The 54762-nt window shown below is 40.3% G+C and overlaps 1 protein-coding gene across 1 annotated transcript; it reads left to right on the top strand.

The window, feature by feature from the left end:
• Window positions 1-9635: 9635 nt before the first annotated feature.
• On the top strand, window positions 9636-52429 carry TEK (TEK receptor tyrosine kinase). Its single transcript, XM_086480045.1, has 24 exons — window positions 9636-9687; window positions 11146-11338; window positions 21414-21772; window positions 30660-30770; window positions 34395-34547; window positions 36677-36808; window positions 37987-38127; window positions 38849-38977; window positions 40019-40173; window positions 40437-40578; window positions 40952-41113; window positions 41926-42060; window positions 42847-43140; window positions 44452-44751; window positions 45241-45398; window positions 46610-46820; window positions 47765-47875; window positions 48220-48410; window positions 48814-48927; window positions 49761-49831; window positions 50407-50447; window positions 51582-51678; window positions 52144-52243; window positions 52355-52429. The coding sequence occupies exons 1-24, from the start codon at window positions 9636-9638 to the stop codon at window positions 52427-52429; spliced, it is 3627 nt and encodes a 1208-aa protein (XP_086336171.1).
• Window positions 52430-54762: the final 2333 nt, after the last annotated feature.

Genomic DNA, 54762 nt, shown 5'->3' with positions numbered 1-54762 from the left:
TAAGCCCCAAGCCAGTTTTCAGTCCACCTAACTGTCCACGTACTTTGTCAGCTTATCTATCAGGATTTTGTGGGAAACCATGTTCAACGCCTTGCTAGTGTTGAGGCAAACAACATCTGCACCTCTCTCCTTGCTCACTGAGTTAGTTACCCCATTGTGGAAGGCTATCACGTTAGTTAAGCATAATTTCCCTTTCATAAATCCACGCTAGCAACTCACGACCAACTTCCCATCCTTCATGTGTCTGGAAATGGTTTCCAGCATAAGTTGCTCCATCTCTTTCTCAGGGATCAAGGTGAGGCTGACTGGCCTGTAGTTCCCTGACTTGCTCTTCTTCAAGATAAAGAGTGACATTTGCTTCCTTTCAGTCTTCAGAAGCCTCTCCCTGTCACCATGGAAAAAAAAAAGATAATTGAGAATGGCCTCACAATGCAATCAGCCAGCTCCCTCTGCACATGTGGGTGCACCCCAACAAGTCCCATGGACTAACGAATGTCCAGTTTGTTTAAGAGTTCCCTAACCTAGTCCTCCTCCAGGAAGATGACACTGAGGCATTAGAATACCAGGTTTGACAGTGTCTGTCTCCAAATCCCACCTTGCTGGCACACTGCATGGAAACAAGCCTTTCAATTTCAAAATCTTTAACCAAAGGGTCTGTTATTTCCATTTTAAGTTTGTGCTTTGCCTGAGGATAAGCGTAGGAATGACTGTCATTGTTCCCAGCTCATGATGGGATGTCACTGCACCAACCTTGTTAGATATCATCGTAACTCCAGGTAAACTGTATTTTTGCTGCAGGCAAAATGTTGGTCTCCCTGCTTCATCTTTCCTTTACTGCTTTTCATTGTAATTAAAAAGATCCCTCATTTTTCTTTCAAGATTGATTTTTTTCCTTGCATTAGTGAGCTTAGAAGACAACATACAGCATTCCTGTGAGCAATTCCAGACAGGCAGAACACTGAGATTCTTTTTTAGTTCTTTCTGCCTGATGACATTAGTTAATATTAATGCTTCTTAGTGCTTGTATATGCTGTTTCAGAATTGAGGGATACATTTCCAAAGTGAAGTGGTTATAAAGTCTTTCAGTACACTTCTATTTTGAAGTTGCAAGTATAAAACAAAAATACAAGGCATAAGGCAGACTTTATGATTAGACACTAGCTGTAAGAACATCTTAGTTTTAGGAGAAAGGTATTAAAATGCTTACTTTATAACTATTCTGTAAAGTATCTGCTTTGAGAGAACTCCTTGGAAACATGTCTCATAGTGATAAGGCACCTGGGTGGTGCAAGTGTGGCAATTGTCTGGAGTGAAAAAAACCCCCTCGGATTCTGAAAGAGATCATAAAATCAGAATTCACTTGAACACGTGCACAACTGTGAGTACTAGCTGAACACAATATATATTGTAGGTGACAACTTCAGCCAAAGCAATGCTGTGAAATGCAGGTTAATCACTGGGAAGGGGAGCTGAATTACTCCTAAACAAAGTAGCTGTCATCTTTTCCCTCTTCGGTAAAGAGGAAGGAAGCCTTTAATCACTTAATAACTGCAGAGATTATCTGAATTCAAATCCCAGCTTTGATCAATCATTCCTTGAAACTGGCAGAATAGAGTAGAGGAAGAAATGTTCCTTGCCCTGACTTGCAGTCTACACTTGCAGCTTCTCCTTTCAGGAAGGAGGACTAACTGGACAATATGCCAAATGTGCGAAATGGAGGAAGCCTCCCACATTTAAAAAAGAAATGGGCCAAAAATGTAAAATGATCCTCTCTTGTTTCCTCTTGTAAAGCTAATTCCTTGAAAGCTACGTTCATTTAAAGTCACTGAGCTTGATTCACTGAGCACTGGTATCTTTGGATCGGGCCTAAGATTTCTGCTGTGCAGCGAAGGATGAGTAAGGTGGAAGACCTCTGTATCCAACACACAACACAAAGTTGCCCACAAATATGGTTTCAAGTGGGGTGAAGTGGACTCAGCACCTCTGAAAATTAGTAAGAAAAAGAAAATAATGATTATAGCAGAACTTAGTAGTAATATCAGTCACTCCAACAGTTATGCATGAGAGACAAAATTCCAAATAAAGCCTTCAATTTTTCAGTATCCTCCCTGTTCCTTCTTTTTCTTCCAAATTAAATGGAAAGAACGTGTTTAATGGCTTGGATCCTCCCTTTTCCTACTTCCAAATTAAATGACAGAAGGTGTTTAATGGCTTGGACTTGTGTTCAAGTTTGCTATATTTAATAACTTCTTAGGATTATTGAGTTGAAAGTTACTGATGTTCTTTAGCTATATGCAAATCTACATTTTAACTTCTCACCTTAAGATGAGATGTGCATGTCTTCACATTTCTGTATTTCAAGAATTGCTGAAATCGTATTGTTCAAACTCTCAAAAAAATTTACCATTTAGAAATCTTTCTTTCACACAGAGAGAAATCTGAAGTTAAAGCTGAAGCGTTCAAGAGAAGGAACTGTTACATGGCACTCACCACCACTGTGCATGTGGCTCTCCTATATCAGTACAAGATTTTAGCCAATCCCAGTGTGACATAAATTTGGAAGGAGAGCCAAGTAGACAGCAAATTTATCACTAAGTTGCACTTGTCAAATGCTGGTTAACATTAAATAAAGTTAAATTATGGAGTCATCAAACAAAAATTACCATTAGAATCATATTAACAGTGTGAGATTATTTCAGTGTGTCCTGGGAAGGGGGTTGCACTCTCCATTTCAAGGGAGGCTCCTGCCTTCCTCCACAGACACCTGTCTTTTCAAACCAAGACACAGTGGAAGATAGTGGGTCCTGCCAACAGGATTTTAAGAATTCATTCTCCCACAGCATTCTTCTAGAAAAGCTGGCAGCTCATGGCCTAGAGAGGTGCACGCTAAGCTGGATTAAAAACTGGCTGGACGGCCGAGCACAGAGTGGTGGTGAATGGAGTTAAATCCAGCTGGTGGCTGGTCACAAGCAGTGTCCCCCAGGGTTCAGTACTGGGACTGGTCTTGTTTAGTATCTTTATTGATGACCTGGATGAGGGGATTGAGTGCTCCCTTGGTAAGTTTGCAGATGACACTAAATTGGGTGGGAGTGTTGATCTGCTCGAGGGTAGGAAGGCTCTGCAGGGGGATCTGGACAGGCTGGATCAATGGGCTGAGGCCAGTTGTATGAGGTTTAACAAGGCCAAGTGCCGGGTCCTGCACTTGGGTCACAACAACCCCAGGCAGCGCTACAGGCTTGGGGATAAGTGGCTGGAAAGTTGCCCGGCAGAAAAAGACCTGGGGGTGCTGGTCGACAGCCGGCTGAACATGAGCCAGCAGTGTGCCCAGGTGGCCAAGAAGGCCAACAGCATCCTGGCCTGTATCAGAAATAGTGTGGCCAGCAGGAGTAGGGAGGTGATCGTGTCCCTGAACTCGGCACTGGTGAGGCCGCACCTCGAACACTGTGTTTGGTTTTGGGCCTTTTCAACTACATGAAAGGAGGTTGTGGTGAGGTGGACGTCAGTCTCTTCTCGTGTGTAACTAGTGATAGGACAAGACAAAATGGCCTCAAGTTGTGCCAGGGGAGGCTTAGATTGGACATTAGGAGAAGTTTCTTTACTGAAAGAGTGGTCAAACATTAGAACAGGCTTCCCAGGGAGGTGGTGGAGTCACCATCTGTGGAGTTGTTCAAAAAGCATGTAGATATGGCACTTTGGGATATGGTTTAGTGGGCATGGTGGTATTAGGTCAGTGGTTGGACCTGATGATCTCAGAGGTCTATTCCAACCTAATGATTCTATGGTTCTGTGAATCTAAATTCAATGGATGAAAACACTAACCCTGAGACCTAATTATCATGACCCATTTCCTGGTCCTTGGAAGCAGTAGTCAGATCTGCAAGCTTCACTCACATTAGGTGGCTTAAAGAATTAGTCTTTATCTCTCCAAATTGCACAGATATGAAATTTGCCTCATTAATGCCAGGCTACTTCAGACAATCATATTTTTATTGCTGTGCATCATTTGGGGGGATTCAGTGTTACTGTCTTAAACACATTTAGATATACAGTTGTTACCATTAAACATAAAAACACAGACTCATTTGTCCTTCAAAACGTATTGTAGAAAAATTAAGTAAAAAAGCAGTAACAGAACAAAAAGGGCAAAAACTGTGAACTCTGTAGCTTCTGTATGAGCTCTGCTTACCTCCTGTTAGATGACTCCTCTTTCAGTCTGGAGAATCTCATTCATCTCCAGACTTCTTTTGGCTTCGGGGCAGCAGGAGTATTAGCATCACTTGACATTTGTGCTCCCAGAACCTGATCCAGTCTTGGCAGAGAAACAAAATCTGGATTTGGGGATAATTTAACATGTGTTCAGAATCACCTATTTTAGCAGAACTTCTAAAAAAAAGACCAGATACGCTCTAAAGTAGGAAAACAATGGTCTCAAAAGGCAACAGCAACAAGGATAGAGTTTTGTCCTTTTCATACAAGCTAAGTGGAATATAACTAGCTTGCTTACTTCTCACTCAGTGACTTTATATACACATTTGATACCATCAGTGGCCATCACAATTGCTGGCTCTTGACTTCACTTCTCACACTTTCTTTGTCCAAGCACATTTTAAAATAGCCTCTGTCCCTTTTTTCAGCAAAGAATTAGGAAACAAAAATTATTTTTTTGTCCTTCTGCTGCCAACAGGCCATTCTAAAATCTACATGAAGCCTATTTCAGCAAAATACAAGTGACTCACAAAGTAAAAACTTCCAGGGTATAGACTTTAGTCAAACAGCCTGATGTCCTTCACAATGACTTTACTGATTCAGAGGCCCTAAAGTACTCCTGTTGTCTTAAAAGCGGATTCTTTACCTGGTGTGCAATAAGCCAATTCCACACAGTCAGGCAAGATACTGCTTTTATTTGGCCCGGGTGCTCGGTGGAATCAATCCACAAATCAAGCACACCTGGGCACACCTGTTGGTCACATTTATATTCCAAAGCATACATTATTCATCATCAAGGTAATACATATACAAACTAATTTCCATCATGCTGAATCATGGTCAAGGCTTGATGTGCGCATGCCTGCGAGTCTCATACAGTCCCTGCTGGTCCTTTGGGGGTTCCAACCACTCCCTGAATTGACCATGTATGGTCAAGAGTCTTTTAAGGACACTGTGGGTACAGTTGTGTTCCCAACATTTTGCCCTTATCTTGGGATATCTTTCAGAACTTCATCAACTCCTTTCTTTCTTCTCTTTGTTTCTTGCTTGGGTCCTCGATCAGGACCGTTCGATGGACACAATAAACTGTACCTGCTTTTTAGATACAGTCAGCCAAGCTTCTATCACCTGTGCACTAACAGTACATCATTTAAATGTTCAAGCTAAATCCCTGTAACCAAGCTAAATCCCTTTAACCATATCGCTGCATGCAAACTAAATCTCCAACACAACATTCCTGTGTTGCTTCATCAGCTGAACTTTCTCCTTGAGAGAAACCTGAGATTTCCACAAGGTCCTGTGATTCGTTCCATTGTAATAAATTCTCTTTAATTTCACTAGCAAGGAAGACAGGAAAGCAACAGTTCCCTTGGGCTAAGGCTGTTCTGTATACTGCTCAATATTCAGCTATTTTCCAGGCCATGAAAATCCAAGAGAAGTTCTTTTTTGAGAAGAAAACAAAAACTCTAAGTAAAAAACCTGATCATAGCTGTGTTTGCAATCCTGACTTACTATTTGAGTATGCATATGCAGGAGAGGCAGTAGAAAAAGAAAGAAGTAACTGCTTCTCCTTAGCATGGGCTGTCAAGTCAAGAGAATGAGCTGCAATGAAAACCAGACTCTGTTATCTTTTCAGCTGCACCTTAAAGTTTCTCACAACTAGCCATTACAATATCACCACTCTTCCACACTGGCCCTCCTACATCAGTATGACTTATCTTTAACTATATGTCACAGAAGCCTTTATCTCCCTCCAGTTTCTACAGTGCCACTGCATTGTGTAGGAATAGTCCTCATCCTGACCGCTTAGATCAGAAACAGCACATGTCCTCTGACTCGCCACCTGACTGCCACCTCTCACTCCCAGGTGATCTAATATAGATAGCTTGGCCTCAGTGGCATAGGTTCTTCTGTAGGGCAGAACAGGATCTGTTTCAGAAAAGAAGCTTAAACTCCGTCGTTTACAAGCCTCGGCTTCACGTTAGCTGATTGAGGTGAGTAGTAATTCCTAAAGTTCATTTACTGCCTCCTACTAACACATATTAAGGTCATGTCAAGTCCAAAGTAATGGCTTGTTTCCAGAAGCACAATACAGCCAGATACCGCAAGAGGATATGTGCTTTCTGCTAACGCATCTACCTGATTAAAGAAGTGCAGAGTGGCATTGTTTCTTTTTCCTCCTCACATTCTCCATGTGCTACAGCGTATGTGAATGGATTCTCCTTGAGACAAGCATGCTGCTTATCTTAAGCGGAAAGCCTGGTGTCAGGAGTTCAGGGCGCTTGATATATCTTAAAATTAGCCTTCAGCAAACAGAGTTATGAAAACCCATGTTTAATGCTATGGTTGTGTTTATATGTTGAAAGACAGTCTGTTTACCTGCTGGAACTAATTTAAAAACTCACGCATGCCATTGTGATGGGTGTTAAGTTAGATGTGAATGCTGATACATATTAATCAGCAGTTAACAACCAACAAAACTAGTGTTCCTGAGGGAAACACTTTACAAATCCCATGGGGTTGTACAGCCTTTCTGAATGCTTCCAAGTACCTTTAGAACAGTCAAAGGGTGTAGTAGTCTATGGGGCCCAAATGCATCTACACACCCACCTGAGGATGTGCCATGGGCCGGCCCAGAAGTTAACAGCCTCTATTAGCCTCACATGCAACAAAAGCTAGAGTAACTTGGTATCATATTTTACTCTTCCTGCCGTCCTCACTTTTAGCCCATTTTCTTTCACTGGCAATCTGGTTTTGCCAGAAGGCTTTTTCCAATTCTTTTGTTCTTTAATAGTGAATGCAGGCTGAGATTTAGGATCCTCTTGTTTGTAGATCCATTAACATAAGCTGAGGACTAGATAGCAAATGATGGGCTCATGCATGGGATCCTACTGTGATATCATTGCTGCTTGGTGGAGGGGACAATTCTACTACACTTCTGTGTTGTTCAATAACCAGAGGGATGATCAGATCATACAGTTTTTAGTTCACAGAACAGAAAATTGATATGACCTACGTTTAGGAAGACCTCGTATTCTAATAACATGAAATATAAGGATGAAAATATGGAAGGTAAGGCTGGCAGACATTGATGTATGAGTAAGAATAAACCAGAATAGGGAAATCCTTTAAATTCCACAGTCTAGCAGAAGCTTATCACGTGATTAATTTTGACATAAGTGGGAACAATAATTAGACTGTGGCACTTAAAAGCCTTCCAAATAGAAACAGATCTAAGCTGAAACACCTATTACACATAAATAAGTACTTAAATATCTGCTGAATCATAGATGCTATTCTTTATTTCTTCAAAAATTAAATTATATAATGAAACACAAAACAAATACATAAGCCTGCTGAGGCTACTTTCCCAACCAAAGTCTGACTGGCCTAAGACGTATTTCCACTCTTCTAGCTTCAGCAAATCTTTGCAACCTTCTTGTATTGGTGGAGTATCGCATATGTAGGTTGTCTGCTCTCATCCTGGAGATAGATGCCTTGTCACGGCAGATGAAATTATCAGTTGGCACAAGCTGATTCTCAAAAAAATAGTGAATAGATGACAATTGTGCACACTGCAAAATGAGTATTGGCAGCAGTTCACATGCATTGCTTTGCATTTAGGTGCATTAAAAATGGAGGCATGATGCTTTTCTCCTCAGTGACCTGTTGATGCCCTGGGGAGTGAGATTTGAGTGAAAAGTTTAAAAACCCCTCCAAGCTCACAATAACAATCTGGATAACTGCAGCCTTGACTGAAATTGTTTAACTCCCCAACCCCTCAGCAAATCAAAAGACACTGAAAAAATGTTAAGGATATGCCATGTTAGAAGTAGGTTAAATGAGCAACAGAACAGTTATCCACTAGATAGGAATTTTTATAATACTTAGTATCTGGTGATACAGTAAGTATTCTGATATTGGAGGGGCCTGTACCAGCAGATTTATAAAGGCTAACGTGCAGTTGCAGTGTGGGTAATCACTGCCTCTTCATGTCTAGGAATAGAAGAAAGTATTCACAAAAATCAAAGATGGACAAAATAAATGTGTGTATTTCAGTCTGAAACCAGACCAGGTAAGTATCTTATATTCTGTCTCCTTTAAGCCTCAAAATAGAATTATAGTGGTGTTTGGATCTCACACTGTGTTTTTGCACGCAGAGCGTGTTTTCAGTTTTAAGCTCCTACTCGGTTTAGCTTTCAGTTATATTGGGGGTAGGGGTGGGGAGGTGTGGTGTGTGAGTACAGCTCTCGGTTAATGCGTTGAAATCTGCTGTAGGTGACACACTTGTGTCCACATGGCAATAGATCCTGGGTGCAAAGGACTTCCTCTGTGAAATCTACACCAATCAAAGGCTAAAAGGTACTCCTAAAGGAAATCAAATGAAAGTAGGATCAACCTATACTCCATTTCCAAAATGATGCTGAACATTTTATTTTCTGGGTGTTAGCATCTTGGCAGAGCTACAGGACTTTCAAATGCTACATTGTCATGGGTTATATTTAGTCAAGTGGTAAATAAAATTGCCCTTTATTTGCAGTTCTGTTTATATAGCTGAGTGCTGCCTTTCCACTTATTTAATTTTTTTTTTTTGTGGTTTTCTTTGTATTTTTTCCTCATGTTTTGTTTTAGCTCCTGAGTTTTGAGACCCCCCCGAGTGATGTGGCATTTTGATCCCACTGAAGTCATAATAACTCTGGGTGTGATTTATTATTGCAGCAAGTTTTTAGTCTGTTTCCAATCGTCAAACATAGAGAAAAATTATTTCCAGTAAAGCACATGAACTAATGGAGTTGTTTGCTGGATTGTGGCTGGCTTTGGTCTATACCGGATTTGGCTGGTTGTTTTGTTACTATTTACTTTGTATCTTTATTTCTGTGTGCTGAGATGCGTTACAGCCAGCAGCTTACACGTGGATTAAATAAATAAGGGAAAAAATGATAGCACCCTAAGAAATTAGCAGCTCTCCACTTTGAGAAGGGGATGATACTTTCCACCTTACTGTACTTAGGTGGAGGGAGGACTTCTTACTTGCACTCTCCCACCTATTGGAGGATGCCATCATTGTTCCTATTTTGCTGACTGTGACCACGGCAGTCCTCTGCTGCTCCAGCACCTTCAGATAACTGTTTTGATGTATTACTGGATGGACGGGATTTGCACTGCCCTGCAGTCCTGCTGATACAAAAATGCCTTTAAGATCCTGCCTTTCCCATCCTAATCTACAAAGGAAACAGGAAAAAGGAACTTAAACTCCCTGTACTCAGACAGCAATGAGACTGTTCCAGCCTGCGCCAGTGCTGCGATTTCTTGCCTGTGACTTGTAAACTGCGTACCATGCAGGAGAAGAGTAACCAGTAAACATCTACCCCTAGAAAAGGATACCCCATGAGCGACTGTAAGAACTGGATGGATATATTTTGGAAAGCATGGACCCTTTAGCACATCTAGTTCTCTATGGATTCAGCCTGATCATTTCAGGTAAGCCCTTGCTTTAATATCTGTGGTTGACCTGTCATGTCTTTCTTGTTTCTCACACGATGTGCAGACAAAACACATGACTCTCTACTCCTTACTCCAGCACTTACCTTTATTGGTTTAAGTACTTGTGTTTGTTCCAGTGAGCCCACGTATCTCTGTGCAGCGCTTTTACAGTGAGTGACGGCAGGACTGTGGCCAGGCTATGGAGGAGGATTTGGCTATATGTAGAATCCACTGCTACCTCTCTTTAATTTCTGAAGTAATTTGTTGACAGTTACACACGTTGCAACAGGGTTTTTCTTCTGTCTAATGGTATTAACTTTTTCATAAAGCTCATTACTTTGAAACCATTGATGTCTTTCCCCAGGAATATCTGCTCTAAAAACAGAATAAATGTTGACTTTTTCTGTGACTGATTTTATGACCTGGATGTGCAGTAGGAAACGTTGACATTTCTAGGTATTCCAGTATCTGATTTTAAACAAGTTTTTAGACAAGATTCCACAACTGGAAAAGGGCACCAAAATATGCACAAAAAGGGCAGAAAAATGCACGTTATATAAAATCAATTAATAACATTTCAAATACAGCTAAAGAATGATTTGGTATTTTCAGCAAATGTCATTAGTTCAGCAAGTCAGAAGTTAGTCGTAAGAGACATCTGCAGAAAGGTATACAGTAGGATTATACTAATGCAAATTTAGTTTGTAGTATTCAGCGCATTTGTGTTAGAGATGCTTTGCTGAAGCTATTGCAAGCAGAGCCCTGAGGAAGCCTGCGCTCTTCCCATTGGGTTCTTAATTGCTCAGCATTTGAATATTGCTTTCACCGTCCATATTTTGGTTTTATAGACAGTTTCTTCTGAGTAACATACCAAGCAAAATCTGTAAAAGCGAAATACAACTCACACAGTAACCTTAGACTCTTAACTCACTCTTAACCATTTCATCAAAACATACATAGGTTGTTCCAGTCCATCTCACAGTAAAAAGGTAATGTGCTATAAAACTGCAGATTGTGCTGCAATGAAAACCAGACAGTAGCAAGAAAAGGCAGAAGTCCTCGTTGCCGTATAACTTGCTTTGCAGTTCACAGATCTTCTTGATTAGCAGCCTGTTAATAGCTAAGTGAAATTATGAACAAATAGCTTGAGATGTTACTTTTGGCATCTATAAAGGCTGGAGAATAATACAGGCAAAAAAAATGCTTTTGAAATCTGTTGAATGCATTTTTGGGAGTAGCCTTATCTAGATATTGCTGCATATCATTTACCAATTCCTCCTTTGTGGCTTAGGTCTCTTGATAGTTTAGCTGCACTTTGATTCAACCTATTTAGCCCTCAGATTACTTCCAGCTTTTCACTAGAAGGAGGTATCAGGTGCTGTAAGCACTATGGATGGAGAAGAAAAGGATGTCCAGTTACCCCAACTTTTTTCCTTGTTTCTCCTGTTTTTCTAGGTGGCAACATATACCTAATTGACATAGAATGCAGGCAACATTCATTAAGTCACAAAGAGAGCTGGCTGCGGAGATTAGCTATAAACACGGACAGTGCCGACAGCTCAGCACTGAAGAGATGCCAGTCACTGCCTTTTCCACAGGGGCTGACCAGCGAGGTGTGTGCTATAGTCACACCCATCTCAATAGATCTGTCAGCTTTCCCGCTTTTGTTTGAGAATGATATCATGTTTCCTGGGGCGAGCGGTGGAAGACAATGCGAGCCCGCTTTCCTCTAGATACTGCAGGCGGAGTTCAGGAAAGCAGGAATGACATTCCCTGAACAGAGGGGGCTTTACACTCAGCACAGGCCGTGAACTGGCTTAACCTTGTTCCGGATGATCATGGGCTTCCCTGGGTGTGTTGCTGGGTAGGCACAAAATCCACTCCACCCTTTTCCAAGGTGAAGACCATCGGCTTGGCTCCCATTACAAGAAATGGCCTTTGATTTAATGTCTTTTTTTTTTTTTTTTTTTTTAATAACAGTACTCCGTTCGCAGCTAGAGCTAAAGATCTGATTTGGATGGCAACGTTCAAAATACACACAAATGTTCACTTTTACACTGTATATACAGTCACTGCTTGCCATAGCAAATGTAAACTGACAAGGGGGTGAATTGAATCGTGTCGGGATTCTTGAAACTAGACTGAGCACCACCACACCTTTTTCTTTTGGTTGATTCTACTCTAGTCAACATTTTGTAGAATCAAAAGGATCCTGGCATCCATCCTGAAGTATGAATTCAAACCCCAGCGTTCTGACTAGATATGATCTGTTAACTCCTGATCAGAGGGCCACAGACTCACCTATTCCCTTGGAAGGCTGAGGACACAGCAAGGAATGAGTGTCTGAACTTGCCTTTTGGCTCTTAACAGCATCCTCAGATGGTCTGGAAATTTGCTTGCAGCTTCTCACAGTGGGCTAACTCCCAGAAATGTTCATTTGTGAGCTGTATTTTAGCAAGATGGCCACAGTCAGTAAGAGGTTTGTGGAAACCAGCAACAACTGAAACCAGTTTCAAGCACATTTCTTTGACTATTTCTGGCAGGAAACAAATACATTGTCAAATGTCTCCATTCTCCAAGACAGACAGAATCTTCTGTGCTATAGCTTTGCTATACCAATAATCTTAGATCCAGTGGGTTTCTAAAAATACTGAATTTTATGTGTGCTGTTGGACCCATATATGGTAAAACACTCAAAAGTTTATATTAGCCTTTTAACATAGGGTATAATAGTGGAGCTAACAGTGCAGTGGTATTCAGTGGTAGCTCTCTATCATCCCTCAATGGTTGCGTTTTCTTTGAGATCAATAGATGTTATGAAAAAAAAAGCATACATTTTTTATATTATCATTATTATGTGACTCATTTACATATTTAGAAAGTTAAGCAGCTTTTAACATCCATTACCAGACACCGAAGCACATCATGGTGCTGTAGGCTCTTAAAAATTACAGGAAATCATAATTTTTATTTAGACTGTTCTAATAATTCCTTTTCAAGACTTGTTTTTCTGTCATGTAGCTTAACTTAACCTAAAGAAAATCTGTATTAACCTCTGCTTAATATATGTCTGTGACAGCGAACATGGATGTCATTCTTCCCATAATTAAAGGGACTAGGCCTGTATGAGTATCTTCAGATATGGTGTTGTCAGACCAAAGTGGCACCTGAACTTCAAACAATCTGTCCTGCGGCTGTAGTGCTGGGGTTTTGAGTCTTCCACAGCCAATGTAGAGGACACAAACCAAATTTGAGCTTTTAATCTCAGATATTTCAAAACTATGCTGGTTAGACGTTACACTGACACACAACCTTTTGGACATCTAAATTATCAAGCTACTAAGAGAAACTTAAAAACGGATTTCATTCCTTGTTTCTGAAGTGTTTTTGATTCATCAGACCCAGCAATTTCATCTGCCTGACACACTGAAGTTATTTACCCAGAGGGAACAGTGTCCTGGTGGCTTTTTCATGAGTCTGAAATTTACATGGAATTTAGACTCTTATTGAGATGTATCCTTCATCTAATCCACAAATGATGAGCCTGCCACAGGAATCACAGGTTGAATCTCTGACCTGATGAATGTTGGTATTTCTGCACAGTTCTGTTAGGGTATTAATGACTACAAAATTGATGGACTTGTCTTGTGGGGAAAGAGAGCTGTTCTGTTTTAGTTACATTGTTGGCTATATGTTTGCAAAGAAAAAAGTTCAGCTGCGACCTAATTCATCACTCCCTGACTCAGCAGCTGGAAGTCAAAACCAACAGCTTCAGCCTGTGCAGGCAGCCCTGTTCACCTCCCCTAAGTAGAACTGCAGGAGTGGGCTGATTCTCTCCAGTTCTTTTATGTTTTAGCTTTAAAGTTTGCTTTTGGTGTGTGTCTCATTTAGACCTGGTGAGAGGTAGAGTAGCTCTCAGGAAGACTGGGTTCCCAAATGCACTGCAGCAGCTGGGAACAATCAGGAGTGAAAAGGCATTGTACAAGACCCAGAGGAATCAAATCTAAAAGGGTGAAATTAAATCACACAACATTCACAAGTGTTAAAATATGCTATGGTTTTAGATGTGTATTTCATATATATATATACATGTATATATACACACACACGTATATTAGATTGTTTGGGTATTTAGTCATAATTAAGCTGGTTGGATGGATTACTTTTTTGCTGAAATTTCATTTCAGGGGAAAAAAAAGAAGTAACATTTTGCGGAGATGGTCTGATACCCACAAGAATTTCATCTGGAAGGCTTTAGGTGGACAAGAGGGAGCATAGAAGAGACTGAATGCAGCTAAGCAGCTGGCTGTAGGGCAGGGGAGATGTAGAGTTGGTCCTTCACATGCCTACAATGAGAATTACCCAGGTTGGAAACCTGCTCTGTATCGATCACATAGACTTCAGCCTGCTTGGCCCAGACCCATCTCTTAAACACACAAAAACCCTGTTCAGCTTTCCATGGGAGACCAAGAAGCCATTGTGGTGTGGACGGTGTTGGGTAGGCACAGAAGAAATGAACCAGGAATGGATGCAACTACGACTTGTGTGAGACATGCATAGTTTCATGGTCAGCTCCCACTGTGACGCAAGATCTATCTGGGGCCAGAGGGATGAACATCTTAGAGAAATTGCAATGAAAAACTGTCCTCCAAAGACAGTATCTACCCTATGCTAGTGGCAAGGTGGTATTTAGGATGCTGTTCCACTGTGGTTTCAGTGGAGACACATAGCAAAGAACCAGCACGTGTCCGAACTGGAGACTTTCCTGTAAGGAGTCTAAAATGCTGATTGATCTTTGGGGCACTGTTTGTTCTCCAACTAACACCCCAACTAAGAATATGCACTAATAATGTCATACCGTAAAGTAAAAAAAACACATCAAAATTCATTTTGTAGTTCATCGCTAGGTAATTCAAACGCTGTTAGGGTGTGAAGATATTAGGCATTTACTAAGTTCTAAAAAGATTTTTGAAAGACAGGTTCACAAATTGTATTTCCATATTCAAGGGTAACACATACAATTTTTTTCCAACTTTAAGGTTGGTAATTTGCTTGCCTGGTATTTATTTACTTTTTTCATTGTGTCTAATGAAATGGCTTGGTTAATTTCCCTTTTGGATTGTAACAAGTCTCTCTTGACAATGCAGTTCCATCTGCATTTCTGACCGTGCTGATGATTTTCTCTTGTATTGTTTTCTGGCTGTTCATCCCAGATCTGCCACTGGTCAGGGAGCTTAGCCTCATTAGTCACAGAGTGTGCTTAGTGCCAGAAACATCTCCACTAGTCTATTCAGAAAAATCAGTAAGAGGCAAAGTGAGGGTACACTACTGTACAGGCAAGCATGTATTAGCGTATGGCCATCCAGCAGCCAACACACAGAGACGCTTCCAGACAGTTAACCTTACGCATGTTGTATGCAATGATGTATTGTATGAAGACTAATTGGTTACCTATGTAATTTTGCATACTTCAGCTTGGCACATGCGTGCAAACCACATACGGGATACACATAGTAGCTTCATAAAGCAGCTTATAAAGACGACCCTTGTTATGGACATATTCTTGCTTGCAAGTACTTTCTTGATGGTAGTACCCGTATTTGGCTAGCTGCAAATCCAGCCAGATGTAGCTGAACTACAAGCCTGTCCTACTCGAGCTTTCCCACATTCTTCATCATTTTTTCAGGATTACCTAGCACATTCTCAGCTGGTTGTTCAACAACCAATTTCTACTGATACGTTGTTTTATGTTTTACCTCCTTATTGTTAATGAGGCCTAAGGAGAAGTCATGAGAAAGAGTCTTTCTACATTTTGATTACTTACACACACATATTTAGGCACCGTCACTGGGAAACCCCCAACCAAGCTGCACCAGTGTTTCTCTACTAGCTTTTTCATCTTAAAATATTGCTTTGATGGGTTGTGAAACAACTGAAATGTAGAGAAAATAATTACACTCTATTTTACAAGAAGGCAGTTACATTTCCTTCAACAACTCCAAGGGCCCATAAGAAACCATTAACCTCAGTAGTTCTGACAGATTATTTTATTTTTCACACTGGTGCTCTGGTTTTCCCACTACTACTAAGTAGCAAAGTGATGTTTTATCACTAATTTTTTGTCTCTTATTAGTTTCACAATACCTTCCCTCCACAAATAGTGCCCTATTTCTAAAGGCAAAATGTCTTGGTATTTGAGCTGTGAGTTGTCCCACAGCTGACCAGTAGCATCACATAAGACACAAGCAGTAAGATTCTTTCCATGGACAACAGAAACATTTTATTGGAAAACCTGACTCTTTGCTCATTTATAAGCTGTTTTTCAGCAGCATTTCTGTTTCTCTCATTTTGCCCTACTGCTGCTGCCGTGTGGTAAAGAATCTTAATCTGTTTGGGCCATAATAAATTCAGCCTTGTTTTCCTGTGGAGGACTGAGCTGTCAGAGGACAACTTGACTCACTGGGGGAAATTACCTGAGCTGCTGCTATCTTTGCATCCCAGATGAAGTTTCCAGGACACTAAGAGACTACTGAGACCATAAAATGAATACACGATTTCAAAGCTCCCCCAAATTTTTTTTAACTTTTTAGATAATGCACAAAAAATAACCAAGGTTGATAAGAGAAATGTTGAGTGCACAGAAAAAGGAAATAAAGATCACCAAATTCTGGTATATCTGTGGTATATTTTCCACTCTCTATATGAAAAATATTCCCAAAAAGCTAATGTTTTTGGGCTAGTTTCTGACTAGTGTTAGTATTATGTAAGGGGTACCCAGTTTTTTCATTTTTTTGTTTGTTTGTTAAGGGAGAGGAGACATGAGGATTTGATCTCTATTTTGTTAACTTCATCATATTTCATATTTCACATCCTGATTATCTTCCAAATTGGCTGATTAGTTAATTGTAAAAAAAAGTAATTATTCAGTACTTCACTAAGAATTAATAAAATGTTATATATTTTCAGCAAAATTGCTTACAGGATTGCCATTTCTATTCCTAAGTAGATTGGTTAAATTATTTCAGTCTAGTGTGTGATTTTACACAGAAAAATATACAATCAAAGAGGGTACAGATGAACTTGTAACTACAAAGCAAGACACAATGAGAAATACTGAGGCGCAGGCCATTCAGCAAATTAGGTTTGTTCTAAATCAAAATCTTATTCTTTCAAGCAGAAGGAGTGCTTGCTGTTGCTTTTTAAGAGACTTGAAGGAGAAGAAGTTGATGACTTGACAGTCTGGGTCATACACTTCCATCAGTCTCAAAATTATTTTTAAATCCTGCAGTGAGTGTCATATGCAATTGACTGTTTTACTTTCAGCATAACACCAAACCTAAATTAAGCATAGGTTTTATTTTTTCCCTGCTAGTATAGAGTCTAAATGTTTTACCTTCTTATTCTGAGAGTTAGTAGCAGAAATAATTTCTGTTCCAAGCAATAACAGTAAAAAAAAATAAGGACTGCCTAAGAATTTCAAATTACATCACCTTTTATCCCCCTTGCTTCACTTGGTGAAAAAAGGGGTGGAATTTACTGCAATTTTCTGCCCTTCCCTCTTCTCTTAAATAATTAGTATTTTAAATACTTAATCTTTCCACTTACTTCTTACCTTAGATCTTTTTCCTCTGTTATGCTCCAAATGCTGAGGGAAGGACTTCCAGCTTATAGTCACTTTAAGCAATTAATAATAGAGTTCTACAAATAAAAGGAAAAGGAAATACATCATTAGATGTGTAATGTCTGAAGACTTTGTTTCCACTCTACTCAGTATTAATTAACAGCTAAAACATTTACTCAGAACTTTGTATTCTCAGTACACTTTGCAAATATGGACTAGTGATTAAATACGTGTTTGGGGGGCAGTGGATTATGTTTATCCTTTACCTTGATGGAGCTGTCTGGCTTCTTGCTATGGTAGCGGACTGTTAGCGACTCCATAGTGTTGAACACTTTTCCATTTAACACGCACTTTGCAAAGGTCTCACATTAGGTAGAAATTGTCTTGAATATTTCCATGTTTTCCTGTGGATTAGGCAAGGGTTAACAGTGTAAATCTGGAAGTATTTGGGCAGGGACTTTCTGAGATGAAAGGACAAATCGTAACACTTATCTGTTCTCATAAGACTGACACATTGTTTTATTCCCAAACTAGTGTCTAAGCACCAATTCCAACCTAGGGAAACTATGTTTTAAACTTTATCAGAGACTTTCTTGGTCTTTGAGTAGACCTGTATCTGGGATGTGTTTGAAGGAATTTCTGAGAGCTGTTTCTTCCAGCTAGTCCTGTCTGAGTTTTGCTGGTGCAATACAGCACAGAAAACGTGAGGACTCTGGGCCTGTATGAATGAAATTTTGGTAGGGAATGAGAACATACAGGGGCTGCAGAGACAGCAGATACACACTTATTTTCTGTTCAGCACAATTTCACCAGGTGAACATGTACTAGAGAGGCTGTGAAAGATGCAGCCAGGTATCACCTAGCAAGAGAGAGCACAATCCTGTAGGTAAGAGTGAGCCAAGATCTCCCTGCACTCATTTTACCATCTGGGTAACAGTGGGTGTTCTATTATTTAGACTTACTGTTTTAGAAGATGCCATTTTCTTGGTGCTGAAAGGGCTCAAAGCACTGCACCACAATGAGAGTGTGTCATAAATACTGAGCAACAAACTCTCTCTGCATGGTATCTCCCATTGCCAGCATTAGCCTTCTGCAAGTGCTTGCTCTTCTCAAAATCTGTTTGTGCACACAGCAAATTGCCTTCCTGATAAAGATCAGTTCTTTAAGGACCAGGGCAGGAGTCAAAGGACTTTTTCAAGGAAGCACAGAGGATTGTCACTGGTATAGAGACTGGTACAGTTTCCTGTCTGTATTTTTTGTGTTCTTCTCAGAGAGCTAAATCCTGTTGTCCTTATTTGGTCCTTACATACTCAAAGTCTTTATTAACATCAAGGGTAGGATTTGCCTAAATTTTGCCAGTTTAGGTAAATTACTTTTTAGCAAGGACAGCTGGGTTATTTTAAGTTGGATTATCACAAAGAAATGCTGTGGGAATCCCTAAGCATAAAGCATATGTGCATTTTACATTTTTCTCAGGTATTTTTTCGCACAGTTTGAGGGCAGTGGAGTCAAAGAAAGCCTTCCTGTCACCTCAGAGGCCCTAGGCTGACTTTAAAATGCCAGTCCTGCTAAATTCTGAGTTGGACGAGTGAGTTGCCTTCAAGTCAACGTGCTGCTAGGGTGCTTTATTTTTTTTTCAAAATACACCTAAAGCATAGCTTTTCTTAGTGCAAAACTTTCATTTGGATGTATTTTAATTTCTGCTTGCAATATATTCCAGCTGTGAAACCTAGCTGCCAAATTATGCTTGCCATATAATCCCATACTAATGTGTAGATATTACTCCTTTTAGAGGCAAAAAAAAATCCTCCAGGAAGGCGTGAAACTCCATCTGTGTGCCACCTGCCTCATGCAGGTGTCTGACTCACTTTGCAGTGTTTAATATGACAAAAAACCCCTATGTTTAGACAATCAATCAGAACACTATCCATCTACCAGTGGTTAGATTTTGACTTATCTGGAATAATCACAAGAGTAAATAAGCAATATGCCTGAGCTATGGTTGTTTTACACCTTGATTATATGATTTGCATTACTACAAAGAAACAGAAAAGTATGCAGCAAATGCCCTGCATCCAATATGATATTGCTTTGTTATTTCTTGCATAGGGATCAAAGGTAACATTAAAGCTGGTCCCCAAAACTCATACTTCTGCTACTACTTTTTATCAGCGTATTAAAAGGTTGAGATGCAGGGGGGGGAAAGAGGTGTTATTTTCACATTTCAATCTGTGTTGGAAATCAGAGGAACAGAGAAATGCTAGAGAAATGGAACTGGAGCCTTGGATGAGCAGCCATCCTCTGAAGGACCCCAGCAACTTCATCCCATACCGCTGTATTGGAGAGACAGTTGCAACTCTGTGCCCTGTGGATGCTAGGCAGAAATATTTCTGTTCTGATCTGCGGCACCTGGCCTGACCTCAACACAGATAATTACATCAAGTCATGGGGTTTGGGTCTAGATTTGAGCCTGAGTTTCGCGAAAGTTTGCAGAAATCAGGATCTTGTAGTTTTTTATTTTAAGAGTATCTCCACCTGGCATGTGATCCATGCTGCTATAAACTGAAGCCCTCTGCTTTCAGTGTTGGTGACTGTTGAATTACATCTACCTTTAGCTGATGCATCAGACCCATAGTTCAGAGCACAGATGCTACTAATATAAAAGTAAGAATGTTGAGATAAATGACCTATAAAATGAATGCCTGAATCTGGACTTATTTCTATCACATGCTTCTTTAGCTTTGTTCAAAGGATTTATTTCTGTAACATGCAGCAGGACGAGTTGACTTTGCTGACCTGCTCCATTATGCAATATTTACTTTAATGGCCGTTGCATCCTTTCCAGAAGGTTTCATTTCTCCATTATGTAACTGCAAGTTATCTGGGCTGGCACATTAAAGGGTGGTAACTGTGGCAGACCCGCTGGGTGTGGTGAGTGTCAGTGTGCTGTCAAGATACTTCAGTCCCCAGAGTGGTTGCTGGCACTGAAACCAGAGGAGGACCTCCTCCCTTGGCCCCCAGCACTACAGAGACACACACGAAGATTGCAGTCAGCACTGAGACCTTTTGACCTCCCTTATCTAAGACTATACCCCTTCCTTCCAATCAGAGAAATATTTGGAAGCTGAGTGGCACTGAATATTGGGTCTCTCTGTATAAATACAACATATACTTGTATCCAAAGCGGGAAAGTAGATGTGATGAATTAAAAAAATCAATTAATCTTCCTGTTTCAGCTGGAAAAAGTGTTAGTTTCCCTTCTCCTTACCCCGAATTTCAAAAGTAAAGGGAACCGCCTGTTATTTGCACACTGTTGATAATAGGAGAGCTGTATTTCCCTCTTGCTATGCGCATTTGAACAACTAAATCTGTAGCACTCTGCCAGAGACTGTTTTAATTAGGCTTGTACCTATCGTTTTCAAAGAACTTCCATCTCCATGTGTTCCTGGCAGTTCCATTGATCAAAGGGAGCCATTTCAACTGATTTAAACCTAACCTCATAAAAAATGGCTTTGCTAGTGCCACCAACTTGCTCCTTGTTTTTAAGAAAGTTTCTTTGCGCTGTGATTCTTGCCACTGTCTGTTAGGGCTTTGAATGGGTAACGTGAATGATTATGAAATCATTAATCCAAATTCACAAAGCAGCTGAACTCCAAGTGTTCAAAGTACTACCAATTCCTATAACCAAAGGCATATCTGCTTTACATCAATTCATATGTGTTAAATCCATGTAAAGGACATAAAAGAAACACGGTTAAACTGACAAACTTACGATCTACTGACCCTGTCACCAGCAAAGCGCCATACTTGAGGCATTTATTTACATGTCTAACTACCCAAGGATCTATCTGCTTCTGCAGACCACGGTTTTCCTTGGCCTTCTGCAACCGCTCTTAAAAGAAATTCCACAAGTTTGCAAGGCTTATTTCCTCTTCCGAGAAGAGCAAACTCCACCCTTTCATGACTTAAAAAGTAAATCCTGAAGTCAGTGTAGAAGAATAGTTAATCTACAGTCTTCTTATTTTGCACAAAAGCTGTGCAAGACACTAGCCAGCGAAATCCTGAGTACTGGGTGAAAGAGCTTATCTGGTGATTTGATTAGCCACAACTCTGCAGTAAAATTTTTTCACTTGCTCCTTTTTTCCTTAGGTAAAGTGGAAGCGGCACTGGACCTCATACTGATCAATTCATTCCCTCTGGTGGGCAACTCTGAGACGTCACTTATCTGTATCACTTCCAAATGGCGTTCCCGTGAGTCTATCACAATAGACCGAGACCAGGAGGATGTGACAAACCAGCACCGGGAACCACTGGAAGTTAATGAAGATTCAAAGAGAGCAACAGCCAAAACAGTGGTGTGGAAGAGGGAACAGGCCAGTGAAACTATTGGAGCATATTACTGTGAAGGGAAACTCAAGGATGAGGTGACAAGGATACATACCATGAAGATGCCACTGGGAGGTACTCTATGGTGGTCAGATCTGAATTTTGCATGTCACTGCTTGCAGACATGCACTTATCCCTGGCTGACACAAGTGGGCACAAAGGTGGATCCAGAGCAGACAAGGCAGTCTGGAGCAAACGAAAATAGATTTGGCTCAGGCCAGTGGGGTTTTTTTCTAAAGTGCAGAGACAACTGGTCAATACTAGCATCTAGTCAATTCCTAGTGGAAGCTGGCCAGACATCTGTAGGTATTCTGCCTGCATCTGGCTACTGCCACGAACTTAGTCAGGTGGCAAATAAGGTTAGTACTGGCCTTACTGACCCCATGAAATAACACATAGAGTAACTCCTGCACCAGGTTTCTCACGTCCCAGACCCTTGATTTCTAAACATGCTTCCATTTTAAAGTCTTGACAGGTCTGAGATGTAGATAGCTATTTTAATAAATGGGCAACCTTAGCCTAGAATATAACTGCCTTGCCTAAGGTTCAGTAAAACTACAGATCAGCAACATTTGATCTTCACAGCCTGTGTCAGTATGAAAAAAATCAATCCAGCTCAACGCTGGAAAGAAACTCCAGAGAAATTTCCCAAAATCTAAGAATGTTATTCACAAAAATCCACTACAGATTTCAGTATTAACTCAGTTTTGATTTTAAGGCTAGGTACAGTAGAAAAAGCAAATATGACAGGGAGATGACAGGGTGATAAGATGGGATTTCCAAGGCCCAGCACTCTAGCCATTAAGTTACATTTTCCTATGTGCAAAATTTCGCTTGTCTCTGGACCTTGTTAGACTTCTGGGACAAGTTCCAAAGCAGAGATCATCATAAACTACAGAAAATAAGAAATTTTGGCTAATTTTCTGCAGCAAATCAAGTATTCAAATCTTTAGCTGATTTTTAGTAGACTTCACTGTATTGCTAATGTTTTGTGCCATGGCAGCTGTTCTGTGAGGATGCTTGACACTTTTAATCTTTCCTTATAAGGTTTTAGTAAGAGCAATTGTCATTGTTGGTATCTCCTGAAATTATATAGCAAATTTAGAAAAAGTGATTTTTCATTTGTTTGAGCTACGGCTAGTGTCTATTTGTTTTAGTATGGTAACGTTAGAAGTAAGATGGGCAGGACAAGTGCATTTTTATTTGACTTACGTTTTCTCTGACCAAATGTGGTCTCTGAAGGGTTGGACTGGTCACCAAGAAAGCTCTGCAGAGACAGGCTGACAGTGCCATTGTTTCAAAGGCAATGAGGAGGAGATAAGATAACAGTCCATGGAAAGTCAACTGACCCTGCCTGTGGCAGAATGCCAGTGAGCTGAGCACATCTCTGGCTGTTGTGTAGGACAACCTCCATGGGTAGAAGAGTGTCTTCTGAATGAATCAGGTTTTTTTGCACTTGGTATCTGCAGACCTAGGAGCAGAGAATTTAAAGTAACCAAACTTTGAGAGCTTCCTATGTGACAGAAGTTGTTCTAATCAGAGATAACACAACAGTCACTCCAGCAGTAGGTAGGTTTCTTTGAATAATTTCTGGGTTTGAATCCATTTCTCGTATTTTCTCTGCAAAAACTTTCCCTGACAAAAATGGAGCAACTCATCAGTGAACGTGTATAATCTAATCAGGTTAGATGGGTGAGAAAGAGGCACAACAGAAATTCTCAAAGCTATTAAAGTGCACAGAAAGAGGAAGATCAGGTCAGCGAAGGACTGTGAGGTTTGGCAAAGCATCTGTAGTTGGAAAATAGACCTTTTTCCCCTTTACTGTTGTTGTCTGAATAATTTTGAAAGGCAGAATGTGTTTTTCACATCAAGCAAGAGTGAAAAGTGCAGTTTCCCATTAAGGACACAAAAGGCATGGGAAGGATACAGCCACACTTTTGCAGCCTCAGGGCAAGAAGCTGCTGAATCACTCACTAAGCATCAATCATTTGGGTAGCCCCACAGACTTTGGTGGGAACTGTCATTTACCTGATTGTGTACCTATTATCAGATATACAGACACAGTGAAGATTTTTGCTGTATAATGTGTGAAGATAACAGGTTCATTTTCTTGTTTGCATAAGATCATAGATCATAGCGTAGTTTGCGTTGGAAGGGGCATGTAAAGGTCATCTAGTTTAACCCTCCTTGCAGTGAGCAGGGACATCTTTAGCTGGTTTAGATTGCTCAGAGCCCTGTCCAACCTGACTTTGAGTGTTTCCAGGGATGAGGCTTCTACCACCTCTCTGGGCAGCCTGTTCCAGTGTTTCACCACCCTGGTAAAAAATGTCTTCCTTATATCTAGTTTGAATCTACCCTATTTTCGTTTAAACCATTACCCCTTGTTGTATTGCAACAGGCCCTAGTGAAAAGATTGCCCTCATCTTTCCTGTAGGCCCCCTTTAAGTATGGAAAGGACACTATAAGGTCTCCCTGGAGCCTTCTCTTCTCCTGGCTGAACAACCCCCTCTCTCAGCCTGTCCTCATAGGGAAGGTGCTCCAGCCCTCTGATTGTATTTGTGGCCCTCCACTGGACCTGCTCCAACAGGTCCATGTCTTTCCTGCACTGAGGACCCCAGAGCTGGACACAGCACTGCAGGTGGGGTCTCACCAGAGCAGAGTAGAGGGGCAGAATCACCTCCCTCGACCTGCTGACTGCATTTCTTTTGATGCAGCCCCAAACATAGTTGTTCTTCTGGGCTGTGAGTGCACGTTGCTGGCTCATGTCCAGCTTTTCATCGACCAGTACCCCCAAGCCCTTCTCAGCAGGGCTGCTCTCAATCCCTTCATCCCCCAGCCCATATTGATACCAGGGATTGCCCCAACCCAGGTGCAGGACCTTGCACTTGGCCTTGTTGCCCCTCATGAGGTTCACACAGGATCACTTTTCAAGCTTGTCCAGGTCCCTTTGGATGGCATCCCGTCCCTCAGGTGTGTCAACCGCACCACTCAGTTTGGTATCATCTGCAAACTTGCTGACAGTGCAACTCTATCCCACCGTCTGTCGCTGGTTAGGTTTTGCTCTATGCATGGGCCATTCTGAAAGTAACAAGTTTGTTCTCCCGAGTTCTTTATATTGCAGCATTGTGGCTACACATGTAATATTCACACATGCAATGAGAGGGAACAGATTATGCTTTACATATGTATGGGGAGTAATGATTATACTGCACACAGCATACATTATCTAGAATAGAAAACTATATAGTCAAATTCAATTTATGCCATTTCTCTACATGTATATTTTCATATAGACAATTTAGTTTCCCCCACAGAAACTCTGTAGAGCTGGCAAAGGGACAATAATGGAAATGCTAGCAACAGAGCATTATGGCACTTGGCCTACAACTCAGTTCATTATGTCTCTATAAGGAACTGGCACACTTGAGATGTGAAATCATGAAATACAAGTCACAATCTAAAAATACATTGGAACTGATCCCACCAGGGAGTGTGTGTTCCTTCGCAACAATACTCTGAAGAAAAAGTCTTGTGGTTAAGCTAAACAATATACAAACAAAAGAAAATGGGAAAACAAAAGTTTAATATCTTATTAAAACAACTAGTAATGCTTACTAAATTTGGTCCAAAAACCTCTGCAACTAAAACACTTAGGATCATTTGTAACTAGCAATTCATTTTTGGGAAAGCTGTGGAAGTTTCTTTTCCTAAATAGATATGTTTTTCACCACACATTTGTTATTCATAAATAACTTCTAACTCCAGAGCTGACAGTAAGTTAGGACTGCTTTCAGGTTTTGTTTGCTCGTTTCTAGTGAGCTCTTATTTCATTATTCAGTATTAGAATTGTCTGTTTCTTCAAGATGTAAGTTCAGATACCGGTACTTAGGTAACATGGCAAATGCTCAATGGATTCACATGCATGTCCTTAATATCATGCAGGAAAAGTCCTGCTGAAGTCAATTGGATAGCAGTTACATAGGAATGCAAACACATGGCAGAGGCTCAGAGCATAAACACTAGAACTGCACAGGAGATGGAAATTCCATTCTGCAAAGAACTGTGAGTTTTCAAGGGTTGCCATATTTCCAATCATAAATAAAACATTAAATGTCCAAATTCTCAGGGAAATACAATTCTGAGAGAGAGGTTGGCTTGGGTTGATAGAAATGTCTTAATTTTTACTCAAATTTTCTTTAATTCTACATCACATAACATAACACGAACATTTTGATTTTTAATTAAAATGCCATTCTGAAATGGAACTACTAAAATGTTCTTCCCTCAAACTTTGCAAGAATACTACTCTTTTCCCCCCATCAGATTTTAAAAACAATATTGTGGAGGTACTAACACAGTTTCTGCCTCATACAAACTTCAATGTAGCAGCTACCTGCTCGGTTTTTACAGCTCTATTACACAGATAATATAATAGAAAGTTAGTTCTTAATTTTTTCTCTGTTTTCTGATCCTATCTCTGTGTATTTCTTTGCCACCACATTTCAGCCACAAACTCCAGATTTCTTTGCAACTGTTGATATGATCCAAAGTATACATAGACAGTTTTCATAGAATCATAGAACCATAGAACGGTTTGGGTTGGCAGGGACCTCAAAGATCACTTAGTTCCAACCCCCCTGTCATGGCAAAAATGCCTCCCACTAGACCAGGTTGCTCAAGGCTCCATCCAATTTGGCCTTGAACACTTCCATGGATGGAGCACCCACAACTTCCTTAGGCAACCTATTCCAGTGTCTCACAACCCTCACAGTAAAGAACTTCTTCCTTGTACCTAGTCTAAACCTGCCCTCTCCCAGCTTTTAACCATTACCCCTCATCCTATCACTGCAGACTCTTGTAAAAAGTCCCTCCCCAGCCTTCCTGTAGGTCCCCTTCAGGTACTGGAAGGCAGCTAGAAGGTCTCCCTGGAGCCTTCTCTTTTCCAGGCTGAAAAAGTCCAACTCTCTCAACCTGTCTTCACAGGAAAGGTGTTCCAACCCTCTGACCATCCTGGCAGCCCTCCTCTGGACTCGCTCCATGTCTTTCTTGTGTTGGGAGCTCCAGAGCTGGACGCAGCACTCCAGGTGGGGTCTCACGAGGACAGAGTAGAGGGGCAGAATCACCCCCCTCAACCTGCTGGCCACACTTCTCTTGATGCAGCCCAGGATGCCATTGGCTTTCTGGGCTGCGAACGCACACTGTTGGCTCATGTTCATCCTATCATCCACCAGCACGGCCAAGTCCTTCTCCCCAGGACTGCTTTAAATCCACTCATTGCCCAGCCTTTATCTGTGCTTGGGATTGCCTTGACCCAGGTGCAGGACCTTACACTTGGCCTTGTTAAATTTCATGAGGTTGGCCTGGGCCCACCTCTCCAGCCTGTCAAGGTCACTCTGGGTGGCATCCCTTCCCTCCAGTGTGTCAACTGCACCACACAAGTGTTGTCATCAAACTTGCTGAGGGTGCACTTGATGACATTGTCCATGTCGCCAACAAAGATGTTAAATAGCACCGGTCCCAGTACCGATCCCTGAGGAACACCAGTTGTCACTGGTCTCCACTCAGACACTGAGCCATTGATCACAACTCTTTAAGTGTGACCTTCCAGCCAATTTCTTATCCACTGAGTAATCCATCCGTCAAATCCATGTCTTTCCAATTTGCATACCAGGATGTCATGCAGGACAGTGTTGAAGGCTTTGCACAAGTGCAGATAGATGATATCTGTTGTTCTTCCTTTGTCAATTGATGCTGTAACTCCATCATAAAAGGCCAGCAGATTTGTCAAGGATTTTCCCTTGGTGAAGCCATGTTGGTTGCCACCAATCAGCTCCTCATTTTCCGTGCGCCATAGCAGAGCCTTCAGGAGGAAGGCACAGAGGTGAGACTGACTGGCCTGTAGTTGCCCAGCTCTTCCTTTTTTCCCTTTTTGAAAATGGGGGTGAAGTTTCCCCTTTTCCAGTCAGTGGGCACTTCAGACTGCCATGACTTCTCAAATATGATGGAAAGTGGCCTGGCAACTTGGTCTGCTAGTTCTCTCAGGACCCTTGGATGGATCTCATCAGGTCCCACGGGCTTGTACACCTTCAGGTTCTTTAGACAGTCACGAACCTGCTCTTCACTTACAGTAGCTGGATCTTCCTTCTCCCAGTCCCTGCCTTCGGCTTCTGCAACTTGGACAGTGCGGCTGGACCCCTTGCCCGTGAAGACTGAGGCAAAGAAGTCATTGAGGACCTCAGCCTTCTCCATATCTCTTGTGACCAGTTCTCCTGTTTCCTTCCAGAGAGGGCCCACAGTCTTCCTTTTTTCACTGACGTACCTATAAAAGCTCTTCTTGTTACCTTTGATGTCCCTGGCCATATTTAATTCTATCTGGGCTTTAGCTTTCCTTACCTGATCCCCGGCTGCTCGGACAAGTTCTTTATGTTCTTCCCAGACTACCTGTCCTTTCTTCAACTTTCTGTAAATTCTCTTTTTGTCTTTGTGTCCAGGAGTTCCCTGTTCATCCACATAGGCCTCCTGGAATTCTTGCCTGCCTTCCTCTTTTTTGGAACGCATTGCTCCTGGACTCAGAGGAGGTGGTCCTTGAATATGGGCCCCTCTCCCCGTCAGGGTTTCATCCCGTGGTACTCCACTAAGCAGATCCCTGAAGAGGTCAAAGTCTGCTCTCTTGAAGTCCAGGGTAGTGAGCTTGCTGTGCAATCTCCTTGTTGCCCTGAGGGTCTTGAATTCTAACATCTCATGGTCACGGCAGCCAAGGCTTCCCTTGAGCTTCATGTTAGCCACCAGCCCCTCCTTGTTGGTGAGAATAAGGTCCAGCATGGCACCCCTTCTCGTTGGTTCCTCTACCACGTGGAGAAGGAAAATGTCATCAGTACATTCCAGGAACCTCCTGGACTGCTGGTGCCCTGCTGTGCCTTCCTTCCAACAGACGTCCAGGTGATTGAAGTCCCCCATGAGGACTAGGGCTCGTGAATGTGAAGCTGCTTCTATCTGTCTATAGATGGCCTTGTCGGCTCGGTCATCCTCGTCCTTCCCCTGCCTTTGCTCTAACCCTGACCCATAAGCTCTGGGTCAACTCCTCATCTATCCCCAGGCCAAGCTCCATGGACTCCAGCTGGTCTTTGACATAAAGGGCAACACCCCCTCCTCTTCTCCCCTGACTGTCTTTCCTAAAGAGCCTATACCCATCTACTCCCACACTCCAGCCATAGGAGCTATATCACCGTGTCTCAGTGAGATAGCCTTGTAGATGTGCACCCATCTCTAACTCCTCTTATTTGTTCCCCATGCTCTGTGTAAATGAACCAAAAAAAAAAAAAGGCATGACTATAGGTAAATGGCAATTTTCTATGAACAAGCTGTCTAACAGTTTGTACTAATTTGTATATGTGTTCCTCAAACAAAATACTCCCTCTGAAATAAATGTGACTTTAATAGAAATGGAACCTATGTAAATGCAGAGCCAACTAGGAGCATGAATGGCTTTTCAAGGATTCCTTCCAGCTGAGGCTCACGTGGGTCTTTCTGTTGGAAGGGTCCCACTCACCTTGCTGGGGAGGCAGGTGGCAGCAGAAGCAGGCTCTCAGGAGCTGAACAAAAACAAAATGCAGGACAGATTTACCCAAGAGGAACTTGCACAGGAGGAACTCTAAGGCTAAACATCCTCAAAAACAGAAAGAGAAAAGGGGCTGAAGAAAATCAATGCCTCAGGGGAATCCCTGGGTGTTCTAAAAGGGAAAGTACAAAGGTGTAACATTCTCACTCAGATAAAGAGCTGAACAGTGGAAGTTAACTTTGTCTAATTTTAGAAGAGTTTCTGTAAATTTATTTTTTTTTTTGGCCATATAACATATCAATGACACAAAACCTCAGAGCTAAATACAATAAGAAAACCTGAATTTCCCTTCAAAAAACTTCACAGCTTTCCTTTGGAATTTTCCAACTAAATGAAAGGAAGTGTCCTTAACTTCTAACTTGTTTCAAAGGAATGTTGCAATTAAAATTATTGTTTAATTGATTTCAAAAAGTATTATTCCTTGAGATTTTTCTGTCATTTCATTAATTATCTTCTGATCTTTTTTTTCCACTATTAATGACAAGGAAAAGGCAAACATTTTGCGAAAATCTCTCTATCAACGACTTTGTTGTTTTTCTTAAAACAAGAACTATAAAATTATGTATAAAAATACTTTTCTGTTTAAGCAGGAAAATGAATTTCAATTTCCCAACTGGAACATTGAAAAATATCACCAATCTAGGAAGTTCCTCCCACAGAATTTTTATTTTAATTAAGTCACATTTTCATATGAGAATATTTTGGTAAAAGTACCACTGGGTGTGAATATTTTTTCTTTTGTGCCTAGTGCAAGCCAACACTCTCAGTAGTAGTGTTAGAGCACGTGAACCAACACAAGCACGGACCTACTCTGTCTTACCACATCTCCCCAGGCCCTTCATGACTGTGGTCTCCTGAACTATCTATCTATCTTGACTGTTCTGCATCATAAAGCTTAAACAGAAAAGGACTGAGTCACTTAGGGTATTTGTGTGCCAGTTCCCTAGGATACATTTTCCAGTACTTTATCCACTCGGCTTTAAAAGTGTCTCAAGGGATGAAGAAACTTGGGAAAGTGTTTCACAGCCAGTCAGAGCTCCTAGTTAGGAAGTGTTTCCAGTTACTCAGCCAAAATCCATTATTTATATATTTTTTTAATTTCATTACCCAAGTTCTAGTGGCAGTCTATTGTTTCAGAGTATAGGTGAGTCCTCTGCCTCTGCCAAAGACCATACAGATGAGGTTGCTGGTGACAAAGAGTCAGTGTGTGCTCTAAGGAAATTTGAATGTCAAAATCTGAGTCAGGGTCATGCTGTAACCCATGCTCAGCTTTCAGCCCAGAGAACAGATAGAGACAATAAGTGCTGCTATTTACCCCATACTTCTGTCCTGTTCTGTTTTCAGCCTCATTCCACCCGGTGGCTTTAACTGTTACAGCAAATAAGGGGGAGCATGTGAATATTTCCTTCATCAGAATGGCAGCAAAAGAGGAAGATGCAGTGATCTACAAAAATGGTAATTAACCTTTCTCTCTTGTCTTTTCTCTTCCTGCCATCATGGTCTTAGCCAAGTGCCAAGTGTTTTAAGGTCATTGCTGATGATGCCCATGATGTGCAACTGGAGCAGACATAATTTCTCAAGCATTTAATGTTCCCTAAAGGAGTCATTTGCCATACCCAATATACTGAGCTGTCCTGTTTCTCTTCCACTAGAATGTCAAATCCTTTGTTTATATCTTTGCTCTGTTTCTTATTTTCCTTTTTGATTTCCTTCTATTTTTCCCTCATATATTTGCCTGGCTGATTTTAGCATTTTAGCATCTTTTTTTTTGGGCCACTGTGAAGGCATCATTACTGCATATTTCTTCACATTTCTACTGATTTTCCAGTGCATATCTTTCCTTGTTCAAATGGCTTTTAGAGGTTGTTTGGCTTCCATGATGCTCTTCAGGCTAAAAAATTAAGCACTAGGAATCTGCTATTAAAAAGGAAAGACTGTCAACAAAATCTAATCATTATTTCATTCAACTACAAAAATTAGTCAGGTTGTAAAATTTATGACACTAACTTTTCTATCTAACATGGCCCTTGAATTGCACATAATTCAGTGTTCAGCTGTGTGCTGCTCGACACTTGGAAATAAGTGCAGTTTGCTATCTACCACCTATAGAAATGTAGCAAAATACTGTTCACTAAAACTCACAGCGCTTTCATACTTAATCAGAACATTAGACCCCAACAAATCGTAGCTGTGGAAAGCACACACAATGTACTGGTCCATCTTTGTCTACTGATGGTCTAGCTTATCAGGATACAGGGAGTAAATAAAGCAAGATGAGGTAAGGAAGCGCCAGCACACTGCAAAAGAATACATGCAGTGGGTCAGCCTCAACTGCAGTTGCTGAATACTTGGAGCACTTTTCTACAGGCTGGAAGAGAAAAATAACCAAAAGCTGTCTTTTAAAAAGACAATATGCAAAGCAGAGTTTCTTAAAGACCTGTTTCTTCGCTCTTCAGAGTTTCAGTTATAGCAATAAGCAGTGGAGAAAATTTGTCATCACTTGTCCTTTCAGGGTCCCCAGGGAAATTTTTTGATCTCCTGTCAGCATTTTCTCATACAAGAACCAGCTGATATGTCAAAGCAGGAGTGCTGACATCATGGTGCTGCCTTAGCTGGGATTCCAACTGAAAGTCTGGCAAAAAGCCTCAAATTGACGATGACTTTGGACAGTAGGCTAAGTTCCCCACTGAGATTGCAGCTGAAGTAGCATCCTTGAGGATTCATGATACAGCAGATGGCAAAGAAGAGAAAATACTTGTCCTGCTATATTTAACCATTGCAATCTTTTGCTTCAGTTATTTAACGTACCAGTCCACCCTTGCAGACCCTCACGAAGGCTGTCTAGAGAATGAAACTGTTCTGCTAAACAAGATTGCTCTAAGAACATTAGCATTACACATGCCATTGTGGAAAACACGTTGTGGAAAGCCACAAAAACTCAACCTTGCTAACAGACTGAAAGCATCAGGCTTTCTTAATAGTTGCAGCTTGTAACTCAAAAGATATGTAAAAAAAAGCCCCACAGTTTCAGAACAAATCCCTTTCATTCTTTGCTCTATTTGGCCCTGTTTTCTTGAAGAACTGTTACATGTTGTCATGGGCTAAACTGACCCAATCTTTTTGCTGTTTTGATTATGATCCTCAGCAAATATTTACATTTCTAGGCTGCCTGAAAGTTGACTATAGTCAAGTTGATAGTATGGTAGTATGTATGATCACAGACAGTAAAGGTCCTGCCTGACACTGTTTACCTTCTAAATTATTGCAGCAAAGTGAAAATAGTCGTTTCATTATCATTGTAACTGTAAGGGGATGTAGAAGGTAAGGGCATTTGATTTGTGGGAGTATCATCTGGCTAATGGTCATGTAACATAAAAGACTAAGACAAGAAACAAGAGAAATCATAAATAAAAACAGACACACAAGCCCTAAGGAGTAGCAGACAACAGAGAAAACATCAAAGGACAGAGCTCTCCAGCTTTAGAGGAACGCTGAGGGAACAACTGATTAGCTTCAGCTTTGCAGGTGTAAGAAATGGTAACCAGAATTATTGTGGATCTCAGGGGGAAAGACCAAACTTATTATGGCATGACTGATGGGGACTGTGAGCATGTGTGAAATAATGGGATATTTAGAGAAAGAGCCAAACAGGAGAAAGGGAGGGCTCAAAGTGAATGGGAAAAGAACAAGCATGGGAAAATGGTGTAGGAGGCAGGTAAAAGGTGCCACTGGTCTGGCCAAGCACTGAACTACAGTTGGTTTGATCTTATTAAACACTATTCTTTATTATTCTTCAACATAAGTGTTCTCTCTATCTGGTATGCATATGTATAATCTGCTAGTGACCTTCAGATCAGACTAGAAGGCACAAGAGTATTGACACCTAGTAACTGGAAACACATGCCAGTGTCAAAGGGGCTTGTATGCCTGGGTCCAGCAACTGGAGAGACGAAGTGTCTAAGCCCAGTTACCTCAGAGACCCATTTGCATGTGCGTATGCATGTGTGTGTGTACATGTATGACATTAGTGAACTTCAAGCCATGCTAACCAGTGAGTAGAATAAGAGGTCTGAGAGCCAGCTATTAGACAGACTGTAGGTCCAGGCCAGCTAAGACCTAGTTTTGGGTATGCGAGTGAATGAGATCTGCCAGCAAGCCTGAGTAGCTGGCAAGTGAGAACAGGATCAGGCTGTCTGGGTTGTTCCTGTGTATTTGAGCCCCATGTGTGCACGCAGTACCTGTAAACGCACAGTTCTGCTGTGTGGGTTTGTTTGTGGCTGGTTTTGTCAGTACGGCGTGTTTGAGCATGTGCATTTATGTTTTGGTGATAGCTGGCTGGGCCTGGCATTAGCCAGCTGCATCAGCCTTGCTTTAACAGACTGGAGTGGAAGGAGGAAGGGCTCCAGGCATCCTGAGGTCCAATGGATGCAGCTTCTCTTTGACAGCAACCAATGTCCAAACATTTTTCTTGGTGATCTAGAGGGATAGGAGAACATCAAATGCTATTGCCTTACTTGGCAAACATGTATGTCCACCTACAACAAACCTAGAATAACAGATAGGCTCTGTTGCCAAAAAAAAAAATAGAAGAGACAGAAACATGTTAAGTCTGGGAAGAAAAGATAAAGCTGTGCTGTGTTCTTCCTGCTTTGTTCTGCTAAGTAAATCTTTGTGCTACTCAGATTAAAGAGGACCTGGCTGGTGTTTGATATTTGGCTTTTTCCAGTCACACTAAACTCCTTACAGATTGTCACCCCTCACTTCAGGAAAGGCCAAGAAACAAAATGAACACTTTTAACCACCGAACTCTTAGCGACATTCCTGTAAAGCAATGCTGAACATAAAGTTCTTTGTCTCATTCATTTACTAAATCCAAGATCTAGCTTCCTTTTTATTTGCACCTCACTATTTATCAAAAACTAGTATAGATAAAGAGCTGTCAGCAAATTCATTACTAATAAATAGATTCTGTAGCTTAGCTCATCCCAGCTGTCCTTCCTCAGTAACTAATGCAAACTCACTTCTGTCTGTAGAGGGTGAATGACTCCTGTCTATTGTATCTGTGTGCTCCTTCCCCAGGTTCCTTCATCCACTCTGTGCCCAGGCATGAAGTGCCGGGGGAGCTGGAAGTCTCCTATCCTCAAGTTCAACCACAGGACGCAGGAGTTTACTCTGCCAGATATATAGGAGGAAACCTCTTTACTTCTGCTTACACAAGGCTTATTGTAAGACGTAAGTTCCATTAATGTGTACTGATGATTAATTGTTTAAATTCATAATGCATCTGAAATGAAACTTATACTATGCCCAAATAAGGGACAAAATCTTTCTTGGCATACATAAGCTGCCAGCAGATTATGTCAGAAGACATTTTTTCCCAAGGAACTTTAGTACAAGCTGATACTGATTTAAGCAGCTGAGAGAGAAAAAAAAAAAATCAGACTTAAGTCCAATTCATCTTAGCTATTGCCAGGACAGCTAGCTCTCTTCTCCGCATCTCTGCTTTTCAAAGAAGAAGTAAGTATGAACTAAAAGGTGGCAGTGAGTATCCCATGAATAAGAGATGTGGGTCTGAGCACAAAATAGAAATTTTCAAATGTCTCTGTTCTCCATAGTGGGCTATATCCAAACACCGTTTATCTTTAGCATACATTATTGCAATTTCACAAACTACCCCAGCCTTAGTTAGCTCTAAAAGTTCACCTTCCAGTGGGTGACAGGCCCAGTTTATAATTCAGGTGGATATTTCCCATTAAGTATTCTACCTGTCTTGTAGCTCATGCTGCTGTGTCCATTTTCATCAGATATAAAGAAAATTATATTCTATTGCATAGAAATATAAAACTGATATGTAAAAATAAATAGCTGTTCAAATATTTTACATTATGGAGAAAAAGTTTCTGATGGTAAAACGTATTTTACTTGCTAACAACTACAGGATACTTGCAGGAGTCACAAATGATTCAATATAATGTCCCAAATTTGGATTTTGAAGCTACTGCCACCCTACTGAATAAAATGGTCCAACATCTCTTCTCTATTCCAGAGCCAAGCTGCACAGCAGAAGACTTATCCATAAATTCTGCCTGCTGCCTTGAAATAGGCTTTTGTCTTGCTCATCTTGCCTATCGGCAAAACTCCTGGTGCATAGTCTCAGACAGCTGTAGGGAACACACTAATGATAAAGAAAATGGATGATTACATAGCACTGCTCAAACACATATTCTGTCCTTCTTTGAATTAGCATTATAGACACAGACTGATGATTTTTAGCAAGGCTTTTTTTTTTAAGTATCCACATGTAAGAATTCCATTTTGGAAGAAGGAGGAGATAGAGTTACAAGTGCCATGTTGATTCATTAAATGCTTGCTGAAATCTGAAAAAACTGATCCAAGTCCAGCTTAATCAGTTTTAGTGAGACTGCTTCAGGACTTCCCAGTTTGTCCTCAGCCCTAGCTTTATCCTAGAGGAAGGCATGAAGGTCGGTGTCTGTGACGTGAGAAACATTGTTACAAACCAAATACTCAAAATTATTGACTCTGCTCAGCTCCCACTGATTTCAAAAGCAGCTCAAAGAATTTTGCATCTTGTAGGGATAATTAAGCATGTACATGATGAAGTCATGCAAGCAAACTTGTCTAGAGCTTGAACTTTGCTTCTGTGAAGTTCAGTATCAAAACTCTCACTACCAGGATTAATGGTAGTAGTATCCTTTTAAATTATGAAGTGAGAAAGAAAATCATGACAGGCATTAAAACAACTGAGTGCTCTTAGACCATTTCTTCCAGAAACAGGTCACCAGTTGATTGATCTTTGTTATAAAGACACAGTGAACACAGTAAAGATACAACAGATGTGAACCTGATCTAATGAACTTCCAAGAAAAATACTGTTACAGAAAAAAAAATCTTGACTTGCCAAATGCTGGTACAATGCCAGTAATGCCAAGTTTGGTCCTGGTGGCTTCCTACCAGTACAGCCAGCTCCAGGTAAAGCCTGGACCTTTTGTCCCTGCTACAAGTCTAGAAATCTTAAATACATCATCTTTGTCAATTTCCAAACTTACTCTTACAAACTAAAAAAATATATCTCTAGTTTCAAAAAATACTTTTTCAGTTTCTTCCTTGAAGATGTTAGGTGGTATTACTGCATATTATGCAGCAGTTCCGATTGAGAAACAGAGGCATTTACACAATGAAAGAAATTATTCCTTTAGGTCAGTTGGCTGGGGTTTTAGGGGGTCCATATGGATCATATTTTTGTGTATTTTACTGATTGTCTTAATTAAAAAGAATTTTACTACTCGATTGGTTACTGAATAACCAGACAACAAATATGTCATTATATTTTTCCATAAAAGGATGTGAAGCTCAGAAATGGGGCCCTTCCTGTAGCTCTCACTGCCCTTCCTGCATGAACAATGGCATTTGTCATGAAGATACTGGGGAATGCATCTGTCCTCCAGGTTTTATGGGAAAAACATGTGAGAAAGGTAAGCAAATATTATTTTCACATATTGCTTATTAATTTGTTCTCAGTAGCAGAAATTGGCAGGTTAGTGAGGGAAGCATCAAATGCAGTAGCCGTGTTTTACTCTTTATAGCTACAGCATTTGCAGCTGGTGCTGGAGACAGGACAGTGTTGAGTGAGACAAACCCTTAATTAGTAAGGCTGTACTTGTAGTTGTGATTTAACTTCTCCCTCTCTTCCCCTAGTAGAGATTATATAGCTAGGGAAAATGAATGTTTCCAACTGTTCTTGATCAATATGCACTGGGACAGTGTGCTAGATAATCTCATCTAGGCTACTTTTCTCACGAGAGGCTGGACCAGATGATCTTTCAAGGTCCCTTCCAATCCGGGCTGTTCTGTGATGAAGTTCCTGAAATCAATATGCTTAGAGCTACTGACTGACTGTTAAATGCGTGGTAGAACCGGAGATCTTAAGGATACACTGGCACTGGGAAATGTAGCCCTGTGTTAGATATTCCCTGGCTACTCTGAACAAGCTGCTAATGTGCTCACAGGGCAATTTGTCTTTGTAGGTGTATATCAACAGTATATGTCTGTTTGTGCATATCTGTGTCTGTGACAACTAGTTTGGATTCTGGAAGAATTACAGCAGGCATCACATCGCTCTGCTCTCACCAAGAAACTTTTTGGTTCAATGCTAAATATATATCCTAAAATTTTGACTGAACTCCAGTGATGCAAATACTAGAGCTAAGCTATCGGGATAGCTGACATCTGAAGCACTCTAAATAGCACTGATCTTACTGGAAAAGCGAAACCTTGAGCTTGGCAGTTTCAGATGCACTGACCTCTGAGAAGAATATTTAGTTTCATGGAACCGCTGATCCATTTTATACTAAAAAGGCTTATAAAGAGGGCTTATTGCTGAAGTTCTGTCCCCACATATTCTAAGCAATGGATTCTTTGCTGATGGATCCTCACATGGGAGAAAGTTATGTTTGCTTCTGCTGGGAACCATTAATGCAGCTGTAGCTTAAGTTGTTACGGATGTTCATATATCTGGTATTTGAATAGTAAAAATGCTATTTTTTAATTTTAATTCATGTTTTCTGTTGTCTAAAGCTGTATCATTAGAAGCATTAGCTCTTTTGTGGACTTAATGCTGTTGGGCTATTCTTTCCCTCTCTCTTTTTAATAGCTTGTGGAGCCAATACATTTGGCAAAACATGTGAAGAGAGCTGTAAAGAAAACTACGGCTGCAGAAACTATATGTTCTGTTTACCAGATCCATATGGCTGTTCTTGTGCCACAGGTTGGATGGGACTGGAATGTGATAAAGGTACAATAAAAAATACGAGGAATGGCGGAGTCCTTAGTGTGCTGCATATAGGAAATACAGAAAGGAACTAAAAGAGGAGAGCGAAAGACAGGATTTTTTACATTCTGTAAAAGAGGGATAATAATATTTACCCACCTCAGAGGACCATGTCAGATTCTCAGAAGAAGGACATAGTGAATTTGAAAACCATTCAAATGATTCTGCAAAATGAATTGATGTTCTACTGAGAAGTTAAAATTCCTCTAATAGCTGCAGTCCTGCTGTATTTCTACAAGTCAAACTCAGCAATTCCGTGCCAAACATATAGGTGTTGCTGAGCGATATTGAGCATAATCAGCTTTGTTCATTTCAATTCGACTGCAATCTCTTTGGGACACGAAGCACATCTTCCTTTGTGAAAATGTGCCACCTTGTTTAATGCTGACATTACTCTGATGAAGCCTTTGGACACTACCACAGTGTAAGTGAAAAAACACTGGAGATTGAATAAGCTTCTACAGAGGCATCTAGTCTACAAATGACAGGCAGGTGTGCTCTACATTTTTGACATTAGTGTGTTCTCAGGATGCTCTGTGCATGATTTAGTGCTAATATGTATAGTTTCAAACTCAAGCCGACAGAGGGAACTAAACCTTACTGGAGAATTGATGCATGAAATTGAAAACTAATGGAAGACATTTTCTAGTACCTTTACACTAATTGGAAACATATGTACTTGCAGAATGCAAACCTGGTTTTTATGGGTCCGATTGCAAACTGAAATGTAATTGTCACAATCGAGGGATATGCGACAGATTTAAGGGCTGCATCTGCTCTTTTGGATGGCATGGTCTGCAATGTGAAAAAGAAGGTAAAGCAAGGTAACACGGTAGTAAACGGCTTTTCCCAGTGTAACTGAAACAGATCTTCACATTGGTACAACATTACTACTCCAGTCTGGTATCCTTGTTCTGTCAATTACATTCCAGGGGCCCAGGCACTTCTGTACATCTTTATTGCAACACAGTGTTTTTAAGCCTCTGCCTCCTATGCTGCATGCAGCAGGCTGGTATGCTACCATTTCATCTGATCTTGCTTTCATTAGAGGTAGATTTTCAAACCTTACTCCATAGGATTTGACACTGACCTTAATATCAATTACTGACAGAAGCTGCACATCCTACCTGCATGATCAGTTTTTGGATAGGCTCATGGTATTTTACCATTACCTACCTCTTATTAATCTGCATACACTCCTTACCATGTGACTCACGATCTGAAATTGATGGCTGAGACACCAAGACCCCCCAGAGTTTAAAAGAGCTCTGTCTCTCTGAGACGGAGTTAAGCTTGCAAAGCTGAACATATCTCATTCAGAATCTCTTTGGATTCATGCAAGGTTTGCACACAGTATTTTATAAGGTGCACTCAGCACCTATTATTTCTGTTTGATAAATAAAGTGACAAATCTACTGTTAACTTGCAAAGATTTCAAGAGCAAAATCAAAGACAGAAATAAGACTGTGATCCAACCACCCAAACTGCACTGTTGTGATCTGACTGCTTTTATAAACAGATAAAATCAGGAGCAAATAGATACTGTACAATCAGCACAAAATATGTGCATGAGTTTGCCATAGCTAGACTGTCTGTGATTAGAATGTCAGCAAGAAAGACAGGAGAGGGGAAGGGAAAAGAAAGAAGAGTGGACACAGGCCTTGTTCCTCTCACATGATATTTACACTGATGCAACAGTACTGACTTTGGTAAGCATGATTGTTGCATATGCCCTCACGAGTGAAGCGAGAACCGGACACCTATGCTGCCTATGCTCATTGTACACCTAAACCTGGTTTTCTGCTGCCTTTCTAAAGTTCTGTTTGAAGGCTGACATTAAAATACTTTTCTGTAGGTTCAGCAGATCTTTCACCTCAGATAGAAAACTTACTAGATCCTGTAGAACTCAATTCTGGCGTCGAGTTCAAGCCCTTTTGTATAGCAACTGGGATGCCTCTTCCTAAATCCGAAGAATTCAAACTTTTGAAGCAAGACGGAACTGTCCTAAGGGTAGGCTCCTCATTAACTGCTTCCTATTATCTCTGATTTTTATATTGACTTTATCTGTAGCTAATGCACACTATAATTTTCAAGCATAATGTGAAATTTTGATATTCTGAGATACTTCATGAGCTCCTGAGCACATATGAGACTATGGAATTGACCATTGTAGACCCTTTCTATTGATGAGTTCTTAAACTGTGAGAAAATGTCATTGTAATGTTCCTAAATGCTCACATCTTTCGGGCCCTGTATGTCTATTGTCATTTCAGCCTGCCCTAATTGTTACCAGTAATCGCTCTGAAGCCATGTTTACAATTAATCGAATCCAACCCCGTGATACAGGAACCTGGGTCTGCAGTGTGCAGACAGTAGCAGGAATGACAGAGAAACCATTTCAAGTTACAGTCAAAGGTAAAAGCATGAATCTCTTCAAATGTCTTTGCCTCTCTACTTCTAAGGGCAGCTTTATACTCTAACAGAAGCAGAGCTTTCTGTTCTCTGCACTGCAAGATGTCTAAATAAATATCTACAGTCAGAACTGACCCTTTATAAGCAACATACTAATTATGTGTACTGAAAAAATAATATGTGATGGTAAGGATTAGAAGAAAACACAAAGTTTTTGTTGAAATACCTGAACTGTCAGCTTTAGAGTGTAAACCCCTGTCTACCTTGTAGGAGTTTCGAAGAACATCTCCCATTTTCCTGTAGATCTAGGCAGATACCAGAGTTTTACTGATATAGGGAATTAAAAGTCTGATTTAATTCTTGCATTCTTGCTCAGTTCCTCCTGTGCCACAGTATGCCCCAAGGCTCACAGACAGTGGACATAATTTTCTCATAATTGATATCAATGCTGAGTTACATCTTGGAGATGGGCCTGTTGTGTCAACAAAACTCCTGTACAAGCCAGCAAAACGTCATCAGTCCTGGATGTCTGTGGAAGGTAAGAGGATGTTCTTCAATTTCCTTAAACACAAACTTCAGCTGCATGCTGAAACGTAATGCGGTGTCTGCTCTTGCCGAGACTCAAAAGACTCTACAATCCATGAAAGTTAAATCTTATATGACTGGATGTGTGACTCTCTGTATATCACTATGTATAATGTTAATATGGATGTGGTACACCAAGAGCAGTCAAAAGTGTATATTCAGTTTTCAGTAACAGAAGGGTTCCTCCTTCTTCCTTAAGATAAACAGTACTCAGTGTTGGCACCAGCTGTTGAAAACTCCCACATAAATAGTAGGAGACATCCTGGAGCATCTACAATCTTCCTTCATGTTTGTTGTGCCCTCTGGTGAGACAAATATCTTACCTAAATATTTATTAGGAATGGTATGGGCAAAACGAAGCCTGCTTGTGAGTTTGATGACCTCTTTCAGCCTTATTTTAACATTTTATGAAGGCCTAAAATATTGTAGGAAACATTACAGGAACTTTAACAAGTAACAAACAGCTGTTGTTACTAATTCGAGAGAACCCAAGATCTGCATACGCAATGCACCCTGTCTAAGCAACCAGTTTTGTTCTGCCCTGAAGGAAGGGCAGATGGAAACATCGTTTGGGCTGGGTTGGAGTTCAAATTAAAAATAAGTATTTTACACTTCTAAATAGTTTATCTTAGTGAATCAGGAACAAAATAAGAGCCTGAGCACCTTACCTTCTATGGTTAGTGGTTCACAAATATTTTCCAACCCTTTTCTTCCTTAACATTTTTCAGCATGGGCTATGGCTTTACTTTCTCCTTTTGTTGTCAGTAAAAGGCACAACCAAAAGACTGGACAATCTGGAACCAAAAACAGAATATCAGTTCTGTGTTCAGCTGAGTCGTCAAGGGGAAGGTGGGGAAGGGCATCCTGGACCACAGGCTAGTTTCACAACAGCTGCACTTGGTAAGTCATTGTCTTGGCTTTTCACAAAAGGGCTGTTTCAGCTATTTTTCTCTGTGGTCTGTTCCCTGATGATCTCTGCCTGAGCACTTTCATTTGAGCGAAGAAGGCTGGACCTGAAAACTATGTAGAGTCTTTCAAAATAATCTCAGGCAAGGAAAAGAAAAGAAGGGAAAAAAAAAAAAAAAAAAAGAAAGAACAAAACAACAGAGTTGAAGAAAACTGGGAAAAGAGCTATTATTCTCCCTGATTTAGAGACGGGGGACCTGGGAAAGAAAAATTTACATATTTTGACTGGCCATACAGTGAAGTTGGAGATAAAAATCACTTCTTTTGCATGCCAGTCCTTCCTTCTAATACCAGATCAGTCCTTCCTCTTAGTATTAGATCAGTTTACTTTAAAAATAAAGATCTCTGAACAAGTAGAAAAGCTTTTAGTCCACTGAGGATAACAGGCCACACTGAATACAGACAAACAAAACAGACGAGGATTGCACTGGGAACTAACAAGAGAGCAAAAGAGCTGGTTTCTCATGTCTAAAAAGTGCGTCTGCAAGACGAGCTCAGTGAAGAGACCTTTTTGATGGCACAACAGCTGTTGATAAGATACTTTGGGACTATTAACACCTCTTAGATGTAATTTCTGCCAAATTTGGTGGGGTGGCAGCTAGAGTTACCCTTTTTGTCACCCCAAGCTAGGGCAAGTGGTTGGGAATAATTGGTACCCCTATTTTAGCTTGCATACCAGACATAAAATGTTGTTCCATGTCTCACTGTGGCTTTTCCAAGGTCTTCCTCCACCAGAAGGTCTCACTCTCTTTCCAAAAAGTATGACATCACTGAATTTGTCATGGCATCCTTTAACACTGAGGACAGAGGATGACATTCGTGTTGAAGTGGAAAGGAAGAGCGTGAATGACAACGGTGACGAGAGCAGTGTTATTACTCAAGTGCCAGGAAATATGTCCACCCTGATCATTAAAGATCTTGAGCCTAGACAGCAATACATGTGCAGGGTACGGGTGAACACCAGGTCCCAAGGAGAATGGAGCAACTATCTGTATGCATGGACTTTCAGTGACAGTAAGTAGCTGATTCACATCCTTCTGCTTAATTCTTCCTTTTTCCCCCAGTGATCAGACTGATTGTCACTTAATGACTATGTTAAATGTAATCCTTTGTTCTGGTAACATTCAGTTCTGATGATCACTTGTGGGTAATACTACTATAATTTGAAGACAGGTGAGTGTCCAAAGAAATTCTTAGGGTGGTAATTATCAGGAAATAATATTAAGTTTTTAAAAAAATGTGAAAAAAATTAAAAGCTTGTGAATCCACATTTTCATTTTGGTGTGATTCATGCTTCTGACACATGTAGCACTTTTTTCCTCCTCATAATGATGAACGTGCAGAGTTCACTATTCCAAGCTCCTTTGGTACTCCAAAAAAACCACTCAGACCCTGCAGTTCAGCTATGTCAGTACAGAAATATTCAGCAGTTTAAGAAGGAAGAGAAGATATGATGCAAGGTAAAACCCCTGTGAGCAAAGAGTAGTTAAGTGTGCTACTGGAGACTGATGGCCGCCCGTGAAATCCCTGAGTGTGAGTAGTGTTCTTTCATAATGTCACAACAAATGCCCTGTCTGAAGTACCATCTGAACAGACGTCCATCTGAATGGCTGACAGGTGCCACTACCCATACCACACACTGGAAAGGTGGGATTCTTCCTCCTTACAGATCATGTGAGGAGGACCTCACTGAGATCCTACATGTATTAACAGAAGTATCAATGGCTGGCATGGGGTACTCCAGTTTCCTGAGCTCTGAAACCAAGCTGCACTAAGAAAAACATAAGTGTACTGTTTTTCAGGAGAAGGTACTTAGCTTAGTAGTCATGGGTGTGTCCACAAGTCTAGCACTCTCCCCTGCTGGTGGTTTTCTGATGAAAGTTGTGGAAATGTTGGTATCTATTTCCCCTTTTTCTAACAGCCTGTATCCTGACAGGGAGTTGCTCCCTGAAGCAGTGAAAGTATAGGACCTGGGAATCACATAGGAATGATGATTCAGTATAGAAGGAATTATCCCATTCTTCATTAATCTGAAAGCAATCATGTTGTCCTTGCATACACCTCAGAGAATTCGTACCTTCATCCAAGGACAGGAGTCCGCTGAATGCACTCCAGCCTCTGCTGGAGGTATGGAGTACTGCAATATGGGTGACAGCACATCAAGTTCATAAAATTATTGCATTCATTTACCACAGCTTGTCGACAAAATTATGCCTCTGTTTAGCACATCAAAAGCAACCGAGGAGAGTGTTTGGCTCACTGTGGGAAGGAGAAAGAGGTGGATGTTTACTCCAACGCTTTGCTTGTGTTTGTGTTTATTCTCAGGAATCCCTCCTGCACCTTACAACATCAGGTTTTCTAACACCACAGATACATCCTCAGTCATCTCTTGGACAACTGCTGAGGGTCATTCCATCTCCTCCATCATCATCAGCTACAAAATTTATGGCAAGGCTGAGTACAACCACATTGATATTATCATAAAGAACACCAGCATTACTCAATACCATCTCAAGGGCCTTGAGCCAAACACTGTGTACCAGGTTCAGATTAATGCTCAGAACAACATTGGCTTAAGCAACCCAAACACATCGTTTGAACTGAAGACTCTTCCAGAAACTAAAGGTTGGTTGTTCCAGCATGCTGGCCTTGTATAATCAAGGGCTGGTGGTAGAGACCAGTTAGCTAAGGCAAAATTATAATATTAGTTTTTAATATTAGTTTTCTTTCGCTCTTAATTTTGACACAAAACACAGCATCACCAAAATTTGATTCTCAGTTCACTGCATGGCACTGGTGAAGTGAAAACATGCAGCATTTTTGTGTATCCACTAGAAAGTGCGCAACAGCTCATAAGTTAAAGGAGCCGCATATAATAGGACTACTAGATCAGCGAACGTGAGCTCAGCTCTGCTCTGCCTGAATTCAGTGAGACCTTCAGGTTCCCATAAATCTGAAAATTAGAGCACTCAATGTTTGTGACATTTTTGGAAAACATGTACCTTTATGTCTTTATACAGTTTACAAGACAGGAGTATTTACCTATACATTATTTATGGCTTTTTCAGAATTAGCTGGAAATAATTATGAAATCTTAATGTGCTTCCTCAACAGGTCCATATGAATCAAAAGGAGGCAAAATGCTGCTTATTGCTATCCTTGGCTCTGCAGGGATGACCTGTGTAACAATTCTCCTGGCCTTTCTCATCATGCTGCAGTTAAAACGAGCCAACTTTCAGCGCCGAATGGCTCAGGCTTTCCAAAATGTGGTGGTGGGTTTCCATCTTTCCTGTGTCAGTGTGGCTATTAATTTTGGACCCATCTTTTCCTTTTTTTTTCCCAATTCCTTTTCCTTGGCCTTCCCAAAATCTGCCTTCTCTTCGTGTGTGCAATTAGTACTGTTGTTGTAAAGCTTCTCTGCTAGTGTCCCCGGAGCTCAAGCAATCACTGTCATAGGCTATGAGGTGGAAAACCTGACTTGAAAAAAGTTATCCTTCTCCCTTTTCTGCCTTGTCATACCTGTGTATGACAAGTATGAGCCAGACAGAATGGTGAGGCCTGCTCTGCATCTACGAAGTTGTGCCTGATTTTGAAAACTACTATATTTTTTAATGTTGCTTTTGAGCATCAGAAACTGCTCCATCATGGCTTTACAACTTGGGGACAGCACACCAGCGATCAGTCAATGGCAACATCATAACTCTGGCTGTGAGGAAATTGCTGGAGATTCTAACATCATGTATAGATTACTCTCTCTATATACACACGTACATATTTGTATCATGCGGTGATGTTTTCTCACTTCAGAGGGGAAGCTGTGAAGCAGAATGACGCTGGGCTAAAGAGCTCCTCCTTGTGGATCTGCACAAGCTGTTTCATAAACAGCAGGGTAGGGGGATCACGCAAAAAGATGATCAGTCCACAGGCCATAGAGAATAGCTCCTGCTCCTTGTCCTGAAACCTTTCCCACGGAAGTATTTCATGGAAATGTGCAACTGAAGTAGAGATGCCTCCTCAAGTATGGAGGAAGATAATTTCCTCTCTCTTATGTTTCCTTGTTTCTTTTCCTCAGTCTTCCTGCTGAGTCTGATCAGCACAGGATTTAGTCAAGATATGAGATAAATCTCAAACCTGAGAATTAAAACTGGTTTTGAGATCAGTTTTATCAAATTATTTTTGCCCACGTCCTTCATCTCCAAGATGATTATAAAACTGTTCAAGAGGCCTAGGCCTACAAAGGTACTTATGCATAAAATAGGAGCCTGATTAACTTTGTGGATCTGGGCAGAAGTGCTTGATGCAGTTAGTGTCTAAAGTGTGTGTAACTGTCTACTGTAATCACTCTTGCATGAGCAAGAGACAGATCAGGCTCTGGGGGTGTGTGTGTGTGTACATGAGTGTGCACACATGTATTCGGGGAGCATAATCAGAGCATTGCTCAGTAGAAATCACAGTTAATGTCATTTGCTTAACTCTGTTACAGAGGGAAGAGCCAGCTGTACAGTTTAACTCAGGTACTCTCACCCTGAGCAGGAAAGCAAAAAACAGCCCAGATCCCACTATTTATCCAGTTCTTGAGTGGAATGACATAAAATTTCAAGATGTGATTGGGGAAGGTAACTTTGGGCAAGTCCTGAAAGCACGCATTAAGAAAGATGGCTTACGCATGGACGCTGCGATTAAAAGGATGAAAGGTAGTAAAGATTGGAGACTCAGAGACTAAAGACTTTTCTTGGTTGTTTGTTCCAAGTGTTTCTCTGTCATAAGAAATGCTTAGTAGCCCTCTCCTAAAGCTAAACTAAATATTCAAAGTTCTAGTGAAATTGTATCAGCTGTCACTAAACCAAGATTTGTGCCCTGGCAAAGACTGTATTTCTGTATGGTCAAGTTGGTTTATATTTCTCTTCAATTGTTAATATCACTATCTATTATGTATTTTTCAATTCATAGTTCAGTATGAACTTCAAGTGTGAGTTCATCTGCAAAGTGGGAGCGTTAAAAGGTGCATTTAACAGAGAGAGGAGCACAGAGCTAACCTCAGGGCTCTTGCTTTACCTTAGCCATTCAGAGACAACTGTTACCTGTGCATCTATGTATACATACTGTGAGGATCATTAATTTTCTTTGCATCCATTGGGCATGACTGCCACATTCCAGAGAGAACTACAGGACACAGAACACCGCAAGAATGTACATATTTTCTTGCAATTCATTAGATCATTATCCAGGCAAATTGAGAGACGCTCTTCAGTATGATAGTCATTTAAAAAAGAGCCAAGGTCTGTGTTCAGGCGGAAATAATCAACAGCACACATACAGAAAGATTTTTAGGCAGCTAGTTTTTATATGATCTGTTACAACATTTTACATTCTCAAATAATAAGGGAAATGACGTGGTATATTAAGATGCTTTCTTTCTCTGCAGATGGCAGCTAAAGACATTAGGTTCTCTCTTTTTTTCCTTTGTTTGAAAACCCCTACTTTTTCAGTAAATACTAATGTGTCTTAGACATTTTCTCCTTCTATTGTGGTTGAAGCAGTAGTGCCCCAGGCAGCCCAGTGTCTTCATGATTAACAACAATATGGTCATAGATTCAGTTCAAAGGAAGATACAAATGCATGCTCATTTGATTTTCAGACTATGCCTCAAAAGATGATCACAGAGACTTTGCTGGAGAACTTGAAGTACTTTGTAAACTCGGTCATCATCCCAACATCATAAATCTTTTGGGAGCATGTGAACATCGGGGTAAGATACTCTTGAATACATGCACTTCAAAAATCAGTTTGAAAAAAACCCACAGTACAGCCCATACAGTCCATAGAAGCACTAGCTCATAAGCAGATCTTTCTGCAACGTTTGTTAAAGCAAATAAACTTGGGTTTAAATTTACAAGCGCACATTAATCCTTCAGAAATGACGTTCATCAATAGCTTTAAATTCTCCTCTGCACCTAGGAACTATGCTGTTTGATATTTCCCCTCCAGTCTATTTTATATTGGGTTTTTTCACCCAAAGCAGTGTAAGTGTCCAAATACCATTACTGACCATCTTTTACTTTGTGGTATGCTCACTATCTGATGTTTCATTAGGATATCTTTATCTTGCTATTGAATATGCCCCCCATGGAAATTTACTGGACTTCCTTCGGAAAAGCAGAGTGCTAGAGACAGACCCAGCATTTGCTATTGCCAACAGTACTGCGTCTACACTTTCCTCTCAGCAACTTCTGCATTTTGCAGCAGACGTTGCTAGAGGAATGGACTACTTGAGCCAGAAACAGGTCAGTCTTCAACTCACTACCCACTGAAAGCACCGCAATTCATTTTTTCAGGGACTATGCCTTTTAATGAAATCAAAATAAGGTTTTAATTTTAGCTTCTATAGCACCCACTGGATGAGTTTTAGGTTTTTTGTGTTCACTTAGCACTATGAAATACTATGTCATGGGGAATCACTGAAGAGGCATTAAAACTTACAAACAACATGGTAATTAACTGCTTTCATCGTCAGATAAAGTTAAAAATGTTCTTGGCAGTGACATACCAACACATTTGTTTTGGGTTTTGTTCTTATTCTGACTGTTTGCATTTTTCAATACAGCACTAATCCAATACATGCAAACCTCATGGAAAGCTTTTTTTTTTTTCCTTTTTTTTTTTTTTTTAAATTCTGTTTAATTTTAGTTTATTCATCGAGATTTGGCAGCAAGAAACATCTTGGTTGGAGAAAATTATGTTGCAAAAATAGCTGACTTTGGCTTATCAAGAGGTCAAGAAGTTTATGTTAAGAAGACCATGGTAAAAATCAAAACAAAATTTATAGTCTGTTTTCTTAATTTTTTGTTTTCTTGTTTCTTACTTTGTGTTTTCATTTGAACAAAAATGCAAACTTACGGGTATGTTATATATCAACATGTATAAATATGTTTAATATACATACATTACTTGTAAACCAATTCTATACCATGTTTATAATATAATATACAAAGTCATTGAAAATTATTTATATGAATATGGGCAGCAGTAAAATAACCAATTTTGCAGCCAGTTATGAGATTTAGTAAAAATGTAATACAAAAACCCATATAATACATGTTTGACATACTGAAGGAAATACGTGCATGTGGATGGATCTGTACAGCTATGAAAATACTATTTTCATATCAGGACTTTTCCAGCTGAGGCAAGCTAGTCTAATTCTATTGAATGAGGCCAAAATTAGCAAGATGGTAACCAGAGAGGTATGTCAGGATCTGTGAGCTGAAAAAACAACTGTCCAGAGCTAATGCTTTGGCAGATGTGAAAGAGGAAGATGGGTAACAAGCATCATGTAGTCATAGACCTAGAATAACATCGGGTGGTCAAGGAAACAGGATTGGTTAGAGACATCATAAGTCATCACTCAAGAATTATTTCCACTTCCTCTTGATGCTGGTTGGATACATTTTCTATTGGCTTTAGTGTGAACTGTCCTTTCAGGAAGTAAAAGAAAAAAGTTTATTTATTTCATAAAGCTTACTTGCATAAAGTCAGTTTTCATTAAGGTGACACACAGAACAATTGTTGGGGCATAAATTGCAGTATCGCTATTCCAACCATAACCAAACAAACTTTCATGAAATAATTTCCAGGGACGGCTTCCAGTGCGATGGATGGCAATTGAATCTTTGAATTACAGTGTTTACACCACAAACAGTGATGTGTAAGTACGTTTTAAAGTGGTCTTTTTTTTAATAAAGAAATATTTTTCAATATCAAGGAAAGTTTGGCAGCCAGGATGAGACATCCACTCTTAACTCAGAAAACTCAGTAGCCGTGTCAGCGTGAGTGAGCAATGGAAGGAAAAATAAAACCCACAACCAAAAAGTTACTTTTATTTCATCATCATTGTCTGAACAAGTTCCATGTTCACAAAGTAATTGGATTTGGGCCACTACTTTAGCTATATTTCTACTTTGAAATCCTTGGGAGACCCAGAGGAACTCAATATTTTAATCAGGAAATTAGAAGTGATATTTGGCAAAACAATTCCATAACAGTACTATTTGCTGAGAGCTCACAGTTTAGTAAAGGACTGTGATTGATGGACTCACAGTGAACTAATTTTGCTAAAGGTCTGCTCCTGCTTTCTCATTCTTGAACTCTATCATTATACAAAACTTAATGAAAAAAAAAATAAATATCACATTTCTCTGTCATCTGAATACTATCAAAACTATCTAAAATATGAAATCTTGTTGCATTCTTGTTGCACTTCATAATATTCCTCTGTTGCAGATGGTCATACGGTGTCCTATTATGGGAAATTGTTAGCTTAGGTAAGTATCTGAATTTTTTCTGAATTTGCACAAATAAACCAATCTGAGCCAAGCCAGCTCCATTCAGTCAGTCTGTTAAAAATTTATTATTTTGCAACTTATTTCAACATTTTCATTCTACTAAATTTAATTTAGCTTCAGTACTCTTGGAAATGCAATTGTCACATATTCAATTCAGGTACCATTCTAAATGAGAAAAACATAATTACTATGTTTTCATTGCACTATAAAACCTAGGGAATATCTAAATATAAAATCCAGCTTATCACACGATATATAGCCCTAATCCAATATGCTTTGAGTTTGATGGGCAGCTTTTCCTCAGCCTTCCTGAGTTAAAAATCAAGACTTATCTTTTAATGACTTGCAGGGGCAGGGGGGCAGCAAGTATCTCTTACTCCAAGTATTCTCAAAGGCAATTTTTGAGCACTAATCTTCAAATAAAATTTAGAGTTAATTTCTGCACACTCCTCTATTCATCATGTATGTGATACAGGCTCAAACCTTTCAAACTGACTGTGTTACATAGCCTTCGTGAATTGCCTTGGCATGTGGCCCCATGGTCTGCTGGCCAAGAGAGGCATACTGACTGAGGTGAACATTGCGTACTGGACTAAACATGAACTCTTGCTTTCTAATTCGCTCCCAGCTTTCCTTACTAAATAGGTTTGCACTAGATATGAATGGGAACTAACACACCGCAGTGTGGAAAATCAAGAGTCTAAGCAACCAAACAATTGCAAAAAGGGGCAAAACCAGATTGACAGCAATAGCCCCATAATACCTAATGATTACCTATTATTGCTGATGAAGGAATGACTTGCCTATTAACATCAAGGGTATTGCAGAACCAGTTGAAATACAATCAGACGTAGGCCCTCAGAGTTGTAGAGAAATTTAGGCCAGCCCACAGATGGTAAAAGTTTATATCCACTTTTATTTTTCTCTTGAATACTGTGCATTAAGCAGTATGGAAACATTAGCAACAAAAATGTAGCTGAAAAACATTTTCTAACATTGGACTAATTTACCTGCTACTAAGTGAGTAATTATTTTTTTATTTCTGCTGTGAAATTAAACTGCCTTTTATTAAAACCTGCTTGTGTTCATGACAATGGCTAAACTCTGCTTTAGGTGGAACACCATATTGTGGAATGACATGTGCAGAACTCTATGAAAAACTGCCTCAAGGGTACAGACTGGAAAAGCCTCTCAACTGTGATGATGAAGTGTAAGTAACTGCCTCAGCAAAAAAACTGAAACAATACAACCTCTTCTACAGGAAATACATGATGTCTACAAGAAACTAATAAACCAAACATTTTTTCAAGAAAACATAAAACACTTTTTTAAAAAAAATTAAAAGGGTGCATGCTTGCAAATAATTACTTAAGTGCTTTTGCACCCAGCATGCACTGTTATTTGCCATGAACCCTTTCTCAGGCTCTCTGCTCCTGCCAGATATCCAGTTCTTTACACAATATACCTGGGATTTTGCTCAAAGAGAGCTTTTTATTATTCCAGAGAAAAAGAAAATTCTTTTCAGGCAGCAACAAGCTGTGGAAAAGTAATTCCAGCTATGTATAAATCCCCTTTCCTTTGAGAAATTGAATGTGCACAATCTTCCAATAAACATGCACTTGTAGCTTTAACCTATGTATCTAAACTGTCAAATGTTGGTGTTTGATTTTTAAAGGTATGACCTAATGAGACAGTGCTGGAGAGAGAAACCATATGAAAGACCATCATTTGCTCAGATACTGGTGTCACTGAACAGGATGTTAGAAGAAAGGAAGGTAAGTATGAATCCGTAGAAAAGAATTAGGCTATGAATAATTTCAGTATAGTTTAGGATTCTTGAGGTAATGCACCTTGCATCACGCTCTTTCTGTTTATTTCCTTCCCAGACCTATGTGAATACAACCCTATACGAGAAGTTTACTTACGCAGGCATTGATTGCTCCGCTGAAGAAGCTGCTTAAGACAGAAGAAATCTTCATTCATCAATGATGTATTGAAGGAAACCAAGACTCAATCTGTTGGAGCCCAAAATGTGATGTGCTGTGTAGAACTGTGTATAGCTCTAACTGTATATAATACAGTAATACTGTTTTACTACAGATATGTATGTGTATATCACACAGTAACCTCTGCCTCCACAGGCTGTAGAAGTGTATATACTGTTCAGAGCAGGAATAGACTGAAGTAACGATATATGCTGTTTCATATGCAGGGTTTTCTTTCTTCCTAGTCATGTAGATATAGTGTATACATACATATTGTAATGCATTTGGTATTGCTGTCTTAGATATTCTTGATACTTTCCAAGAGCTACTGATAGCAAAGTGGGTATCTTATAGCAGTATTTCATAGACATTTCATTGTGATTCAAACAAAAATGCTAAGCTCAATGTGACAATGGGTGTTGCAAGCAGATGTCAATCCAGTATGCTCATCAAGGATAATTAAGACTCCTACTTGAATGTAGGAGTTAGTAGAAATATCTGTTCAAAAATTCTATTGACACTTGGAAGACAAGGCATGCTATTGCTCTTTCATTGTCCAGTTTAACAGCCAGTGTTTGCCTATATGCAAAACATGCATACATTTTGAAGTGGGTAATGCTACCAGAGGCAGCCATACAGCAATTATCATGAAGCATAGGATTGAGGAACATACTACATATTGTAAAACACATTTTTACAATTAGCCTGGATATACATGAGGCTTTTCAATTTGTATTTAATTTAATAATTTCACTGCATAATTATAAATTACTACCTATTATATACAAGCAGGGCTTACTCACTTGCTTACTTTTGCTTATTTTATCCCTTATGCAGTCTGTAGCATGGTATGGCCTTCTAAAAACACTGTACTGAAATGCTTCAAAACAATGATATTTGGTCTGCCAGAAAGATCTTCTAGTCCTTAGGTTAGACAAGCAGAGGCAGGATTGGCCTAAGCTGCTGGTATCAAGTCAACTGGGTGGGATCCTGTGGGCTTACCCTATTCAGACTTCAAACAGCAGCTAACCTTTGCACACACATTCCCCTCATCGCCCCATGGCTCACCAGCTCATAACTGACCATCAGACCACAGTGACTTCCTAGCTGGGTGGATCAGCTCACCCCTGAGAGTTGGAAGAAGATGCTAGAAAGAGAAAAAGGTTTCCCCTTCTCATACTTAGTTTGTGGGTGGGTATTCGGTTGGTTACAAGTCAGGGATATCACAGCAGAGTATAGAGTATTACACTACTGGCATACACCAGGCTGACTCCAATAGAAGAAGCACTAAGAGCCTTATTAAAATGGAATAAGCCAGCAAGCAGGGGTGCTGAGATCACTTGCGTGGCCTTGAGACAGGCAGAACTTGGACTACAAGTACAGGTGCTATAATCTGAATTTACAAAAGAATGCGCAGATTCACTGGACCAAAGGACAACTCCAAAATGGAAAAGAGAAACAAATTCCACTATATTTTTCAAAAGTAGCCAAGCACTTTTGAAGCATGAGCATTGCATTTTGCAGTCTAACCAGGTTCCTACAGGTCAGTGAGGTGAACAGGAATGGACCTCCACAGGTGTTTTCCAGGCTGCCAGGCAAAGCTAGCTAATAACTTCTGCTGGAATTGCTCCACTTTCTGTACAGAATTTTTCACGGGTCCAAAACAGATCATTGTTTTGCACATCTCTAACAAGCAGACACAACTATTCTGCTATTGATGTGAATCTCTTCTTCTGTGGGAAACTTTTACTTGGATCAATCTGCCACATAATGAAAGAATCACAGAGTCATTCATCAAAAGGTCTTTATACTGTCTGCATTTTAACTGCTCAGGTCTCACTGTAGATTTCGCTGAAGGGCATTTAAGTATCCTTATATATGTTCTTCACATCTTCACTTAACATTGTTGTATGCATTAACTTCCTAAGCTGTTGTAATGGATTTTTTTTTTTTTATTGCCATTTTAAAAAATACACAAAACAAAACAGCAACGTCAATACACAGCTTAAGATGTCTCTATCCAGTCTATACACCAGAGAACTACAGCAATTAAAAACATCCACTAGTTCTGTCAGAGTCTCAGATAGCCAAATTGCTTCTATGCTTGCAAGGTGCACTGGGTATCCCAGGTTCAATAGCTAAATTTTACTGTCTGTTATCCAGCGCTGGAAAGCCCAGTTCATAGCAGTAGGTGGCATATAAATGTTTTCAGTTTAACCATTAGCAGGTTTTACCTTCTACCTTCCAGAGCATCAGATCCCATGTCCCTTTCTTTCCAAGTGTCTTCTATTTGTTTCTTTGCTGTTGAA

Source organism: Leptosomus discolor, chromosome Z (genome assembly GCF_034619465.1).
Source record: "Leptosomus discolor isolate bLepDis1 chromosome Z, bLepDis1.hap2, whole genome shotgun sequence".
NCBI classification, from domain to species: Eukaryota; Metazoa; Chordata; class Aves; order Leptosomiformes; family Leptosomidae; genus Leptosomus; species Leptosomus discolor.
This window is presented reverse-complemented; position numbering and strand designations above follow the sequence as displayed.

Coding starts and splice junctions, on each gene's coding strand:
- TEK (XM_086480045.1), top strand. CDS start 9,636: ATGGACCCTTTAGCACATCTAGTTCTCTATGGATTCAGCCTGATCATT. Junction 30,771..34,394: donor TGCAGTGATCTACAAAAATG/GTAATTAACCTT, acceptor CTCCTTCCCCAG/GTTCCTTCATCCACTCTGTG. Junction 40,174..40,436: donor AAGACGGAACTGTCCTAAGG/GTAGGCTCCTCA, acceptor TTGTCATTTCAG/CCTGCCCTAATTGTTACCAG.